This window comes from Rhinoderma darwinii, chromosome 2 (genome assembly GCF_050947455.1).
Source record: "Rhinoderma darwinii isolate aRhiDar2 chromosome 2, aRhiDar2.hap1, whole genome shotgun sequence".
In the NCBI taxonomy this organism is placed as follows: Eukaryota; Metazoa; Chordata; class Amphibia; order Anura; family Rhinodermatidae; genus Rhinoderma; species Rhinoderma darwinii.
Window position 1 is genome coordinate 252,707,428 of NC_134688.1, and position 72,089 is coordinate 252,779,516.

The window sequence follows — 72,089 nt, forward strand, 5'->3', positions numbered from 1 at the left end:
AGGCTTAGAACATAAACAGCAATTTCTCATATTCTTAAGAAAATTTCAACAGCCTTTTTTTGAAGGTACCTGTTCAGTTCTGAAGTGGATTTGAGGGGCCTATGTATTAGAAACCCCCATAAAACACCCCATTTTAAAAACTAGACCCCTCAAAGTATTCAAAACGGCATATAGAAAGTTTTTTAACCCTTCAGGCATTTCACAGGAATTAAAGCAAAGTGGAAATGAAATTTGCAAATTTCATTTTTTCTGCTGAATTTCAATTTTATTAAAAAAATTTCTGTAACAGAGAAGGTTTTACCAGAGAAATACTACTAAATATGTATTGTCCAGATTCTGCAGTTTTTAGAAATGTCCCACATGTGGGTCTAGTGCGCTCGTGGAATAAAACACAAACTCCAGAAGCAAAGAAGCACCTAGTGCATTTTGAGGCCTCTTTTTTATTAGAATATATTTTAGGCAGCATGCCGGGTTTGAAGAGGTGTTGAGGTATCAAAACAATGGAAACCCACCAGAAGTGACCCCATTTTGGAAATTACACCCCTCAAGGAATTCATTTATGGTTGTTGTTACCATTTTGACCGCACAGTTTTTTCACAGCACCTATTTGAATTGGGCTGTGAAATGAAAAAAATGATATTTTTTCTAATAAGATGTCATTTTTGATCAAAATTTCTTATTTTCACAGGGAACAACATACCCCATTTTGTTGCCCAATTTGTCCTTAGTGCGGCAATACCCCATTTGTGGTGATAAACTGCCGTTTGGGCCCATGGGAGGGCTCAGACGGAAAGGAGCGCTATGTGTTTGTTGGAGTCCAGATTTTGCTGGATTGGTTTTCGGGTGCCATGTTGCATTTGCAGAGCCCCAGAGGTATCAAAGCAATGGAAACCCACCAGAAGTGACCCCATTTTGGAAACTACACCCCTCAAGGAATTCATTTATGGTTTTTGTTATCATTTTGACCGCACAGTTTTTTCACAGCACCTATTTGAATTGGGCTGTGAAATGAAAAAAATGATATTTTTTCCAATAAGATGTCATTTTTGATCAAATTTTCTTATTTTCACAGGGAACAACATACCCCATTTTGTTGCCCAATTTGTCCTTAGTGCGGCAATACCCCATTTGTGGTGATAAACTGCCCTTTGGGCCCATGGGAGGGCTCAGAAGGAAAGGACCACCATTTGGCCTACTGGAGCTTTTCTGGTGCTAAGTCATGTGTGCAGAAGCCCCTGAGGTACCAGTACAGTTGAAACCCCCGAGAAGTGACCCCATTTTAAAAACTACACCCCTTAAGACATTCATCTAGAGGTGTAGTGAGCATTTTGACCCCACAGGTACTGTGTAAAAGATAATGCGCAGCAGATGGTGCAGTGTGAGATTTGCAATTTTATATATGTATATGCCATTTCAGTGTCCAATATAGTGTGCCCAGCATGCGCCACCGGAGATATACACCCCTTAAATTGTAATGTGGGTTCTCCTGGGTACGACAATACCCTACATGTGGCTGTTATCAGCTGCCTGGGCATACGGCAGGGCTCAGAAGGGAAAGATGAGGGGGGTAAGCTGTGCGGAGTGCATCAGGGTAAATTAAAAATCAAGGGATGTATGATACATTTTAAAACAATCTTTTATACAGAGCCCTGGTTTTTCGGGACACGTGTCACATTGGTATATTGTGTTCTTCCTTATCCCCCTCTTATAGCAGACTCTGCACCTCTTTTGACTCTTTCCCTTTCCACCGGTTTGGGGACCTTCTCCTGGAAAGTGTTGCCCTGGTACGATGCGTGTGGCCTCGCTTCCAGAAGTACTGGGTGCCCCCCCTTCCTGGTCCCTAAAGATTAGATCTTGAAATTCCAGGAAAGTTCCCCTCTGGCCTGCACATCGACGTAGCACATACGCATTGTACAAAGCCCTCTGTATGATGTGCCCGGCCAGCTTCTTACACCACACCGCATGGCGCTGTAGGGCTTCAGGACTTGATTTGACAAGTCCATCCCTCCCATGTACCTATTGTAGTCCAGGATGCAGTCTGGTTTGGGGGTGGCCTTTCCTTCATATATCCTAAACCTGTAGGTATACCCTGATGCACTCTCGCACAGCTCATACATCTTCACGCCATACCTTGCCCTCTTACCTGGCAGTTACTGGCGGAATTGAACCCTCCCTTTAAAATGTACCAGGGACTCATCAATAGAAATACACTTCTCAGGGGTGTATGCTTGGGAAAACCGGGCACTGGAACGGTCTAATAGGGGTCTCCGTTTATACAAACGGTCAAAACTGGGGTCATCTCGGAGTGGGCACGGCTCATTATCAGTATAATGTAAGAAGCGAAGTATTGCCTCATTTATTTATTTTTTTAGGTTCCAGTTCAGTTCAGAAGTTGCTTTGAGGGGCCCATATATTAGAAACCCCTATCAAACACCCCATTTTAGAAACTAGACCCCTCAAAGTATTCACAACAGCATTTAGAAAGTTTATGAACCCTTTAGGTGTTTCACTGAAATTTAGAGCAAAGTAGAGGTGAAATTTACTCTTTTTATACCATTTTTTTTATAACACAAAAGGATTTATCAGAGAAACGCAACTCAATACTTATTGCCCAGATTCTGCAGTTTTGAGAAATATCCCACATGTGGCCCTCGGGCGGTAATGGACTGAAGCAGCGGCCTCCGAAGCAAAGGAGCACCTAGCGGATTTTGAGCCCTCTTTTTTATTAGGCACCATGTCCGGTTTGAAGAGGTCTTGTGGTGCCAAAACATTGGAAACCCCCCAAAAGTGACCCCAATTTGGAAACTAGACCCCTTGAGGAATCCATTGTAGTTTTCATGGGGTGCATGCGGCTTTTTGATCAGTTTTTATTTCATTTTTAGGTGGCGTGGTGACTAATAAACAGCAATTCTACTATTGTTTTTGTATACTTTTTTTTTTACAGCGTTCACCGTGCACTATAAATGATATATTAACTTTATTCTGCGGGGCGATACGATTACGGCGATACCAGATGTTTATAGTTTTTTTATGTCTTATGGCGTTTGCACAATAAAATACGTTTTGTAAACAATCATTCACTTTTTGTGTTCCCTTATTCTAAGAGCCAGAACGTTTTTATTTTTCAATCAATAAAGCCGTGCGGGACTTATTTTTTGCGTAACGAACTGTAGTTTCGATCAGGACCATTTTTAGGTACAGGCGACTTTTTGATCTCTTTTTATTCCATTTTTGGGAGGTGAAGTGACCAAACAATTGTGATTGTGGTACGGTTTATTAATATTTTTTTTTACCGCGTTCACCGTGCGGGATAAATAACAAAATAATTTTGTAGTTCAGGCCGTTACGGACGCGGCGATACCAATTATGTATAGTTTATTTGTTTGTTTATATATTTTTATTAATAATAAAGGACTGATAAGGGAAAAAGTGGGACTTTTACTTTTATTACTTTTAAAACTTTTATTTTCTTATTTTTACACATCTTTTTTAACTTTTTTTTTAACTTTATTACTTTGTCCCACTAGGGGACTTGAGGGCAGGAGGCCCTGATCGCTATTCTAATACACTGCACTACATGCGTAGTGCAGTGTATTAGAACTGTCAGCTACTCACTGACAGCAAGCATAGTGGGTCCTGACGTTGTCAGGACCCACTAGGCTTCCGTCTATGGCATAGCCGGACGCCATTGTTTGGTGTCCGGTTGCCATAGTCACCATCGCCGGCCGCTATCGCGTAGCAGGCCGGCGATGGCAGCTTAACCCCTAAAAAGCCGCGATCTCTATAGAACGCGGCTTTTAAGGGGTTAATCAGCGGGGACACAGCGATCGGTCCCCGCTGTAGTAGCTGTGACAGCTGCTGAACAAGACAGCAGCGTCACAGCTCCTGTATGTGTCGGGAGGACGGCCGAAACGGCCGTTACTCCCGAGACGTACTATTACGGCATGGAGCGCGAACGATACAGCTGCCATGACGTAATAGTACGTCAAGGAGCGGGAAGGGGTTAACTACATAGCACCAAGCCCCTTATTGCAATTGCCATATGAGCCCCTTTTTTTGTGTTTTTAAGATCCTACAGAGTGTGGGTTGGATTATAAATATAAAAAAATCATACCTGTACCCTACAAAAAGGAATTTTTCTACGGATTCTTCTAGATTCTCACAGACAAATGTCTTTCCTCCCACAGGATAATTTCGTTAAAACAAAAAATAACTTGCCTACTACGACAGAAACAAGTATTCATAAGGATGGAGATGTCAGTCCTAGGGTCCATGACATCTTGTATCCAGGCAGTAGCATGGTCTCAAGCTCACTCCAGAGAGTTGCAAGACCTAATATCACAGTGGAACAGATCTCCTCCCTTCCTATACAGAAAGATGTTACTGACAAGGTCAGTAAAAATCTCCCTCCTGTGGTGGTTGAAGACTAACAATTTAAAAAGAGGAGTCAATTGGCACCAGTATCCTGTGAAAACTATAACTATGGATGCAAGCGGGTGGGGAGCAACACTAGAGCGAGGAACTTTTCAGGGAGTTTGGCCAAAGCAAATAAGTCCTCACTCGTCAAACTTCAGAGAATTAAAAGTAGTTCTGGATCCTGGAATGTAACAGAACATCTTATCCAAAATTCTCACGTTAGGATTTATTCGGACAATATGATGACCGTTGCATACCTGAGACATCAGTGAGGCGCCAGACAGAAAAACCTACAGATCCTAGCGGGCCAAATATTTTCTTGGGCAGAGCCTCGGCTATCATCCCTCTCCGCTCTCCACCTCAAAGGTTCCTCCAACATCCAGGCAGATTTATTAAGGACTTGGATCCAACCGAGTGGTGCCTAAAGGAGGAAATCTACCTCCACATAACCCAAAAATGGGGATCCCCGCAAGTGGACTTATTCGCAAATCAGAAAAACGCCTTATTTTCCTGAAGTCCAATGGAAAAGAGTTTAGAGGTACATGCATTGGTTTACAATTGGAGATTCAAACTGGCTTATGCTTTTTCTCCGATTCCGTTAATACCAAAGACCAAGTTAGGAAAAACAAAGGTGATGTTAATTGCCCTCCTCAAGCCAAATAGGGCCTTGTTTGGACTATTAAACAGTCTAAAAATAGCAGAACCATGGATACTACCAATATGTCAGGATCTCCTACATCAGAGACCAATCCTATATACAGACCCTCAAAAGCTTCAACTAGCAGCTTGGATTCTGAAGCCTCCATCCTAAAATCAAAAGGATTTTCTGAAGCAGTAATCCACTACAAAAGAGTAGAAAATAAGTGACCCAATGCAATCTAAAGTTTGGGAAAAATGTATTCCTGGTGTGGGGATGAGAAACCAAATATTCTTCATCCCAACATAGCAAAAATTTTGGACTTCCTTCAGGCAGGTCTTGAGAAGGGTTTAAAACCAAGTATGCTAAAAGTATAGCATGTAGTGCAGTGTATTAGAATAGCGATCAGGGCCTCCTGCCCTCAAGTTCCCTATTTTAAAAAAGATGTGTAAAAATAAGAAAATTAAAAGTAATAAAAGTAAAAATCCCCCTTTTTCCCTTATCAGTCATTATTATTAATAAAAATATATAAACAAACTATACATAATTGGTATCGCCACGTCCGTAACGGCCTGAACGACAAAATTATTTCGTTATTTATCCCACGCGGTGAACGCCGTAAAAGAAAATAATAATAATAAACCGTACCAGAATCACAATTGTTTGGTCACTTCACCTTCCAAAAAATGGAATAAAATTAGATCAAAAAGTAGGATGTACCTAAAAATGGTGCTGATCAAAACTACAGTTCGTTACGCAAAAAATAAATCCTCGCACGGCTTTAGTGATGGAAAAATAAAAAAGTTCTGGCTCTTAGAATAAGGTAACACAAAAAGTACATGATTTTTTACAGAATGTATTTTATTGTGCAAACGCCATAAGACCTAAAAAAAAACTATGAAAACATCTGGTATCGCCGTAATCGTATCGCCCCGCAGAAAAACTGAATATGTAATTTATAGCGCACGGTGAACGCTGTAAAAAAAATAGAATAAAAAAACAATAGTAGAATTGCTGTTTTTTTAGTCAACACGCCACTTAAAAATAGAATTAAAACTGATCAAAAAGTGGCATTTACCCCATGAAAACTGCAATGAATTCCTCAAGTGGTCTAGTTTCCAAAATGGGGTCACTTTTTGGGAGTTTCCACTGTTTTGGCACCACAAGATCTCTTCAAACCGGACATGGTGCCTAATAAAAAGGAGGCCTCAAAATCCACTAGGTGCTCCTTTGCTTCGGAGGCCGCTGCTTCAGTCCATTACCGCACTAGGGCCACATGTGGGATATTTCTCAAAACTGCAGAATCTGGGAAATAAATATTGAGTTGCGTTTCTCTGGTAAAACCTTTTGTGTTAGAAAAAAATGGTATAAAAAGGATTTTCTGAAAAAAATAAATGTAAATTTCACCTCTACTCTGCTCTAAATTCCCGTGAAACACCTAAAGGGTTCATAAACTTTCTGAATGCTGTTGTGAATACTTTGATGGGGTCTAGTTTCTAAAATGGGGTGTTTCATTTCTAATATATAGGCCCCTCAAAGCAACTTCAGAACTGAACTGGAACCTTAAAAAAATAAATTGGGCAATACTTCGCTTCTTACATTATACTGATAATGAGCAGTGCCCACCTTGAGATGGCCCCAGTTTTGACCGTTTGTATAAACGGAGACCCCATCAGACCGTTTCAGTGCGCGGTTTTCCCAAGCATACACCCCAAGAAGTGTATTTCTATTGATGAGTCCTTGGTAGATTTTAAAAGAGAGGCTTCAATTCCGCCAGTACCTGCCGAGTAAGAGGGCAAGGTATGGCGTGAAGATGTATAAGCTGTGCGAGAGTGCATCAGGGTATACCTACAAATTTAGGATATATGAAGGGAAGGACACCAGTATTCAGCCCCCAGAGAGCCCCCCCCCCCTTACTGGGAGTTAATGCAAAAATTGGGTGGGATTTGGTGCACCCACTGCTGGACCAGGGTTACCACCTCTACCTGGATAATTTTTATACCAGCGTCCAACTCTTCAACTGCCTCGCTTCCAGAAGTCCTGTGGCAAGCTAGAAGTCTAGACACTGCTAGAAGAAATCTGATTATCTGCTTAGGCAAACACTCAGAAGGGGTGAGAGCAGGGCACAATCTAGCAGCAACATATTGTGTGTCAAGTACAAGACAAGAGTTCTTGTATTGACAACAATACATGGCCACACCAGTACCCATGAACCTGAAAAACGTACCAGTACAGAGACCCTGAAACCAGACTGCATCCTGGACTACAATAGGTACATGGGAGGGGTGGACTTGTCATATCAAGTCCTGAAGCCCTACAGCGCCATGCTGAGTGGCATAAGAAGCTGGCCATTATCAAGAACCTAATCTTTAGGGACCAAGAAGGGGGCACCCAGTACTTCTGGAAGCGAGGCCACAGGCTTCGTACCAGGGCAACACTTTCCAGAAGAAGTTTCCCCAAACTGGCAAGAAGGGAAAAAGTCAGAAGAGGTGCAAAGTCTGCTATAAGAGGGGGATAAGGGAGGACACAATACATCAATGTGACACATGTCCCGAAAAACCAGGGCTCTGTATGAAAGTGTTTTAAAATTTATCATAGATCCCTTAGATTTTTCATATACCCTGACGCACTCCGCACAGCTTATCCCCCTCATCTTTCCTTTCTGAGCCCTTCTGTGTGCCCAGGCAGCAGATAACAGCCACATGTAGGGTATTGCCGTACCCGGGAGAACCCACATTACAGTTTATGGGGTGTATATCTCCGGTGGCACATGCTGGGCACAATATATTGGACACTGAAATGTCAGATATATAGAAAATTGCAAATCTCACACTGCACCATCTGCTGCGCATTACCTTTTACACAATACCTGTGGGGTCAAAATGCTCACTACACCTCTAGATGAATGTCTTAAGGGGTGTAGTTTTTAAAATGGGGTCACTTCTCGGGGGCTTCAACTGTACTGGTACCTCAGGGGCTTCTGCATACATGACTTAGCACCAGAAAAGCTCCAGTAGGCCAAATGGTGGTCCTTTCCTTCTGAGCCCTCCCATGGGCCCAAACTGCAGTTTATCACGACAAATGGGGTATTGCTGCACTCAGGAAAAATTGGGCAACAAAATTTAGTATTTTTTGCCCTGTGAAAATAAGAAATTTTGATCAAAAATGACATCTTATTGGAAAAAATATTTTTTTTTTAATTTCACAGCCCAATTCAAATACGTGCTGTGAAAAAACTGTGTTGTCAAAATGGTAACAACAACCATACATGAATTCCTTGAGAGGTGTAGTTTCCAAAATGGGGTCACTTTTGGGGGATTCCTACTGTTTTGGCACCTCAACACCTCTTCAAACCTGGCATGCTGCCTAAAATATATCCTAATAAAAAAAGAGGCCCCAAAATGCACTAGGTGCTTCTTTGCTTCTGAGGCTTGTGTTTTAGTCCACGAGCACACTAGAGGCATATGTGGGACATTTCTAAAAACTGCAGAATCTGGACAATACATATTTAGTAGTGTTTCTCTAGTAAAACCTGTGTTACTGAAAAAAAAATGGAATACAATTGAAATTCAGCAAGAAAAATGAAATTTGCAAATTTCACCTCCACTTTGCTTTAATTCCTGTGAAATTTCTAACGGGTTAAAAAACTTTCTAAATGCTGTTTTGAATACTTTGAGGGATCTAGTTTTTAAAATGGGGTGTTTTATGGTGGTTTCTAATACATAGGCCCCTCAAAGCCACTTCAGAACTGAACAGGTACCTTAAAAAAAAAGGCTTTTGACATTTTCTTAAAAATATGAGAAATTGCTGTTTATGTTCTAAGTCTTGTAATGTCCAAGAAAAATAAAAAATGTTCAGAAAAACAATGTCAATCTAAAGTAGACATATGGGAATGTGAACTAGTAACTACTTTGGGGGGTATAACCATCTGTTTTACAAGCAGATGCATTTAAATTCAGAAAAATGCTATTTTTTTTCAAAATTTTCTCTCAATTTTGCAATTTTTCACAAATAAACACTGAATATATCGATCAAATTTTACCACTAACATGAAGCCCAATGTCTCACGAGAAAACAGTCTCAGAATCGCTTGGATAGGTTTAAGCATTCCGACGTTATTCCCACATAAAGTGAAATATGTCAGATTTGAAAAATGGGCTCTGAGCCTTAAGGCCAAAACAAGGCTGCATCCTTAAGGGGTTAATAAATGCCTTGAAGGGTGTAGTTTCCAAAATGGGGTCACGTCTCAGGGGTTTCTTTTATTATTTCACATCAGAGCCCTACAATTGTGAACCAAAACTTTGGAAGTCGCCACATTAGGCCTCAATTTCTCATGGTACTCTTTCACTCCTGAGCCCTGTTGAATGTCCAGGCAAAAGATTAGGGCAACATGTAGGATGTTTCTAAAACCGGGAATCACAGCATAATAATTAGAGCTGTCTTTTCATGGTGGCACATCTATGGAAAAATTTCCATTTTCACTCTGCAACATCAAGTGTACACTAATTTCTTGAAAAAACCTGCGGGGTTAGCATGCTCACTACACCCCTAGGTAAATTCCTTAAGGGGTACAGTTTCCCAAATGCAGTCACGTTTGGGGTGTTTCCACTATTTTGGTCCCACAGGAGCTTTGTAAAAGTGACATGGTGCCAAGAAACCAATCCAGCAAAATCTGTGCTCCAAAAACCAAATGGTGCTCCTTCTCTTCTGAGCGCCTACAGTGTGCGCAAACAGCAGTTTATGACCACATATTTCCGTACTCTGGAGAATTTGCTTTACAAATGTTGTTTTTTTTTTTTTTTTATTCCTTGTGGAAATAGTTATTTATTTATTTTTTTTAAACAAAATGACACCTTATTGGAAAAAAATTAAAATTTTTCATTTTCATGTCTAAATTCTAATAAAACCTGTGAAACACCTGTGGGGTCAAAATGCTCACTACACCCTTTTTTGGGAGTGTTTCCTTTGTTTTGGCAAATCTGCCATGGTGCATAAAACATAATCTAATAGAGTGCCCCAAAATCCTCTAGGTGCTCCATTGCTTCTAAAGCCTGTGCTTCAGTAAATTAGTACACTAGAGCCACATGTGGGATATTTCTAAAAACTGCAGAATCTTGGCAATAAAAATTGACTTGTGTTTCTCTGGTAAAACCTTCTGTGTTACAGGGAAAAAAGGTATTAATAATTAATCTCTGCAAATAAATGAAATGTGTCAATTTCACCCCTACTTTGCATTAATTCTTGTGAAATGCCTAAAGGTTTAAGAAACTTTATAAATGCTGTTTTTAATACTTTGAGGGGAGTTTTTTTAAAAATAGGGTGATTTTATGGTGGTTTGTAATGTATGGGCCCCTCAAAGCCACTTCACAACTGAACTGGTCCCTGTACAAATAGCCTTTTGACATTTTCTTGAAAATGTGAGAAATTGCTGCTAGAGTTCTAAACCTTGTAACGGCCTAGAAAAATAAAAGGATGTTCAAAAAACTATGCAAAACTAAAGTAGACATATGGGAAATATTAATTAGCAACTATTTTGTGTGTTATTACTATCTGTCTTACAAGCAGATACACTACTGTTCAAAAGTTTGGGGTCACCCAGACAATTTTGTGTTTTCCATGAAAACTCACACTTATATTTATCAAATGAGTTGCAAAATGACTAGAAAATATAGTCAAGACATTGACAAGGTTAGAAATAATTGTTTTTATTTGAAATAATAATTTTCTCCTTCAAACTTCAATTACAGCTTTGCAGACCTTTGGCATTCTAACTGTTAATTTGCTGAGGTAATTGGGCAAAATTTCACCCCATGCTTCCAGAAGGCCTTCCCACAAGTTGTATTGGCTTGATGGGCACTTCTTGCATACCATACGGTCAAGCTGCTCCCATAACAGCTCTATGGGGTTGAGATCTGGTGACTGCGCTGGCCACTCCATTACAGATAGAATACCAGCTGCCTGCTTCTTCCCTAAATAGTTCTTGCATAATTTGGAGGTGTGCTTTGGGTCATTGTCCTGTTGTTGGATGAAATTGGCTCCAATCAAGCGCTCTCCACCGGGTATGGCATGGCGTTGCAAAATGGAGTGATAGCCTTCCTTATTCAAAATCCCTTTTACCTTGTACAAATCTCCCACTTTACCAGCACCAAAGCAACCCCAGACCATCACATTACCTTCACCATGCTTGACAGATGGCGTCAGGCACTCTTCCAGCATCTTTTCAGTTGTTCTGGGTCTCACAAATGTTCTTCTGTGTGATCCAAACACCTCAAACTTCGATTCGTCTGTCCATAACACTTTTTTCCAATCTTCCTCTGTCTAATGTCTGTGTGCTTTTGCCCATATTAATCTTTTCCTTTTATTAGCCAGTCTCAGATATGGCTTTTTCTTTGCCACTCTGCCCTGAAGGCCAGCATCCCAGAGTCGCCTCTTCACTGTAGATGTTGACACTGGTGTTTTGCGGGTACTATTTAATGAAGCTGCCAGTTGAGGACCTGTGAGGCGTCTATTTCTCAAACTAGACACCCTAATGTACTTGTCTTGTTGCTCGGTTGTGCAGCGGGGCCTCCCACTTCTCTTTCTACTCTGGTTAGAGCCTGTTTGTGCTGTCCTCTGAAGGGAGTAGTACACACTATTGTAGGAAATCTACAGTGTCTTGGCAATTTCTTGCATGGAATAGCCTTCATTTCTAAGAACAAGAATAGACTGTCGAGTTTCGCATGAAAGCTCTCTTTTTCTAGCCATTTTGAGAGTTTAATCGAACCCACAAATGTAATGCTCCAGATTCTCAACTAGCTCAAAGGAAGGTCAGTTTTATAGCTCCTCTAAACAGCAAAACTGTTTACAGCGGTGCTAACGTAATTGCACAAGGGTTTTCAAGTGTTTTCTAATCATCCATTAGCCTTCTAACACTGTTAGCAAACACAATGTACCATTAGAACACTGGAGTGATGGTTGCTGGAAATGGGCCTCTATACACCTATGTAGATATTGCATTAAAAACCAGACGTTTGCAGCTAGAATAGTCATTTAGCACATTAACAATGTATAGAGTGTATTTCTGATTAATTTAATGTTATCTTCATTGAAAAAAACTGTGCTTTTCTTTCAAAAATAAGGAAATTTCTAAGTGACCCTAAACTTTTGAACGGTAGTGTACATTTACATTTTTAAAAATGCTAATTTTTGCAGTTTTTCGCAAAATGTGGATTTTTTTTTACAATTAAATACTGAATGTATCGACCATATTTTACCAGTAACATAAAGTCCAATGTGTCATGAGAAAACAGTCTCCGAATCGCTTGGATAGGTAAAAGCATTCCAAAGTTATTAATACATAAAGTGACACATCAGATTTGAAAAATGAGGCTCTCTCAGGAAGGTTAAAAGCGGCGGCAGCGGGAAAGGGTTAAAAGATACAAGTGGTTGCGTATTGCAATTTTGAAGTCAATAAACAAAATTGCGGCAAAATTCCAGCGATAAAAATGGAACAGGAGAAAAAAAAAAAGCACTGAAGGAATGTGACTTCATTCTCTTCTGTTGTTTAAATTACAACAATTGGCTATGATGTATTTTACATGTACAATACAGCCCTGTGTGAAATCAGCCTTGGACAGTGACATCAGGGGCTCCCTCTAGGAGTCCCCAGATGGAGCGCTTGCGATGCTCTTGCTGTGGAGTCCATAGTTGTAAGCCCCTTACATCACTACCCATATATGGACAGTAACATCAGGGGGTTCCCCGGGCTCAATGCTTAAAGTAAAGCAGTGGTCGGGGAGTTTGGGCGACATATCTCACTGTAACCCTATACAGTGGGATACGTCGGGACTAATCCCTTCGTATTTCTCTGACGGAGGGAAAAAACAATGGGAACGGGCCCTAAGAAGCGCACGGCGCTGAACAACTTCAGCACAACTTGCGCTGTCATCGCTCCACAAAATGAAATTTATGTCAGCTACAAGCTGGTATAGATTTTTGCTATAATTTACGCCAATTTCTGGCATAATTTACAGCACATCTGTTGAGCAGCAGGACTCCCCCTCCCACTGTTACATGAAAACAATAGGTGGAATTTACTACGACTGGCGTTTTTATACGACAGTATTAAACAGAAGCTTGCTGGAGTAAGTTGCGCTAAATTTATTAGGAGTCGCACTGCTCTTAATAGGTTTGCCACAACTTGGGATGTCAGTGCTCCACAAACTGAAATCTACGCCAGCTAAGATCTGGCATAAATTTCTGCTATTATTTACGCCAATTTCTGGCGTAACTTATATTAAAACTGTGGCACAGGAGGACCTCCCCCTTCTGCTGGGCCACACTTACTTTTTGAAAAGTGGCAAAAGCAGCATAAAGTCCTAAAAATCATACATTTATATTAAAAACAGGCGATCGTCAAAATTTGTGACTTTTTCTCTGTTAAAAAAAATGTCACAAGTCGCTTAATAAATCTCACCGAAATTCTTTATTTTGATCCATTACAATTATTTATTTCAGTTACTTATAGAGCGCCAATATATTACACAGCGCTGTACAGAGGTCCTCTTTTCTACTGTCCCCATTGGGGCTCTCAATCTAATTTCCCTACTGGTATGTTATTGGCTTGTGGGAGGAAACCGGAGTACCTGGAGGTAACCCACACAAACACATGAAGATGTTGGATTTGAACCCAGGACCGAAGCGCTGCAAGGCAACAGTGCTAACCACTGAGCCACCGTGCTGCCCATCAATGCTTCACAAAATAATGTATTATAAAACACATCTACTTTTGTTAGATAGCAAATGGAATAAAAAAACACCTAGGAAAAAAAAGCTAATTAAAATACACCGGCCTCCTCCATTTCTTCTCTAGCCGTCCTTTCCATCTCCAATATACTGTGCATTCGGAAAGTCTTCAGACCTTTCACTTTTTTCACATTTTATGTTGAGGCTTTGTGCTAAAATAAATAAAAAAAATCCCCCCATCATTCTGCACGCAATACCCCATAATGACAAAGGGAAAACAGAAGTGTTGATTTTTTTTTAAAAATTATTAGAAATGAAAAACTCACATTTTGCATGGACATAAGTATTCTGACCCTTTGCTATGACACTTGAAATTTAAATCTGGGGGCCTCCCATTTCTCTAGATCATCTTTGAAATGTTTCTAAACCTTGGTTGGAGTCCACCTGTGGTAAATTCATTCGATTGGACAGGATTTGGAAAGACACACCCCTGTCTATATAATGTCTCACAGCTGACAATGCATATCAGAGCAAAAACCAAGCATTGAGGAGGAAAGGACTGCCTGTAGAGCTCAGAGAAAGGATTGTGTGGAGGCACATATCAGGAGAAGGGCACAAAAAAATGTCTGCTGCACCGAGTTTTTCCAAATACAAAGGGGCCTCCATAATTCTTAAATAGAAGAAGTTTGGAACAAGAAGGACTCTTACTAGAGCTGGCCGCCCCCCCCCCCCTCCCCAAAGTAAGTAATCAGGGGAGAAGGACCTTGGTAAGAGAGGTGACCAAGAACCCAGTGGTCACTCTAGCTAAGCTCCAAAGATCCTGTGTGCAGATTGGAGAGACTTCCAGAAGGTCAACTATCACTGCAGCATTCCACCAGTCTGGGCTTTATCGCAGAGTGGCCAGAAAGAAGCCTCTCCTCAGTAAAAGACACATTAAAGCCCATCTGGAGTTTTCAAAAAAGCAGGTAAAGCACTCTCAGACTGAGAAACAAGATTCTGTGGTCTGATTAAACCAATATTGAACTTATTGGCCTCAATTCTAAGCGTCATGTCTGGAGGAAACCAGGCACTGCTTATGACCTGCCCAATAACACCCCTACAGCAGGGGCGTGGCTAGGGGGGGGGCAGGTGGGGCATGTTCCCTGGGCGCAACTACTGTGTAGGGAAGAAGGGGCACCTGAGGGCAGCCGTATCAAAACAACTGATCGCTACTGATAGGCACACTGTATGCCGGGTGGCCATAGCAGCGATTAGCTAGCTGATCGTTGCTGCAGCCACCCGGCATACAGGGTGCCTATCAGCAGCGATCAGCTGCTTTGATACAGATGCTCTGCTCTCATCCTGTCAGGGCCCGCACCATCCGGCAGATTACATTTATGGGCCCGGGCAGCACGTGCCCCCTCATGCCCGGTGGCATCGCTAGCACCGGGGGGAGGGCCCGGTGCTAGCGACTAACAAATTCAATTGTATAGGCATTGTCAGGACGTAGATACAATTGAATACTATGGTGGAGCAGCTCCCTGCCCCGCCATCACCAGACTACAGGCCATAGTAGGCCTGCAGCCTGTAAGACGTAATGACATCACTGGATCACGCCGGCCTGTGCAATGGTCTCTGGCTAGGTACGTTTTTTATTTTATTTATTTCTACAAGGGGGTCTGTGTGGCATATCTACAAGGGGGCTGTGTGGCACCATCTACAAGGGAGGGCTGTGTGGCACTATCTGAAGGGGAGACTGTGTGGCACTTTCTACAGGGGGGCTGTGTGGCACCATCTTCAAGGGAGGGCTGTTTGTGGCACTATCTACAAAGGGGGCTGTGTGTGGCACTATCTACAAAGGTGGACTGTGTGTGGCACTATCTACAAAGGTGGACTGTGTGTGGCGCTATCTGCAAGAGGGGGCTGTGTATGGAACTATCTACAAGGGGGCTGTGTGTGGTGCTCTCTACAAGGGGGCTGTGTGTGGCGCTATCTACAAGGGGGCTGTGTGTGGCACTATCTACAAGGGGGGGGCTGTGTGTGGAGCTATCAAACAAGGGTGCTGTGTGTGGCGCTACCTATAAGGGTCCTGTGTGTGACCTCTTTAATTTATTTTCTTTTAATTTGTTAACCCTTATATAATTATATTGCTTGTAAAATGTACAAATGGTTTTATGCTCATGTTACATAAAAAAAAAGGGAAACAAATTACATTTCATTGATTGGTAGAGAAAGCCAACATGGCGAGGGGGAAGGAAAGTTCAAGAAATAAGTTATTGGGGCGCCAATCTGAATCTTTGCCCCGGGTGAAGGAGAACCTAGCTACACCTCTGCCTACAGTGAAGCATGGTGGTGGCAGCATCATGCTCTGGGTGTGTTTTTCAGCAGCTAGGACAGGGAGACTGGTCAGGGTTGGGGGAAAGATGAATGGAGCAGAGTACAGAGATATTCTTCATGAAAACCTGATTCAGAGGGCTATGAACCTCAGACTGGGCCGAAGGTTCATCTTCCAACAAGACAATGACCCTAAGCACACAGCCAAGACAACACAAGAGTGACTTAGGGACAACTCTGTGAATGTCCTTGAGTGGCCCAGCCAGAGCCCTGACTTGAACCCAATTGAACATCTCTGCAGAGACCTGAAAATAGCTGTCAACCGATGGTCCCATCCAACCTGACAAAGCTTGAGAGGATCTGCAGAGAAGAATGGAAGAATATCCCCAAATCCAGGTGTGCAAACCTTGTGGCATCATCATACACAAGTAGAGTGGAGGCTGTTATCACTGCCAAAGGTGCTTCAACTAAGTACTGAGTAAAGGGTCTGAATACTTATGTTAACTCAATATTTTAGTTTTTCCTTTTCAATAAATTAGCGAATATTACTAACATTCTGTTTTCACTTTGTCCATTATGGGGTATTAAGTGCAAAATTATTTTTATTATGTTCGCATAAGGCCTCAACATAACAAATGTGAAAAAATTGAAAGGGTCTGAAGACTTTCAAAAAAGGATTGTAGGTGTGTTTTCTGCCATTTTAAGTAGAAAAAAATATATATCTATTTGCTTAGCATTTAGGCAAAGTAGAAGGAGGGTATAGTGTGCAGCTCCTCAAACTCTACTTTGGAGAGCTGTCTAGTTTGTATTCTAAGGTTAAGTTCACACGTAGCGTAAATACTGGAGATTTTCCACAACGGATTTCGTTGCGGAGAATCAGAAAAAAACGCACAGAAATTGACCTGCGGTGCGTTTTTAATCCGCATTATGTCAATTGTATTTGCGTAAATTCTGCTTACATGTTGCGAGTTTTCCCCATTGAAGTCAATGGGAAGGTAAAACCCGCAACAAGTAGAAGACTTTTTTTGCAGCGGGAAAGCAGCAATTCTGCAGCAAAAAAAAACACAACAAAAATAAATAAATCTTATACTTATCCAGAATTCTGTGCTTTTTCGTCCAGGCGGCCTCCTAGGATGACGTTTCATCCCATGTGACCGCTGCAGCCAATCACATGTACAGCTTCCCGCAGCGGACATTGTGGCTGAAAAACTGCACCACAATTTGGTGCGGTTTTTCGGCCGGAATTCCCTGCGGCGACCAGGGCGGATATGCTGTGTGCTTTTACGCAGCGTATCCGCCCCATGTGAACATAGGCTATATCTTATAAGCTTGCATACCTCGTTCTGTCAGGTCGTGGAATGAAGGACTTTGCATTGCTGTAACATGATTTCACACAGACATCGGGCACATTGTTTTTCCTCTTCACATGAACAGTTCTACTGAGAGTAGAATTTTGTCAATGTTCAGATACTGTACATGTGACTCACTCATACATTAGGTGCTAATTCCCACATCTGTATTCAAGTGACACAGGTAAAGCGTCTGCATCTCTAGTGATCAAAAATGAACTGTCACATCTGACAACTTTTACTCCATATGGGGGAAAAAATTAACCTGCAACCTTGTTACTATTGCAGAAAATACACCTATGTTATAAAAGTCTGTGAACGTTGCAAGTCACATGAAATTTTTTCACCCCATAATAATTTTTTTGCCACATCTTAGATTAAAAATAAAAGATGTGACCACCTTCATGTCTAGATTTTTTCCATTGTTCCAACGCATCTAAAATAATGTAATATGAAATTATCGCAATAAGTCTTTATTAAAAATGTCCTATTAATTTGTTTCTACAGCTACTTTTTGTTTCCATAGAAACAGACAATAAAGTGTGTAGTGTGATCCTGCCATCTTACTCCCTTCAATTTGTCTCTACTTTATACTAACATACATTTGGTAGGTAAGCAAGATCAGATTCACCCTACGGTTTGTCTGTTGCCATGGACATGCATATTCTGCATAGCGTAGGAGATTTGTCATCGAGACCTATTGCAAAATTGGTTCCTTTTTTCATTTTGTGCATTGAGACAATAAAAAATATTTGGTTGTGAAGGTGGACATAGCATTTAAATAAATAATAAAAGTTAAAGAGAACATGTTAGGACTGGGGCTTGACAGACTTTCTGTATCATGCCAGTGGACTATATATATATATATATATATATATATATATATATATATATATATATATATATATATATAGCTAGTAGCTTGAGAAAGGTTCTGTGACAAACCGAAACGTCGCTCACTTGAGGTGAATAAATCCACCCTGTTTCATCTACTCTGAAGTCCTGGTGCTGTTACTTTGTTCTATGGTTGTTTGAGGCTGGATTCACACAAGCATGTTCCGTCAGTTATGTACGACGCTAGGAGTCCCTGCCTCCCCGTGGAACTACTGTCCCGTACTGAAAACATGATTACAGTCCGGGACAGTTGTCCCGCAGCGAGGCAGGGACTCCTAGCGTCGTACATAACTATGATGCTAGGAACCCTGCTCCCTGCAGTGTGATCGGTCTGGGACTTGAGGCCGAAATACGTTCCGTCCTTTACGAACGTAATGTGCTCGTGTGAATCCAGCCTTATATTGAAATTTGGGAACTGATTCATCCCCTGGAAACGAGCACATGGCCTAATTTATGGCATGTTGGAGTGCTGTGTTCATCTGCTTTTGAACTGTATATATATATATATATATATATATATATATATATATATATATATATATATATATATATATATATGCAACTTCCATGAGATACTCATCAGCAAATAGCAAATATATCAATCACATGAGAGTCACAATGAAAGTCTGTGTGCGATTGTGTGATACTAGCCTAACACTAAGTAGTAGGCATACCAAATGGCACATAAAAAAATTATCAAGCCTTAAAAAAAACTGACTGCAGATATGAATACTGCACCCCACTCAGTCTGCTTTTATTTAACTATATTTTTATTGCTTTTTAAGAGAGTGATTATCGTGGATGTCACACAGTATACACCGATCAGCCATAACATTAAAACACCTGCCTAATATTGTGCAGATTCCCCTCGTGCCGCCAAAACAGCTTTGAACTGTCGAGGCATGGACTCCACAAGACCTCAGTAGGTGTCCTGTCGTATCAATCACCATGATGTTAGCAGCAGATCCCTTCAGTCCTGTAAGTTGCGAGGTGCGGCCTCCATAGATTGGACTTGTTTTTCCAGCACATCCCACAGATGCTAGATCGCATTGAGATATTGGGAATTTTGAGGCCTTGAACTCTAACTCTTTGTCATGTTCCTGGAACCATTCCTGAACAATTTTTGCAGTGTGGCAGGGCACATTATCCTGCTGTAAGATTCCACTGCTATTTGGGAATACTGTTGCCATAAAGGGGTATACTTCGCCTGCAACAGTGTTTAGGAAGGTGGTAGGCAGTGGCGTAACTACCGCGGTAGCAACCGTAGCGGCTGCTATGGGGCTCGGGGCTTGAGGGGGCCCGTGCCTCCAGCCGACACGCCCTCCCATATGCCCGGTGGCGCTGCTAGCAGCCGTTATGGCTGCTACAGTGGTAGCGCCGCTACTATGGGGCCCGCACCGCCTAGCCTCCAACAAGTATGGGCTGGGCGACACAGGCCCTCTCATGCCTGTAGGCGTAGCTAGCACCAGAGGGGGCCCCGGTGCTAGTGACAGCCAAATACATGTATTAGCGCTGAATAGCCTGGCATGTTCCGTGCCCGACCATCCAGTGCCTTACAATGACGCTGATTGGCTAGCGGCGCGATGACGTCATCGCGCCACTTCCATGCTTGAAAGGCGCTGATTGACGGGGCAAGTCATCCTGCCCCGCCAATCAGCGTCATTGGATGACGCTCGTTCAGCTCCAGCAGACATGCTCAGAAGAGAGCATGTCTGCATCGCCAGTGAACAGCGTGGGAACGGGATCATGTGAGTATGTCAAGTTTTATATTTTTTGTCACATAAAACTTTGAGTGGCATTATCTATAGTGGGGGCTTTATCTACAGGGGGGTGGTCTATATGTGGGCCACTATATACAGGGGGGGTCTATATGTGGGCCACTAGCTACAGGGGCGGTCTGTATGTAGGGATGTGGGGTACAATCTACAGGGGGGGTCTATATGTGGGGATGTGGGCCACTATATACAGGGGGCTCCATATGTGGGCCACTATCTACAGGGGGGTCTATATGTGGGCCACTATCTACAGGGGGGTCTATATGTGGGGCACTATATGTGAGACACTATACAGGGGTGGGCTATATGTAGAGCACTATCTATAGGGGAGCTATTTTTTTAGGGTACTTTCTATACGGGTGGGCTATATGTGGGACACTATATACAGGGGTGGGTCACCTGTGGGCCACTAGCAACAGGGTGGCTATGTGTAGTGCACAGTCTACAGGGGTGGGCTATATGTGGGACACTATATACAGCGGGAGCTATATGTGAGACACTATCTACAGAGGTGGGCTATACGTGGAGCACTATCTATAGGGGAAGCTATATGTAGGGTAGCATGGTGGCTTAGTGGTTAGCACTATTGCCTTGCAGCTCTGGAGTCCATATGTGGGCACTATCTACAGGGGCTTCTATGTAGGTCACTATCTACAGAGGCTCTATGGGGGTCACTATCTTCAGGGGGGCTATGGGGGCACTATCTACAGGGGGCACGGTGTGTGTGTGTGTGACAGTGTATGGTACTATTATAATCAGGGACACAGTGTATGGCGCTATTATAGTTAGAGGTGCAGTGTATGGTGCTTTATTATATTTAGAGGTGTTGAGAATTTTAACTTTGTTTCAAGATGCAGAAATGTTTTAAAAGTGAGAAGCTGAAGACATCTGAGCGGAAAACTGCAGAAATGGGTCATGGCCGGTAGAAATCCATCATAGATGTCTGGACCGAAGGGAGAAGAAAAGAACTAGAATTCGGAGACGTCACCGGTGAGTCACTTAATGTAAATGTTTATTCTGCCTCTAATCAGTATTGTAGTCACTGCGTGATCTGCAGCGAGATGATGGTGGTATGATTTTTTTTTTGTGAAACAGCATCTCCCAGCATATCCTTACCATTGTTCGGGCTATGCTGGGAGCTGTAGTTTTACGCCGTACAAATACAGCAGGGGTTGCACTAAATTGAGCTGTATTTATTCTAGTGTTGTATATATGTACTGATCTTGGTTCTGATGCTGTATGCAAGTACTGAGCTTTGTTCTGGTGCTGTTTATACATATGAGATTGGTTTTGGTGCTGTGTATATATGTAATGAGTTTGGTTCTGGTGCTGTATAGATGTACTGAGCTTGGTTGTAGTGCTGTATTTATGTACTGAGGTGCGTTCTGGTGCTGTATTTATGTACTGAGGTTGGTTCTGGTGCTGTATATATGTATGGGCTTTGTTCTAGTGCTGTATATATGTACTGAGCTTTGTTCTGGTGCTGTATATATGTCAGAGCTTGGTTCTACTGCTGTATTTATGTACTGAGCTTGGTTCTGGATCTGTAGTTATATAGGATATATTTATAATAACAAAATTGCAGGGCAGATGGAATTGTTCTCAATTCATTGTATATTTAATGGGAATCTGTCAGGTAGTTTTAACCCCTTGAACCGCCACCATGCGGTAATACATGACCTGACAATATTTCCAAACATTCCCTTGTATGTTTTTTTCAGATGCAGCAAAATCCTTAAAATCCACTTTTAAAACGGCGCACACTATATGCGAATTACTCATTAAAGGGTCATGGGGCGGTGCCGCTATGCTGAAGAGTCACATAGTCCTGACTTCCAAACCCACCTTTCCATGTTTGAGTGACATCTCCCTGACTGATACAACTTTCTCGGATGCGCCATTTCCTTGTGGCACTATACACAGGGGGGGGGGGCTGTGTGGCACTATACACAAGGGGGAACTGTATGGCACTATTTACAAGGGGGAGGGCTGTGGCTCTATCTACAGGGGGCTGAGTGTGGCGCAATCTACAGGTGTCTGTGTGCTGCATTTTCTACTAAAGGGGGGCTGTGTGGCACTGTATACAAGGGAGTGGGGCTGTGTGGCACTATATATAGTGGGAGCTGTACAGCGCTATATATAGTGGGGGCTTTATGGTGATATCTACAGGGGGGCTGTATGGCACTATCTACAAGGGGGAGGTGGGGGCGCTATCTTCAAATGGGGTGTTACACTGTCTATAGGCGGGGCTATATAGCACTGTCTATAGGGGGGCTTTATGGCACATTCTACAGGGGGCACTATTTATAAGGGGGGCTGCTTGTGGCACCCGGGGGGGGGGGCCCGGTCAAGAATTTGCTATGGGGCCCAGTCTTTCCTAGTTACGCCCCTGGTGGTAGGTGTCAAAGTAACATCCATATGAATACCAGGACCCAAGGTTTTCCAGCAGAAGACTGACCACAGCATCACACTGCCCCTGCCATCTTGATTTCTTCCCAAAGTGCATCCTGGTGCCATCTCTTCCCCAGGTAAGCAATGCAAACGCACACAGCCATCCACATGATGTCAAAGAAAACATGATTTATCAGACCAGGCCACCTTCTTCCACAGTCCATTTCTGATGCTCCATTACACATCGTAGGCGCTTTCAGCGGTGAAAAGTTGTGACAGACTTGCTTTAACCCCTTCCCGACATTTGTCGCAAATATACGTCATGGAAAGCCAGTGCTTCCCGCAAAATGTTGTATACTTACGTATACATGTTTGGCACCGGCTCAGAAGCGGAGTCGGTGCCATAATCGCCGGATCTCAGCTGTATCTGACAGCTGACATCCGGCTGTAATGGCGGGGACCGAAATTAGCTTCAATCCCCGCCATTAACACCTTAAGTCCAGCGCTCAAACGCGATCGCTGCACTTAAGGTGTTTGCAGCTCATCGGAACCCCAGCAATGAAATTGCCGGGGTTCCGGTGGCTGCAATGGCAACCGGAGGCCTAATACTGGCCTCCCGGTCTGCCTAGCACCGAAGCCGGTCAAGATCCGCCCGGCGGCGGAGCCTAATCGGCTTCCGTAGCTGCCGGCAAGATGGCACCGGGTCAGGAGCTGATCCGGCGTCATCAGCGTTGGAAGTCAGCTGTACTGTACAGCTGACATCCACCTGTAACGGCAGGAACCGGAGCTAGCTCCGATCCCTGCCATTAACCCCTTCGATGCAGAAATCGAAAGCGATTGCTGCATCGTAGCGGTTACTAGCAGATCGCCAGCCCTGACAGGCAATCAGGACTGGCGACTGCTGTTATGGCAACAGGAGACACAATGGTCTCCTGCTCTGCCATTACGGAAGCCGATTTAGGCCCCGCCGGGAGGCGAACCCTAATCGGCTTGCTGTCAGTGAATGATTGACAGATCTAATACATTGCACTACATAGGTAGTGCAATGTATTAGAAAAAAAAAAATCTGACTGTTGGACCTTCAAGTCCCCTAGTGGGACTTGAGAAAAAGTGTAAAAAAAAGTATAAAAAAGTGCAAAAAATAAAAGTTTGAAAACAATAAAAGTTTCAAGTAATCAAATAAAACACAATCCCCCTTTTACTCTTATCAAGTCCTTTATTATTGAAAAATAATAATAAACCATATGTATTTGGTATCGCCACGACCGTAACGACCTGAGGTATCAAAATATTATATTATTTATTGCACGCGGTGAACAGCGTAAAAAAAAAACGTAAAAAACTTTACCAGAGTTTCTGTTTTTTGGTCACTTTGCCCTACAAATATTAGAATAAAAAGTGATCAAAAAGTCGCACGTATCCAAAAATGGTACCTATAAAAACTATAGCTCGTCCCGCAAAAAACAAGCCCTCATACACCTCCGTCGACAAAAAAATTAAAAAGTTATGGTTCTAACAACTTGGCGACAGAAAAAATACATTCTTTTTACAAAAGTAATTTTATTGTGCAAAAAGTTGTAAAACATAAAAAAGTGCTATAAATTAGGTATCGCCGGAATCGTACTGACCGGCAGAATAAAGGTAACATGTAATTTATAACGCATGGTGAATGCTGTATAAAAAGAACTAAAAAAGCCGTGCCAGAATTGCGTTTTTGTGTTTACCTGGCATCCCAAAAAATAGGATAAAAGGTGATCAAAAAGTTGCATGTACACCAAAATGGTACCAATAATAACTACAGCTCGTCCCGCAACAAACCAGCCCTCATATCGCTACGTCTATGAAAAATAAAATTAGTTATGGCTCCAATAAGTCAGGAAATAAAAAAATATGCAGTTGTGCCCGAGGGGAACATTTCTTGTTTCAAGAGGCGATTTATCAAGGACCTAAAATTAGGGAACCAGGAAGGGGAGGGCCCAAACATATCCTCTGGAAGAGACGGTGCCCAAAAGGGGGATAAGAAATGACACCATTTATCAGTGCGAAACCGGCCTGTGCAGAAAGGATTGAGCACAGCGTAACACACATCTATGGATTATTTTATTATTATTTTTTACCCCATTATTATACCACCTGACTATGCCCCTTATATAATCTGCCCCGCTTACATGTACCTTCACATTATAAATGGAAACACCAGAAATACTCAAACAAATATAGCACCAAGCAAAATTCGCTCTCCAAAAGCCAAATGGTGCTCCCTCGGCTCTGAACCCTACAGCGTGCCAAAACAGCAGTTTCGTTCAACATATATGGCATCGTCATACCCGGGAGAACCCTTGTAACAATTTTTGGGGTGTGTGTCTCCAGCGTCATAAGCTTCGCATGACATATTTGCCACTGAAGGGCATATCTAGGGAAAAATATAAATTTTTAATTTGCACCATCCGCAGTGCAATAATTTATGGAAAAGACCTGTGGGGTGAAAATGCTCACTACACCCCTTAATAAATGCCTTGAGGGGTGCAGTTTCTATAATGGAGTCACTTCTCAGGGGTTTCTTTTTATTATTTCACATCTGAGCCTCTGCAGTTGTGAACCAATACTTTGTAAATCGCCAAATTAGGCCTCCACTCCGCATGGTACTCTTCACTCCTGAGCCCTGTCATATGTCAAAAGATTAGGGTCACATGTAGGGTGTTTCTAAATCCGGGAAACACTGCATAATAATTAGAGAGCTGTCTTGTTATGGTGGCACAAGCCGGGCACCACATATTGGCATATCTATGGAAAAAAATCCCATTTTCACTCTGCAACATCGAGTGCACACTAATTTCTACAAAACACCTGCAGGGTTAAAATGCTTACTACACCCCTTGGTAAATGCATTGAGGGGTGTAGTTTCCAAAATGGGGTCACTTCTGGGGGGTTTCCACTGTTTTGGGCCCACAGGCACCCAGAAACCAATCCAGCAACATCTGCACTCCAAATGGCGGTCCTTCCCTTCTGAGCCCTGCCGTTTGCCCAAACAGAAGTTTATGACCACATATGGGGTATTACCGTACTTGGGAGAAATTGCTTTACAAATGTTGGTTTCTTTTTTTCCTTTATTTGTTGAGAAAATGAAAAAATTTGTGCTAAAGCTACGTCTTATTGAAGAAAAAGGATTGTTTTTATTTTCACTGCCCAATTCTAATAAGTTCTATGAAACATCTGTGGGGTCAAAACGCTCACTACGCCCCTAGATGAATTCCTCAAGAGGTGTAGTTTCCTAAACGGTGTCACTTTTTGGGCGTTTTCATTGTTTTGTCCCCTCAGGGGCTTTGCAAATGTGACATGGCCTTCGCAAACCATTCCTGCTAAATATGATCTCCAAAAGCCAAATAGCGCTCTTTCCCTTCTAAGCCTCGCCGTGTGTTCAAACAGCCGGTTATTACCACATGTGGGGTATTGTTTTACTCGGGAGAGATTGGTTTACAAATTTTACGGTGCTTTTTCTCCTTCAGTCCTTGTGGAAATGAGAAAAAATTAGCTAAACCTACATTTTCTTTGAAAAAATTTAGATTTTAATTTTCACGGCCTACTTCCAATAATTTATGCAAAAAACCTGTGGGGTCAAAACACTCACTATACCCCTAGATAATTTCCTCAATGGGTGTAGTTTCCAAAATGGGGTCACTTGTGGGGGGTTTCCACTGTTTTGTCCCCTCAGGAGCTTTGTAAATGTGACATGGCCTCCGCAAACCATTCCTGCTAAACTTGAGCTCCAAAAGCCAAATGGTGCTCTTTCCCTTCTCAGCCACGCCGTGTCTCCAAACAGTAGTTTATTACCACATGTGGGATATTGTTTTACTCGGGAGAAATTGCTTTACAAATTTTGCGGTGCTTTTTCTCTTTCAGTCCTTGTGGAAATGATAAAAAATTAGCTAAACCTACATTTTCTTTGAAAAAATTTAGATTTTAATTTTCACGGCCTACTTCCAATAATTTCTGTAAAAAACCTGTGCGGTCAAAATGCTCACTACACCCCTAGATAATTTCCTTGAGGTGTGTAGTTTCCCAGATGAGGTCACTTTTGGGGGATTTTCACTGTTTTGGCACCGAAAGAGCCCTTCAAACCTGACATGGTGCCTAAAATTTATTGTAATAAAAATAAGGCCCCAAAATCCACTAGGTGCTCCTTTGCTTCTGAGGCCGGTGCTTCTTTCCAGTAGCACGCTACGGCCACATGTGGGATATTTCCTAAAACTGCAGAAACTGGGCAACAAATATGGAGTTGCATTTCTCTGGTAAAACCTTCTGTGTTATAAATTTTTTTTTATTAAAAATGTATTTCTGCAAAAAAATATGAAATTTGTAAATTTCACCTCTACTTTGCTTTAATTCCTGTGAAATGTGTAAAGGGTTAAGACATTTTCTAAAAGCTGTTTTGAATACTTTAAGGGGTGAAGTTTTTAAAATGGGGTGACTTTTTGGTGGTTTCTAATATATAAGGCCCTCAAAGCCACTTCACAACTGAACTGGCCCCTGTAAAAATAGCCTTTTGAAATTTTCTTGAAAATGTGATAAATTGCTGCTAAAGTTCTAAGCCTTGTGATGTCATAGAAAAATAAAATGATGTTCAAAAAACGATGCCAATCTAAAGTAGACATATGGGTGATGTTAATTAGCTAGAATTTTATGTGTTATAACTGCCTGTCTTACAAGCAGATACATTTAAATTGAGAAAAATGCTAATTTTTGCAATTTTTCGCTAAATTTTGGTGTTTTTCACAATTAAATACTGAACATATTGAGCAAATTTTGCCAGTAACTTAAAGTCCGATGTGTCACGAGAAAACAATCTCAGAATCGCTTGGATAGGTGAAAGCATTCCGAAGTTATTACCACATAAAGTGGCACATGTCAGATTTGAAAAATGAGGCTCTGTCAGGAAGGTCAAAAGTGGCTAAACAGGGAAGGGGTTAAAAAACCATTGATGTTTATGTTAAACGTATGCCTGTGATGTATGTTATACAGTGGCATATGTAACCCAAAGGCTTCCATGCTTTACAAAAAAAAAAAAACGTATACCGCACCTTAAACTTTTTTTTTTAAATGGGATTCTGTGTCATGGAACATAGTAGTCTACTACACTATCCCATACCTAAAAAACCCAAAAACTATACTTACGTATACCAGCCCGACAATATTTTGGCCTCTGTCGGGCTAATGGAGACCTAAGGACGGCAACGTACACACTAAACATAGGGTAAGAACGTGTTGGAAGAGCACGTAAGATAAGCACCATTACTTAATAAAAAACTTGGTTGTATTTGTGCAACAGAAATAAGTAGTCTTAGGGTGTATTCACATTTGCAGGTTTTGTTATGCAGTTTTTGAAGTCAAAACCAGGAGTGGACTCAATTAAGAGGAGACGTTTTTTCTGTCATTTATACTTTCGCTCTTTTTATGATCCACACCTGGTTTTGGCTTCAAAAACAGCATAAAAATAACGTAATCAAATCCTGAATGTGTGAATACACCTTTAAAAGGGTTGCATATGAAAACTACCACTTTTAGAAAACGCGCTGCGTTTAACTGATCGCTGCACGCACGTCTCCTCTCACCACCGGCGATCATCGTCATCTCTCGGGAATGCCATGGCCAAACATACATTACTGTTCTTACACATAGGAGGGTAGTACCTGAGCAGGAGAACCCAACTCTATGACGCCCATGTGGGCATAAGGACAGGGGCTGTGCTGGCGAGTAGTATAGCTAACATTTGCCTTTTAGACGGCTTTGGTGCTATTTGTGCCACTTTCACAGACTCGGAAATGCATTGGTCCTACAGCAAAACCCCTCTAGAGACTGTGACGCATTAAAAGTATCTAAAACACATAATAAATGTTTGCCACCATTTGAGCCAGAATTCAAGCCCATTTGTAAGCCTGGGGCTACACCTAGACGTTTTATCTCTCACTACAAAAAAAAATCGCTCAGAAATCGCTGTCCACTCCTCTTCCTACTAAAAGTCTGTGTGTAGCCAGTGTTCTCATGTAGTAAAGTCCTATGTCCACCTCCATTGAGGGTCATGAATTATAGGTCCGCCAGTGTTACCGACTCCTATTACCAACAGCGCAGAGCTCAGAGCCTGACTCCTCCCACACACGTGACTAATCACATGGTCGTGACATCATCAAAGGTCCTTTAGCCTTCTCGGATCTAGTACTTACCAACGTCTCTTCTGTGTAGTCTTGTCACTTCCCCCTTTACAGCATAGACAATGAAGGACCAGGAAATGCAAACTTGCACAACAGCTGTAATTCCAGCGTCCCCCAACCCCACCAGCTCTCCTGCCCCCCTAACAACTCCTGAAGGACAAGCTACAGCAGCTCCGGGCACTACTGCTGGGCAAGGTGAGTGCCAGCTATGTCTGTCCTTAGAGGGGAACTCCAGAGAGAACTCCGCTTTCCAATTGTCAGTTTTCATTAAGCGATCATCTGAAGTGCCGAATCAATAATAACTTGACGCTCGGCTTGCCAAGTTGCCGCCCAACTATGTTTGGCGCATGGCACAGTGATGCCAGCAATCTGGAGGTCTGAATGTGTCACCCACACTGACTACAGACACTGTGTACTTGTAGGGTTGAGGATATCTTTATTGTGTTTCTGCTATGGAGAGTACAGGGTGGGGGAGCTGTCAGGAGACTTGTTTTCCTGATAGATTTCTATAAGGCCAGGATCACACACACCGTTTTGGTGCAGTTTTTGAGCCAATGCCAGAAGTGTATCAAAAAGGAAGAAAGGTATAAAGAAAAGTCTGATGTATCTCCTTTCTTTTGCGTCCACTCCTGTTTGGCTAAAAAAAAAAAAACGGTGCCAGAAACTGATTCAAAACGTGTGTGATCCTGGCCTTAGTCCTTGTCTACACAGTGCTGTTCTTCATGCATTTTTTTAAAAAAAAATTATTGCCATAAAGTTAGGAGTAGATCCTAAAGGGAGTTGATCGATCTTTGTTTTGGCTAAAGTAAAGTGGATGCAAAAATCTGCACCAGAGTTACATGTGTCAATGCAGCCTATAAAGGGTTGTATAGTTTTGGTGCTTTCATAATGAAGTAACCTGGACTCCATAGAGGATTTCTGGCACAGCTACATCGTTACGTCCCCAAATCCTTAAGAGACAATGTGAACTGTTTGGATTTCTATCCTGGTTGTCATGGAGACCTTGTTGGGATTGAAAACACCAGATACTTTGATGTCCTCAGATCCAAACATAACTAGCACTGCTCAATCCAGCTCGGATGGGATATTGTGTTACATGATTTCAATCCAGATAAGGTCTCCATGACAACACTGCATCTGATTGTAAGCGGAACAGGAAACTGTAGAAAGAAAAGTCGTGCTGCAGATAATGTGTTCAAGGGGTTTTTCCATCTTAGACATTTATGTCATATCCTGAAGCTATGCCATAAATGTCTGATGCAGCTTCCACCTCTAGGGCACCCATCTATGTCTTGAATTAGGGTTCCCCCGACCCTGTCCCTCCTAGTAAGGTGCAGAGGTGGGTGAGAATTCCAGAAACAGCCAAGCTTGCTGCGCCCTGCTGTTTCCATCACTTATATGGAAGTTACAAAAACAGTTGAGCAAGGCAAGCTTGGCTGTTTCCAGAATTCTCGGCCTCCTCTGCAGTAATTCACCATCGGGATACAGCGGCCACCTCACCAGACGGGTCGGGGGACATTCGGGAGATGGGTGCGGATCTTTTAGATGTGTCTAAGATGGGAATACCTCTTTAAGCTCACAGATTGTTTTGATGTGAGTATTGTATTCGCCCCTTATGGTGTATTCACACTGCGGTTTTCCCAAGCGGCCGAAAGTCGCACCGATTTACAGCGGTTTCCATGCTTCAACAATGCGTGGCAAAAACCAACAAAATCGCAGTGTGTGAATACACCCTTAGGCTCTGATCACATTTCTCATTTACATTTGGCGTATATGCCTGGAAAGCTCCCGAACGTATCCATAGAGCCCAATTAACAGACGGATGCCAAAAGAGCATCCTTTTGGCAACTGGCAAAAAACATACTTTTATCTATCTATCTATGAAGGCGTAGTTTGCTGCACTGTGCTTTAGTTATGTTTTTTGTTCTTTTTTTAGAAATGGATCCTATGGGCGATATTTGGCACTGTATGCCTATACAGTGACATACATAGGTGAATAAATACCCCCAATGAATACCTCTATTGGTAGCCTTAAAGGAACAGTGTCATCACAAATTATTTTTTTATATGTTAAAGATGTTAGTGCTTTATTAAAAACGTTTATATTCATTTGTGTGTTTGTGTTTTACTTATTTTTACACTTTTTCTTCCCTATGGGGGCTGCCATTTTTTGTTCCATTTCTGTGTGTGTCGATTAACGACACATACAGACATGGAATACGGCAGCCACAGTCCCATAGGGACTGCGAACGGCTCCCGTCCCATTGACTGCAGTGTACGGCGTCTGTGTGGGAACTGCGCATGCGCCGCTCCCACACAGTCCTATTCGAAATTGGCGCCGTCCGGCGCCATTTTCCTGTTTACCGGAAGTCGCGGACGGACAGTAATATTACTACTTCCGGTCGCGGCTTCCGGATTTGTGCACTTGCACCAGCGGCAGCAAACGGAGCGGACGGGCCGGAGGGAGCCGCGGCGGCAGGAGCAGGTAAGAGATTTCAATGTATGTTCGTGTTTGTGTGTGTTTACTACTGTATGTAAACCTACTACACTGTGGGTTAGCTCAAAAAATGGCGACACACAGTGTAGGAGGTTACATCGTTCAAACCCCTCGTTTATCCCGGCACTAGCCAGGATAAAGGAGGGGGGGATGCTGAGAGCTCACTAGAGCGAGGGCTTTTAACCCAATGTTGCAATGCTGCAATTTTGGGAACAGCTCCATCTAGTGACCAAAAATGGGTAGTATTATAAATTAGAAATAATTTATAATATTACATGGACTCGTGCAAAAAAATAAAAAAAATTTGAACAATGTTTAATCACCCACACACTAAATGTTTAATTTTTAAAAAAAAAACATGTTTTTCTGGCAACACATTCCCTTTAAGGCTGCATTCAGATGGCAGTGTTGGGTGTACTTCCCGGACCAACCACAGTTCAGGGAGGTGGGGGCTCCTAGCATCATAGTATTTATGATGCTAGGAGTCCCTGCCTCTCTGCAGGAATACTGCCCCCTGTTGTAATCATAGTACAGGATATTATTACCGCGGGGAGGCAGTGACTCCTAGCATCATAGATAACTATGATGCTAGCAGCCCGGCTCCCTCATCTGTGGTCAGTCTGGGAAATACGGCCAACACATGGTCTGTATATTGTGGGCCAAACACGGCTGTCTTAATGCGGCCTTAACGTCATATGAACAAAGCCTAAGCTCCGAGCAGGGCAAAATCTGCGTGGTTTTTCAGCCCCTGCATTTAAGCAAGAATGTTTCAATTCACTGGCAACAAGCAGAGATCTTAAAAATGGTGAGAGAACCAATTATTTTAGAAAGTTACATAGTGTTTTATTATACGAAGAATGAAGAGAATCTGTCACTTGACAGAACTTTTTATTTTAGGGCATATACACACTGCAACTCTTAAGAATAGTGGGGTGTCGAAAGATACTCCGAACCGTAAGCAAATGAAGACATGAGTCCACTGAGTACTCCTTACTAACTATAAGCCGTCACGTTATCCCTCGCTACCGGTACGGAGTTCTGGATGAGCTCGTGTGTCTTCATTTGCAGACGTTCTGGAAGTCTTTCTTACTTTTGATTTGCTTATGTTGTTGTTTTTGCAGGTGAGGGAGCCGCCTGTCATACCCCGGGCATGAGTGATGTCTCTGAAGAACTTAGCCGGCAGTTAGAGGATATATTAAATACGTATTGCGTGGATGCCGGTCAAGAAGGGGTGGCAGACTCCGAGGAGACTGACAAGGGTCCTCCAGAGTCTGCCAGGAATGGAGAAACTGCGCCTGTGGTGCCAGAAGTGAATGGAGTGAAGGAGGAAGTACGTGGTGCAGAAGATAACCGGACAATTAATGAGACGGAGAAAGATCGGAAGCGTGTGCAAGACAAGAAAAAGGCAAAGGGGCTCGGTGAGTAATAGTGGTCAGTGGACTCTGCCTATACCAATGCAGGTACCACCAAGACTGCTCGTTTGATTGGTCTGGTAATTGCACAGTACGGGGCCCAGATTCATGATGGGAGCTTCGCCACCTGTCATTGCTGCTGCAGTTTCACCACTTCAAGAGGAAAACCATTCAGCTGCATGAATCTCATTCAGACCTATGTTATTTAAAATTGGAGATTAGGGTTTGTGGTATTGAGACTGGAGTTGATCCTTTTTAATAATTTTGCTAACTATATAGAAATAGTAATTTGGAGCTTTTATAGCAATGAATTATATTTTAATTTAGACACAGAACTTTTGTTATACAGTTCAGCAAGGAAGGTGTAGTACTGCAGATCCCAGCATGTTTGTGTAATACATCAAGAGGGCTCTTGTAGGTCTAGGTATATCAATAGATCTGTCAGGGACAGACTCATGGTAGTGAAAGCAACGTAGACTTGTTGTGATGAATAAAGCACGGAAGAAAAATAATTATTTCTTTGAATTTCAGGAAAGGAGATCACTCTGCTAATGCAGACCCTAAACACACTCCGCACCCCAGAAGAAAAACTGGCAGCCCTGTGCAAGAAATATGCAGAACTGGTGAGGAAAAATAGAGATCTAAGAGGGTGCATTTTACCAGTTTATCGATAGATACCATCTAATCTCTTCTCTCATGTCCCCAAAGCTGGAAGAACATAGAACGTCTCAAAAGCAAATGAGAATCCTGCAGAAGAAGCAGACTCAGCTCATCCAGGAGAAGGACCAGCTCCGAAATGAACACAGCAAAGCTATTCTAGCTCGCAGTAAATTGGAGAGTTTGTGTAGGGAGCTGCAGAGGCACAACCGAACTTTAAAGGTAAGGATAAACCCATGTTAAAGGCATAAATTTACAGTGGTAGGGTAATGCAGATGAGGCACCAGGGGCGCAGTTATAGGGGTGCAGAGGTATACTACGTGGACACCTGACCATCACACACCTATATGAGTTTTTTGGACATCCCATCCCAAAACCATGGGCATTAATATGGTGAGGTCAGGCACAGATGTTGGTTTACGAGGTATGGCTCATTGTTGGCATTCCAATTCATTCCAAAGATGTTTGATGGGGTCGAGATCATTGCCCTGTGCAGCTACTGGAGTCTCTCCACACACAAACTTGTCAAACCATGTCTTTATGAAACTCTCTTTGTGCACAGGGGCACAGTCACGCTGGAACAGGAAAGGCTCTTCCCGAAAATGTTGTCACAAAGTTGAAGCATACAATTGTCCAAAATGTCTTTCTTTTCACTCGAATAGGAGCAGAGCTGCAGCTCGGCCGCTATTCAGTGACCGGAGCCATCTGCTTTCAGCATGGGCAGCCGGAGCAGCTGATCGGTGAGCGGTCCGGGTGTCAGACCCGCACTGATCATATACTGATGACCTTATCCGGTGGATAGGTCATCAGTTGTCCGGTTGTGGAAAACCCCTTTAAGTAATTAACAAAGTTGATCTATATGAGGTATAGTATTAGATTAGTATAAGTTGTTTGTAAAGTTAGTGTCCATTTAAGTTCTATCTCTGTGAGGCAAGGTTATAACGATGTCCCAAATATTGGTTTCCTATTCCATCATGTGTTGGTAAACATGACAAATCATTTTAATGCACTTGGATTTTGAGGGTTTGTGTAATAAAGACATTTCCCTATTAAGAAGCCAGTTTATTCTTTTGTATTTTATCGACCCAGGAGGAGGGTGTACAAAGAGCCCGGGAGGAAGAAGAGAAACGCAAGGAGGTGACGTCTCACTTCCAGTTGACACTGAATGACATCCAGACTCAGATGGAGCAACACAATGAGCGGAACACTAAGTTGCGCCAGGAGAATGTCGAACTTACTGATAGGCTGAAGAAGCTGATAGAGCAATATGAGCTGAGGGAGGAGGTAAGTAAGAAAAGCATTACGTAAGACCTAAATATATGGAGGCTAATAGTCTACCCCAGAAACTGGTTTTTAGCAGACACAGCTGGTTGCTTCAGAGGAGGCTGAAATGCATTCCTAAAGCAAAATAACATAAATGCTTATGTGAAGGTAGAAAAATACTTGGTTTGATGTTGATCCGGTGTGATTGCCACATGAGGTTGTTTTTTTTTTTTTCTCCTTCTGCCTCTAGATCAGCAAGGGTAAGCTAAGATACCTTTTTATTTAATATTTTATTTCTTTTTTTCATCTACTCCACGTTCACCTTTCCTGGTTGAACTTGATGGACATATGTACTTATTTCTTTTTTTTTTTTTTTTTTTTTTTTTTTTTTTATATCCATACTCACCAAGTGAAATAAGGGCACAGAAGCAGTTTTTTTTTTTCATAGTTTGCTGTAGAATGCATTGGGGTACACTACTACAGTTCCACTAGGAACTATTGCAGCTGTTTGGAGGTAGCTGTAGAGAATTGCTTAAAATGCAATTCCATAACTTTGACAGTGCTCCGAAATGGCAGTACCAGTCAGAAACAGGCCAACGAAGACCTTTTGTGGGGAGTTTGAACTTGTCTGCCTGCGCTTTTCTGGGATCAGTCCTGTTACTAACTTCAGTGGTTTTATTTCTTAGGCAAAATAGATGGTATTGCCATGACAAATGGTGAGTCTAGACATCCGAACATTATCTTGTAGTTAAGTCTCTTACGTTTCACTTCTTCTCCACTAAACAGCACATTGATAAAGTATTTAAACACAAAGATCTTCAGCAGCAGCTGGTGGATGCTAAACTGCAGCAGGCTCAAGAAATGCTAAAGGAAGTGGAGGAGCGTCATCAGAGAGAAAAGGACTTCGTAAGTCACTTGCCTCACATTCCCCCCATTGGTCATTGACTATTATGAGTCATGTGTAATATTTTCTCTAGAACATATTTATTGGGCATTTTTGCTATTTCTAGATATCGTGTTTTATTTACACTTTTTTTTTATTTTAAATAAGAAAAAAATGTATTTTCTTATGAAGCTGCGAATAAAAAGAATATTTTAGCACCACACTGTACTGCAATAAATAGTTTGCTTCCGCTTCTTTTTTTACTGTGCAGGATCAATGAAAATTTACAGCGGACTACTCGGAATAAATATTTCTACAAATTTTTCTTCTTTGGTTATTCGAGAATTCTATAAAAAGTATTTAAAGTACCTACTTAAGATTTCATACTAAGACAAAACAGTACAACATCCCATAAAATAACTATTCATGGTAAAATGTGGAGTGAAGGAAGTCGCTCATGAGCAATGGAATAAGCTTGCTCATTACCTCACAATGTTCACTTCGCTCAAAAAGTGCTACACAATGACTTGCTTAAAGAAGCACTCCAGCAATATTTTTGTTTTTCCCCGTAACTTTGTTGGAAAACGTGATAAAGTGAAAGGTAGTAATTATCTTTTTAATTTTTTTTCCCCCTTCCCCCGACAATTTATTCTACAGTTAGTCGCCGCTGGTTCACGTAATCCCTACTCTGGCTCCCTGAATTCTACAGCATCTGCTGTGTGGACCAATAGACAGTCTTTCGATGCAAGTCTATAAGACTCACATCGATGCTCTTCTAGACTTGCACTGAGAGACTGTCTTCCGCTCAACACAGCAGGCACTGTAGGATTCAGGGAGTCAGTGGGGATCACGGAGACCCAACGGCGGTCTGGAATGGAGCGGCTAACAGTAAATGAAAGTGCCTGGTAGGGGGAGGGGGAACCGCTCACTACCTTTTCACTTTATCACGTTTAGAAAAAGAGGGTGGAAAAAATATTTTGCCAGAACAAAACAAAAGACCGCTTTAATGGAAGTTTATAAAAATTTTAAATGGACTTGTTTTATCAAGGGTAGTGTATGAAAGGCTAAATGTTATTGTCTTCCACTGAATTTTTGTGTTACTAAACATGAGCATGACGAGTAACATATTTGGTGCACTCAGTGCCTCCCTTTATACATTGCTATGAGACCCCCATCGATCCACACAGCAGATGATGTTTGATTCAGTTGGTCAGTGTGGGAGGGGGGGGGGGCATGTGGTTCAATGGAAGGACTAAACGGAGGCTGAAAATAGGAGATGAAACACTCGGTAGGTATTTTTAACTGCAGGGTCAGATATGTAATCACATCCGCATGCAGGGACGCAAAAAAGAAGCTGTTTGTGTGAGTGCTTTTTTACAAACTCATTTATGTAGGTAGACCGTGAAGTAAATGCATTAAAATCCCATGGATGTCCAAGAGAGAGACCAATATAATATTGGAAGTATTTTATGAACACCCACGTTGTCGCCTAATCTTCACATTAATTTTATATATAGCTCTTGAAGGAAGCCGTGGAATCCCAACGCATGTGTGAGCTCATGAAGCAGCAGGAGACCCACCTCAAGCAACAAGTAATCACTTTTTCCTTCTACTCCTGACTTAAATGTAATGTATTGTCAGAAAATATCATTTAAATCAGGTTTTTATAATAAATAAATATATATATATATATAGTTTTTTATTACTTTGTGTGTTAATCTTAAACAAAGAGAAAAATAATAATTCTTGGAATATTAGTTTTCACACTGGCCACTAGAGCAGTCAGAATAAGCTGATACTTCCTGTTCTCTTTAGCTCACTTGTTATTGCTGTTATATAAAAGCGCAGGATGAGGAAAATAATATCATTAGATGGAGGGAAAGTTAATACTCTCTCTGTTGTATTACTGGAAGCCTAGATGAGGTAGGATAGCACGATACACAGATAAGACTGTATACATGTCCCCTGGTCTCTGGAGGAGGGGCTGTACTCCATCACTTCCTCAAGACTACAAGATTTTTGCTGTCAATTGACTCCCATTCATATAAGCTGCCATAGAGTGCGCACGCCCTGGTGTACTGACTATACCGGAAGAAAATGTGTGTCATTAATATGGTTTTATAAATAGTCAAAAATAAATAGCAAGAACATTTATATTTATAATCTATATACTTAAATCTAATCAAACTTAAACTAAAAACATGACATTCCCTATAATTTAGTTCTCAGGGAGTTTGCATGCTTCTCTATAAAGTTCATGGGTATGTGGACACTCAAAACGCTGATCTGAGGAACTGATTGTGTATTGATGGATCTGTCACCAAGTCTTCTAAATACCGCCCGTCCTAAGACTCAAGTGAAGAATAAACACCTCCATTTACATCTCAATGATAAAAAGGAATTTCTAATGTCTGAAAATATCTCGCAATATCAATAACTTCTGACACCGTTGCTTTTTCTCATTCGTACATGATGTAATATCAGTCAGGCCATGTATGTCAGAATTCCCCGTTGGCTGCTACCATATGTAATTGTAACTCTCTCGTTCTTCTTTGCTTGTTTACTTTAGTTGGCCCTGTATACTGAGAAGTTTGAGGAGTTTCAAAACACTCTTTCTAAAAGCAATGAAGTCTTCACAACCTTCAAACAGGAAATGGAAAAGGTGAATACTGATCCCTGTCTTATTGCTCTTGCGTCTTTTGAAAAATGTTCGTTCTCCATTGCAGAATCTCAAGAGGGTTAAACCGTCCAGGATTAGAATAAAGGGTCTATTTTGTCTATGGACTGTGTCTGATAGTGCAGCTTGGCTTCATTCAATGTTTTGCTATATTACCCCATGATTACTTGTTAGGGCCGGTTCACATCAGCATTCGCTTTCCGTTGAGGGGTTCTGTCGGAGGTTTCCGTCGTGGAACCCCGCAATGGAAAGTCAAATGGAAACCACAGCTTTCGTTTGCATCACCATTGATCTCAATGGTGACGGAAACATTGCTAATGGCTTCTGTTTGTCACCGTTCCGGCAGGTTTCCGTTTTTCCAACGGAATCAATAGCACAGTCGACGATTGTTCTGCTTCGTCATAGTAACAGACAAAAAACGGAAGTGGACATATCTGCATAATGGAAACAAAAAGCACCTGACGAAACACTAATGGGTTTTGACGGATTCCCATCAGTGTCCATTTCTTTACTGGGAGAAACTATGGAAGCGGCAACTGAGGCTCCTAACGGAGCCACCGATATAGATGTGAACAGAGCCCTTGTACTGTATATATTTTGCCTTTCCCTATGCTGTTGATGATGTACCACGTATATTATAAATAGTGTTAGTCTAATAACATGATATTTGCCACATTCCCCTTTAGGTTTTTCTATAGTATGAGGTAGCCCTTCTTGGGTGGTATTTTTTTACCATGTTACTTCGTCAACAAGTAAGAACAATAGTTCCCTGCATAACTGACAACCCTCCATAACATTAATGTGATGTTGTATCTCAGTTTGTCCCTTTGTTATTTGTCATGCAGATGACCAAAAAAATTAAGAAGTTGGAGAAGGAGACAACTATGTACCGATCCAGATGGGAGAGCAGCAATAAGGCGCTGCTTGTGATGGCTGAAGAGGTAAGACTCGTGAACTACATTTCACTAATGTAAATGGCTAGTTTGAAGAGAGAAGTCTTAGTCTGTTTTTCCATCAAGGGGCTTTTCCATTTAAAAAAACATATTTCATTTTGGGGAATAAAATTTACTTTTTGCAGCCAAAATGCTGTAATTTAACTTCTAATATCAAAATGATATGGTACCATCCACCAACCCACATTTGTTTTTTAATACATTTTCTGTTGCCTTAAAGAGGCTCTGTCACCAGATTTTGCAACCCCTATCTGCTATTGCAGCAGATCGGCGCTGCAATGTAGATTACAATAACGTTTTTATTTTTAAAAAACGAGCATTTTTGGCCATGTTATGACCATTTTTGTAGTTATGCAAATGAGGCCTGCAAAAGTCAAAGTGGGTGTGTTTAAAAGTAAAAGTCCAAGTGGGTGTGTATTATGTGCGTACATCGGGGCGTTTTTACTTCTTTTACTAGCTGGGCGTTCTGATGAGAAGTATCATCCACTTCTCTTCAGAACGCCCAGCTTCTGCCAGATCACGCTGTGACGTCACTCACAGGTCCTGCATCGTGTCGGACGAGCGAGGACACATCGACACCAGAGGCTTCAGTTGATTCTGCAGCAGCATCGGCGTTAGCAGGTAAGTCGATGTAGCTACTTACCTGCAAACGCTGATGCTGCTGCAGAATCAACTGAAGCCTCTGGTGCCGATGTGTCCTCGCTCGTCTGACACGATGCAGGACCTGTGAGTGACGTCACAGCGTGATCTGGCAGAAGCTGGGCGTTCTGAAGAGAAGTGGATGATACTTCTCATCAGAACGCCCAGCTAGTAAAAGTAGTAAAAACGCCCCGATGTACGCACATAATACACTCCCACTTGGACTTTTACTTTTAAACACACCCACTTGGACTTTTGCAAGCCTCATTTGCATAACTACAAAAATGGTCATAACTTGGCCAAAAATGCTCGTTTTTTAAAAATAAAAACGTTACTGTGATCTACATTGCAGCGCCGATCTGCTGCAATGGCAGATAGGGGTTGCAAAATCTGGTGACAGAGCCTCTTTAAAAGTATTTGTGTGTAAAATTTATCTGGTCGATGCGTTCCTCCGTTCCCCTCAGCCGCAAGATAGCGGCTATAAGGCTTTTGAATGGAGCGGAGGCAAGTGTCCTCTGTTATGGCGATTTGGTGGGGGTCCCAACAGTTCGACCCCCACCTATCTAGCAAGTTTTTCACCTATCCAGTGCAAAACATTAGAGTGCATATCCTCCACTAATCTCAAGTGTAGGGCTAACAGGAAAGGCCAATAAACCTATCAAATCTGATATCAATAGAAGTTAAAGAGGCTCTGTCACCAGATTATACGTGCCCTATCTCCTACATAATCTGATCGGCGCTGTAATGTAGATTACAGCAGTGGTTTTTATTTAGAAAAACAATCATTTTTGAGCAAGTTATGAGCAATTTTAGATTTAGTTTCTTAATGCCCAACTGGGCGTGTTTTTACTTTTGACCAAGTGGGTGTTGTAAAGACGTGTATGACGCTGACCAATCAGTGACCAATCAGTGACATACACTTCTCATTGTTCCAGCCCAGCATGATCCACAGCACAGTGAGATTGTGCAGTGAAAGAAGCTGGGCTGGAACAATGAGAAGTGTATGGCACTGATTGGTCACTGATTGGTCAGCGTCATACACTTCTTTACAACACCCACTTGGTCAAAAGTAAAAACACGCCCAGTTGGGCATTAAGAAACTAAATCTAAAATTGCTCATAACTTGCTCAAAAATGATTGTTTTTCTAAATAAAAACCACTGCTGTTATCTACATTACAGCGCCGATCAGATTATGTAGGAGATAGGGCACTTATAATCTGGTGACAGAGCCTCTTTAAAGTGAAGCTTTAACATTTAGAAAGGTTGCTATAAATTCTAGGCATCTTATCTATAGTAGACCCACTTCGCACATTAAGTATACAAATGGAGTACGTGGCTGAGCTTTGCCTTTCCTGGACTGAAATGAGTACTAGACCAGAAGATCTCTCCTTTTACTGATCTTTTGTTGAGGTTTCCTGGAGCGGCAGCTGCTTGGTATTTCTTTTCTTTTTGTATATCTGATGCGTTATTTTGTAGCCCATAGAACTACATGTGTGCACTTACTCTTCCTATACTTTTAGGGCATTTAAATGTTGTGCTTTGTTTTATCGCAATGATTAGTGAAGAAGTTCAGCCCAAATTGGAAAGTTAGAATATTCAGGGTACATGGGTGACATGGAGAGGATAATAGACTAGGGTCCACAGTCTTCACAGTGGGGTGAAGAGGGTTAAGGTTAGGGGGACAGTTAGGAGACATAATGGTAAAAGAGGAATTTCCACTGGGACCACGCTGAATATGTTCCTGAGAGCAGCCTGTTACTTGAAGAGAGGGGCTTATCAAAATTGGGCACCATTTTTTTGAGCGTGCCTACACATTGTGATTTTTTTCGAATGGTGTCTTGCACTACAATACAGTAACTTGCAGCTGTGTACACCGCTTACTACTTTGTGCCTCTTATTATTTTCTGTCTCCTCTGCATTTTTCTCACTGTATCAATGCTGTCTCGATAAATCCTTCTCTAGATTTCATTCCCTGCCAGCTTTCTTTCCCCATTCACAATGCAAATGCCAACACTTCTGTGCAGTATCACACTACCTGTACCTGTTGTACAGTTTAAGTATTTTTATGTTAGAACTAAAACGTCTTATTTAAAAAAAGAACTATGTACACTTTCCCTCCAGAAAACTCTTCGGGACAAAGAGCAGGAAGCTTTGCAGGCCAAGATCCAAAAATTAGAGAAGCTCTGCCGGGCGTTGCAGACCGAGCGTAATGATCTGAATAAGAAGGTGCAGGGCCTCAGTGGACCTCCCGCCCCCTCTACAGAGACCACTCCAGATGATTGTATGAGTTGTACAGCACCGATCAGCAGAGAGAATGTAGAACTGAACAGCAGTGGTGTGTGCGGGCAGAATGCTATGCAAGTCACCGCACCGTCTCCTCTTCCAGCCGCCACAACTGAATAACACCTACAGGAGTGAATGCTTCATAAGTAATGTCCGCGTTCCTTTTATAAAATGGCTTCCACTTTTATACCCACCTTACGCACTCACCCTTTCTCTTGCTTTTATGTTGTTCTTTTTTTTTTTTTTACTTTCTAAATAAGATATGAAATGATCCTGTAAAACAGTCTGTATGCCAAACACTTGTGGCAATCTACCTGCCTGCGAAGTGTTTTTTTTTTTTTTTTTTTGTCACTCTCTTATCCTGATTCATTTTAAGGAAAATAATTTAATAAAAATAAGGCATACTAACTATTAGTGTAACATTTTTACAACGGCTGGAAACTGGTGTGAAGGATGTCTGGTAGGAATTCTGTTGCTCATCAATCATTGATGCGTGAGTCATACTTGACGGTTTCTTCATTCATGCAATGTGAAAGAGTCCCTGCTCTTGGTGCGAACTCTGGGATGTGTGTGTGTGTGTGTGTGTGTGTGTGTGTGTGTGTTTTGTGAGAGTGATTGTTTTGTGAGAAAAGATTCAGTAGAACTTGTAATTTATTTAATTAAACCTCTCCCTAGTAGTCAAGTGGGTGGTCTCACTCAATGATTGACAGCCTTCCCTGCATGAGTGTGAATTCAGAGATAGCTGTCAATCAGTGATTAGGACCGCCCACTAGACTCTTAAGCCCAGAATGAGCAGAGATTTAAATACATAAAATACAAGTTATATTGAATCTTTTTCCACAAAACTATACATTTTCAACGTAACATGTTCCCTTTTAAAGAAGTTGTATGAGATGAATTACTTTTCCTAGAAACAGCACAACTCTTGTCGATTCGCTGTGCCATGTAATGCAGATTAGCCCCATTCATATGAATGCAAAACCCCACAGACTACTGCAGTACTATTCAATTGATATGACTTACTGTTTTTTTGACCAGCCCGTGTTACTATCTGATAGCATACCAATGTGGAATAAATATCAACTTTATCGTGTTTGGATTTATTGCCACTGCCCTGACAACTACGGGCGTGCCCAAATCTGCCCTAGCTGAATTTCTGCATAAAAGCATAGTTCTTCTTTTGCGTCGATTTTTATATTTTGCAGTATTATCATTGCTAAATGTACCTATCACAACATGCTGCTGTACGCATTGCTTTGTGTTCTTGCATAAAAATATATTATGCTTAATTATACATTAAGCAAGTGTTTAATGATCACATTGGTTATACCAGCTAATTGTTGTGGCTCTGACGCTCAAGTCTACATTACAGTTATGTTTTCAAATGACAGGAAAAACTTTTGACTCTTGTGTCGTTTGTAAAGGCTACTCCATGTCTCATATGGCACATTACAGAATGTATTCGCTATTCATAAATCCAAATGACAGCTGATATTTCCCAGGATTCTCTTTGGTCGTGCCTTGGTAAGAAATTCCATATATTTCCATAAATCAGCAGGGAAACCAGGCAAGTTTAATCCCATCCTAAAAATACTATGGGAGGGAATTTAACAAGCTTCTACGCCAAAAAATTCGGCTTGTGATATTTACTATAATTTATGCCAGAAACCGGCGTAAACGATAGCAGTAGTTTATTTCAGCTCCTGGCTGTCAGATATTATTCAGTGGCGCGCTGACAGCCCGCGATGTGACAAAGTTATTAAAGAGGCTCTGTCACCACATTATAAGTGCCCTATCTCCTACATAAGGAGATGGGCGCTATAATGTAGGTGACAGCAATGCTTTTTATTTAATAAAACGATCTATTTTCACCACTTTATTAGCGATTTTAGATTTATGCTAATGAGTTGCTTAATGCCCAAGTGGGCGTGTTTTTACTTTAGACCAAGTGGGCGTTGTACAGAGGAGTGTATGACGCTGACCAATCAGCATCATGCACTCCTCTCCATTCATTTACTCAGCGCATAGGGATCCTGTTAGATCCTTATGTGCTGTCTTCTACAAACACATTAACAATACTGAAGTGTTTAGACAGTGAATAGACATTCCACGGGATGTCTATTCACAATCTGTGCACTTCGTTACTGTTTTTGTGGTAGTTACAGCAGAGCAAAGCGTAATCTCTGTAACCTGTCATTTACCGCGTAATCTCGTGAGATTACGCTTCCTCTGGTGTAACTACCACAGACAGAGTAACGAAGTGCAGAGATTGTGAATAGACATCCCGTGGAATGTCTATTCACTGTCGAAACACTTCAGTATTGTTAATGTGTTAGTAGTATAAGGATATGTTCACACGCACTATTTACGGACGTAATTTGGGCGTTTTACGCCTGGAATTACGGCCGAAAATACTGCTTGAATGCGTCGGCAAACATCGGCCCATTCATTTGAATGGGTTTTACGATGTACTTGTGTTTTTACGCGCCGCTGTCCAAAGACGGCACATAAAAAAAGATGCCCGCGTCAAAGAAGTGTATGTCACTTCTTGGGACGTAATTGGAGCTGTATTCCATTGACTCCATAGAAAAACAGCTCGAATTACGTCCGTAATGAACGCTGCGAAAAACGCCTGCACATGCCATTACGTCAGAAATTCAGGAGCGACTTCCGGTTCCGGCGCTGGGAATGCAGGACGCGAGTGACTGAGCTCCCGCTCCCGTCCAGCCTGTAAGCTCGCAATAGTCGCTACGGCGACGATAATCAGTGGGGAAGTCACCAGCCTTGCACACGGCAACATCATCGGTGGTGCCTGTATGGACAGGTACCTCCTCAGAAGCGCGCAGAAGCCAGCCACGGATGAATCGGCCGTGGTAAAGGGAGGTAAGATGGCGGCGCTTCCCGCCACTGCGACCCTGCTATACACACAGGAAGATGAGCTGCAGCACCATCAGTCCCAGCTTTCAAGCCCGGCAGAACATGTACTGTCCGCTCTTCCAGTAGCCATTGATTATGTAACCCTGGCCCGTGAAGTAGCCAAACAGATAGCGCCAGACCTGCAAAAGGCGCTGGAAAAAACGGTGCAAGATTCTCTAAACCGCGTGCATGCGGAGCTGGCACAAGTCACTATCAGAGCTGATGAGTTAGAACAGCATATGACGCTGCTGGAGGATGAAAATGAACGCCTGCAATCCAAACTCAAAGGGGTGCTGTCTGTTACTGCGCAGTTGGGGGACAAGGTGGAGGATCTGGAAAACCGCTCCAGGAGGAGCAACCTGCGACTGGTGGGGCTGAAAGAAGCGGTGATATCTGCTGATTTGCAACGAGTGTGTGAGAGGACATTGCCGGAAGCCTTAGGTCTCCCCCGTCCATGCCGGGTGGAGAGGGCGCACAGAGTGGGGCCGGACCCCAGAAACCTCCCAGCAACAGCTGACCACAATTCACATCGTCCCAGACAAGTGATCTTCAAACTGTTGGATTACAATGACAAGGTGGCACTCATGAAAGCTTTCCGCAGCAGATCGCGTCCTTTGGAAATAATGGGCATGAAAGTGCTACTATTTGAGGATTTTTCGGCGGAGGTTGCAAAACGAAGGCGGGCTTTCAGCAAGATCTGCACCGCGCTGTTCCAAGCGAGAATACGCTTTAGCCTGCAGTACCCAGCCATCCTGCGGGTGTTTCAAGAGAACGGGCGGAACAAGGTTTTCACCACTCCACAGGAAGCGGAGGACGCACTTGCGGAGCTTTGTGGGAACAGATCACAGCAAGAGGAGCGTCACAGTCCAGTACATAGTCCGCAGCGCAAGTCAAGAGAAGACAAAAGGAACCGGCTAAATATGGAGCGTACCTGGGCAGAAGCCTTAATGCCCACACCTGGAAGATCCCGGGGGGGTCGAGCTGGAAATAGAGGGGACTCTCCGAAGCCGCAGAGGCGAACACGGGACTGCACCCGATCCACGTCTCCTGATTGACGGACGAAGTCCTTTTTTGGCGCATTTTATTTAAGCTGTTGTGATGATGATTTTGTGGATGCTGTAGACCAATTGCAGATTCCGACCAGATACAGATAAGTTTACAGATAATCTGAAAGTAATTGAGGGGGATATTTTGCGGTCTTATACAGCACTATGTATCGGTCAATAGTTGACCTATTGTTACAATGCTACAATGTTATCAAGGTTGAAGTATATGCATTCTGATATTTCCCTGCTTTTTCACTGCAAGATATTTGTGAGGGAGTTAGATCAGGATCTGAGATTGTCCCTGGTGGGCGGGATTGAACGGGAGTGATACAATGCCTCCCCCACGCAAGGGATTAGTGTCATCTGTTACAATGGCAGACTGAGGGAAATTGTGGTAGGAGATAGGGGGCACGGAGGTAGGGAAACCTTGAAGCGAAGCAAGGTTCATAGGGAAATGTGAGGATGCAATCCTAACGGACTCTAGGCTGTTAAAGTAATGATAAGGGAATGTACAAAAGGGTGCGCAGGCGACAAAGAGGTACTGAGGGGGCAAGGGCAGGTGTTACTTCCTCATGGAAGGAGCCATATAGGCAGGCTGGGGGGGGGGGGAGGGGGAGGGAGGGGCGCGTTCTGGCATAACAGAAAAAAGTGAAGTCACATACACCAGTGGGTATTAAGGGACTGCTAACCCTTGCCGCAGGTGATTTTATGATTTTGTTAGGTAAGGGATGGTTGGCCTTGTTGGTTCTGGCTTACAAGCCAGGGTTTGGTTATGATGTTAATGTTAATGTTTGTACATGGCTCTTGGGAAAAGACGGATCTGACTCCCTGGACTCCACACGACTTTTAGGCATTTTAGCTCATCTTAAACACGGTCCAATAACATGAAAATAGTTTCTTGGAACGTTAAAGGGCTGAGATCCCCACAGAAACGGACCAAACTTTTAAGGCACATGAAACGATTGCATCCTGATGTGGCCCTATTGCAGGAAACTCACCTTACCGAGCCGGAGTTTAAGTATTTGCAAAAGTTCTGGGTGGGTCAGGTTTTTGGCTCGTCGGCAAGGGAGGGTAAGGCGGGAGTTATAATTCTGGTACATAAAAACTTTGCGTTTACGCTGGTGTCCCAGGAGCGGGATGACGAGGGCCGTTGGATCCATCTAGTGATGGAGCATGCAGGGGAAACCATCAGTATTCATAATGTGTATGGCCCAAATACGGTTAACACTGTTTTTTTTGGTCACTTGGAAACCCAACTCCAGCAGGATCGCACTAGGTTTTTGATTTTAGGGGGAGACCTTAACACTGTAAGGTCTTCAAAGGAGGATAGGAGCGCAGGGACTAGTTCGCAGAGAAATAGAGATAAGATCTTGCCCGACTTTTTAAGACACACGGCCCTAATAGATGCGTGGAGGAGTTTACACCCAGATGCGCGGGAATATACACATTTCTCTCATGTTCATCAGTCATGGTCGCGTATTGATTATTTGTTAGTTAGTGACGCAATGGCGCGACGTTTACGTGAAGCGGCAATTGAAGATTTAGTTATTTCGGACCATGCTCCGGTTACCATTACATTGGCTGACACAGTAGCTAGAGGAACGGATTTTATCTGGAGGTTTCCCGCTTTTCTGGCAAAGGATGAGGGCTTTACACAGAAGCTTAAGGGGTGGTGGATGGAATTCGATGGGGATAATGTAGCGCATCGCTCGGAACCGTCATTGTATTGGTGTACAGCCAAGGCGGTAATAAGAGGGAAAATCATGCAGTATATGTTTAATCTTAAACGTAAGACGACCGAAGGATACAAGGCAGCGAGCGAAAGATTACGGCGTGCGTACACAGCATTCCTACATTCACCATCAATGCTATTGGGGGAGGAATGGAAGGAAGCCAAGCGACAGTTTGATCAATGGTTAGACAAAAGAGAGAGTATTTACCGGTCCCAATTTGATGCTGATTTAATGCGTTTCGGCAATAAGGCGGGCAAATTATTAGCGCGGTTAGCAAAGGGGAGGTATGCACCGGCACATATTTCAACACTTAAAGAATCAAACGGAACTCCTACCTCGGACCCAAAAAAAATCAATACCATATTAAGTAAATATTACCAAGCCCTTTACTCAGAAACACCCATAGATCTCCAAAAAGGGAGGGAATTTTTGGAGAAGGTGAAGTTGCCAGGGCTCACCCAGGAGCAGAATGGTCATTTGAGCGCGGAGATTACACTAGAGGAAGTTTGGAGCGCCATTAAAACATTATCTAACGGAAAGACCCCGGGTCCGGATGGATTCACAGGGGAGTTTTTCAAATCTCTGAGAGAAGAAATCAGCCCTACCTTGGTGGCATATTATAATACTTTACTAGGAACGGGAGCTTTACCAGCAGAGGCCAAGGTAGCGCATATAAAGGTGTTACCCAAGAAGGGGAAGAATCCTCTTGACCCGGGGTCGTACCGCCCCATCTCGCTGATAGATCAAGATCAGAAATTGCTCACAAAAATTTTGGCCAATCGACTGGCTATGTATCTACCCATACTGGTGGGAAAATCTCAGGTAGGCTTTGTAAAGGGCAGGGCTGCAGTGACAAATTTACGCAAGGTATTGACGGTGCTAGAAACAGTCAGGCACGATCCCCAGCCAGGTACCAGGCCGGCACTTTATGCGCTAGACGCAGAGAAAGCCTTTGATAACATACAATGGGAATGGCTGGGGATGGTGCTAGACAAAATGAACATTCAGGGAGATTTCCGGGTCTTCCTGAAGGGAGTCTACAATAGCCCGCAAGCACGTGTTCACTCCTCGGGGTTCCTATCAGATCCCTTCCAATTACATAAAGGAACACGACAGGGTTGCCCCTTGTCGCCCCTGCTATTCAATCTAGCACTGGAACCTATGGCCAGATTCTTGGAGGAATCGGATATGTTCAGAGGCATTCAAGTGGGATCTTGTGCAGTGAAATTAGCCCTGTTCGCTGATGATGTCATACTTTTTATGTCAAACCCTCAGGAGCATTTAGGGAAGGTTTTTCAATTTTTGCAGGAATTTGGGCAATGCTCGGGATACAAAGTCAATATAGCTAAGAGCGAACTGCTGGAGTTGGGCAGGCCATTGCCAAAGACCTTTTGGCAATCCTTGGGTTGCGGGATATCACCGGTGGAACACTGCATTACTTATCTGGGTATCAAAATAGGGAGGGTACCAGACACTCTGTATGGCCTAAATTATCCCCCGTTAATTAAAAAAATACAAGCGGAACTCACTAGATGGGGCCAATTGCCGTTGTCCCTCTTGGGAAGATGTCATCTGATCAAGATGGTTAGTTTTCCTAGATTGCTATACCCCTTTCAAACACTTCCTCTCTTATTGAAGCATGTGGATGTCTCGAAACTGACGGCTTCATTCTCTAAATTTATATGGGCAGGAAAAAGGCCGCGCATAGCACTCACCAAGTTCATGATGGGTAAACAAGAAGGGGGTGTGAACTTTCCGAATGTCAGGGGTTATAACGTGGTCTGTCTTATGCGTCATGTAGTAGATTGGCTTCATGAAACAAGTAATTATTCCAATTTAGATCTGGAAGGGGAGTATGCTTCACCTTGGAACCTGAAAGCTTTGTTACATTGTAGAATCGCTTCTCTTCCGTGCCGTCTCAAAACCTCCATTGTATTGAGAGATACAGTTCTAGCTTGGAAAGTGGTACGTAAGCAGTTGGGGTTACCCCACCTGGTATCGAAGTATATGCCGTTGAGCGGTCATCCGGAGTTTTTACCGGGAATGGACAAGGGGGACGGAATTGCCTCATGGGGGAGGGTAGGCATTGGTAGCGCAGGGGATCTTATGCATACAGAGGAAAAGAGGTGGTTAACTGGGGAGGAAATCAACGCTAAACTCAGACCCATAGTAGATAGAGTCAATTTTTTGCAAGTACTTCAGGTACGAACATTTTGTACCTCCAGGCTCAGGGATTTGAGTAAGGAAGCTACTACGCACACTCTGGATGAGGTCATAGGTCCAACAACTGGGCGGGCGACCATTTCAGGAATGTATAGAGCATTGAGAGAGGGTTTTGTTCGTCCGCAATTAAGGATAAGTTTTAAAAGCTGGGAACGGTGGACTCAGGATCCAGATATAGGAGAGACCATACTGGGGGGTTGGGAGACGGTACGGAAGAGTGTGATAAATGAGAGCTGGAGGGAAACCTATTTCAAGTTGATGCATACAGCTATATATGGCTTTAATATCTTGCCCTCACAATCTTTCCCTGATCGCATTACAAGTTGTCCCAAGTGCAATACACCACTGACGAATTTGTGGCATGGAGTGTGGGGGTGTGTACATACGAAACGATTTTGGGGGATGGTACAGAAATATATTAAGGACCATTGGAAAACGAATCTCCCAATGACGCCTCAAGCGCTACTATTCCATCAGGCGCGGCCGCCAGAGGAAGAGGGTGCTCGAGGAGTAAGATCACCTCCCGTGTTGGTGCACACGATTTTACTGGTAGCTTTGAGATGCCTCCTGAGTCACTGGTTAGAGGTAGACACGCCGGGGTTAGAATTGATTGTGTCACGGCTGAAACAGTTATTGGTTCTTGAGAGGGTGGAGGTGGAAAGGCGGAAGGAAACGGGAACCAAGAAGCTATTTGATAAGTGGCAAGTATTTATAGAAACGCAATGTACAACAGCCGAAATAGCGGAAATTGTTAGGCCTTTCCAGTACACAAAGTGGTACTGCACGCAGCTCTTGGCAGGCGTTTTAGGGAGGATGCAACTGTGAACCAGCTGGGGGAGAAAGGATGAGTGGAAACTCATTGATGATCTAGGTGGTGTTGGAGTTGGGGGAGTCATGTTTGTTTGGTCCATCTGAAGATCGACAATTATGCCATGTTTCTATGTTGGTGTGTTTATATGTTATGTTGAATTTAATTTAAAAGTTAATCCCATGACAGTTGAGTGCTGCGCACTCATGATGTAACTCTTACGTGAAATGTTTGTAAGAAAATGTGAAAACTGACAATAAAAAGGATATTTAAAAAAAAAAAAGAAATTCAGGAGCGGTTTTCGCCTGAAAACAGCTCCGTAATTTCAGCCGTAACGGACGTGTACGTGTGAACATACCCTAAGACAGTGCATAGCGATCTAAAAGGATCCCTATGCGCTGCCTAAATGAATGTAGAGGAGCGTATGATGCTGATTGGTCAGCGTCATACACTCCTCTGTACAACGCCCACTTGGTCTAAAGTAAAAATACGCCCACTTGGGCATTAAGCAACTCATTAGCATAAATCTAAAATTACTAATAAAGTGGTGAAAATAGATCGTTTTATTAAATAAAAAGCACTTGTGTCGTTTACATTATAGCGCCGATCTCCTTATGTAGGAGATAGGGCACTTATAATGTGGTGACAGAGCCTCTTTAAGAAGCGTTCCCCGCTTTAAAAACGTTTTCACATCTTACTCTTGCTTGTTTATTAAGACATGTAAGTGAAGCCAGTCTTGATAAGTCTCCCCCTATGAGTAAAATGTATAGTAATCATTTACACATCGACCGATCCAATTACCCAAGTTCTGGTTTAACCAGTATGTACACTAAACTGATGTAACAATGTAAACTGCTGCTACGTTTCAGGGGCTCTTTACTTGTCAAATGGGGACCGTAATAAAAGGCTCCTTGGCCCGGCATCTGTACTGTAATCTTTAGAAGGCTCAAGTGTGGTGACATGTACCCCATCACTTAGGTACCAAAGACATTGTCCTACTCTGTGAGTTAGGCAAGCAGGCTGATCTTCATTGTTACGATGGCAGTAGAGTGTATTACTGAAAACAAAAAAAAAAAATTGTGGCTTTTTATTTCATCAATTTTGTTTCTGGATAATTTCCTATTTTTTTTACACTTTCTAGTGTAAATCCATGCTAAATATACTACAATAGTCATTGTGCAATGAAAGGCTGTTACCATGTCCCCCACCCCTCCTTATGTATACTTACTTGTGCATCTCATTGTATCTCACCTACGTCGTACTTCTTTGCCAGAAAGATATACTGTATATGCGTGTTCCAATATAGTAAAATCTTTACTGTTTCCTTTTTAGATTGCCTATCCTTAGGCTAGCCTGCTATTTACAATACCTTTTTTGTTAGGCTTTTTTGTCAGGAAACTTCTATCACAGGTTTTTCCACTGTTGGAACCCCAGTAATGAGGTGTCATCTGTGGGTGTAACAGGGGAGCAAATGTTCAATTCTACTGCAGCACCGTCCCAGGGAAAAGAAGCATTACATGGTAACCACTGAAATCGATGGGCCATTTGTGCAATGCATGGACATACTGAGTCCTCCAGAGTAAGTGATCGTCTGTGTAGCTGTTCAAATTTAGGGTAGGGCTACAGTGCAACTTTGGTCATGCAACACAAAGTGTGCAAACTCGCACTGCCACGTCGTAAATGCTCGTGAATGTGGTTGCATTACTGCATGCAATATGACACGAAAGTAGTGAAAATCCACATATGCTGATTGAAATTTGCATGTGACTTTTCCAGCATAAAGTTCAATGTAGGGCTGGGCGATTAATCGAGTGACTTTTTCCTTTAAAGGAACAGTGTCCCGAAAAATTTTTTTTTTACATCAATTTGACTTTAGTGTGTTATTAAACATTTTTTTATTTATTTGTGTGTTTGTGTTTTACTTTTTTTTATTTTTTCACTTTTTCTTCCCTATGGGGGATGCCATTTTTTTTTTTCCATTTCTGTATGTGTCGATTAACGACACATACAGACATGGAATACGGCAGCTACAGTCCCATAGTGAATGCGAACGGGCCCGTTCCATCCACTATGCTGTACGCCGTCTGTGTGGGAACGGCGCATGCGCCACTCCCACACAGTCCAAGTTGAACTGTGCGACGTCCGGCGCCATTTTCCTGTGGACCGGAAGTCGCGGGCGGACAGTAAGATTACTACTTCCGGTCGCGGCTTGTGCACTTGGGGCGGCGGTAGCGGACGGACCGGAGGGAGCGGCGGCGGCTGGAGCAGGTAAGTTATTTCTGTGTATGTAAGTGTTTTACTGTGTGTTTACTACTGTATGTTAACCTTCTACACTGTGTGTTAGCTCAAAAAATGGCGACACACAGTGTAGGAGGTTTGACCGTTCAATCCCCTCATTTCTCCTGCACTAGCCAGGATAAAGGAGGGGGGGATTCTCAGAGCTCACTAGAGCGAGTGAGTTTTCTCAAATTTTGCAGCATAAAGCAATGTGGTTGCTTTACCACATGCAATGCTGCAATTTTGTGAATTGCTCCATCTAGTGACCAGCGCTGTGAAATATTATAAATTAGAATCTAATTTATAATATTTCCTGACTTGTGAAAAAAATAAAAAAATTAGAACAATGTCTAATGACCTATACACTAACTGTTTAACTAAAAAAAAAAAAAATTTTTTCTAGCGACACATTCCCTTTAAGGCCTCTGACGATTGTGTTTAGACAGAATCATTGAATCAGTTTAATAATGGTGCCATCAGGCCGAGCTACAGGACAGAGCTCCGCCACCTCGTCACTGCCGATTTGTCCCTCTCTTCCGACGTTTATTTGTGAGAGGACGGGATGTAACAATGCTGTTTCCTCCCACCTCCAGTTGCTGCCCGACTCTGCAGTAGTGGCACGGCATGCCCGTACTGCATCTATTGTCTGGCAGCTTATGAAGTCAATTGTAACGCCCTCTTCGCACCTAAATGCTCATTAGCATAAACGTAACAAAACTGATTTCTCTACAAATGAGGTAGTGAGCAGAAAATGAAAATAAACACTAGAAACAGGTTAGTCTCCTCTACAATACACGGTTACTAGTTTAACTCGGACATTCTAGTGACAGACTCCCTTTAAATCAAAACAAATTACACCCTAAAATAGTAATGCGACTTCAATCAAGTCGCTGACAAATCGCACACTTTTTTTTTTGTTGCCTGACCAAAGTGGCAGTGCCGTCTAGCCTAATTCAGAATTCCTATAAATGGAATACTGCTTCAACAATCATAACATAGTTTCATTGTTGATAATTGGTATGTCAATAGGCGGCCCTAACTATAATCACACCTGAATTGTCAGGGTTGAATTGAACTTTTAAAGTCAACTGTTGTTGTGTAGCACTTTTTTTTTTTTTATTAAAATGTATCAGTTTTTAAGTATGGCCATCACACAGTATTATGTACACTTCCTGAGATCTATTCACTGCAAGATACTAAAGGGCAGTTTATGTGCCTATCTAATGTCAGAATTACTCACCCGTAAATAAAAGTACACTTCCCAGGGCCGCGGTGGTTAGAAATAATTTATAGACCGAAGTAAGGATCAGGTATATACTAATGGGAACAAGTAGTGAAAGGAAAACATAAGTAAAGCTAAGATAGTGCTGCATATTCAATGTTGTTCTATGCAAGACATTAACTCTTTAATACATACTAAAGAAGGCACATGATATACTGTAGGCGTTTACAAGAATTCTTTTTTTTTTTTTTTAGCATTTTACGTGACGTTCTAATTCTGTCTTCCACAAGGGAAGGTGCACCCTTTGGTGATAAGATATTTCCAGATATTATTAGGACATCTTCTAAAATACCATTAGTTAGGGACATACTGCTGGTATAAGAGCACTTGGCTTTTCCACGTAACTGTGAATCTATGGCCGTTTCTCCAAAACTGGCCCGTTTTTTGGGAAAGCCTTTTTAAAATTACTTGTTAATTCCCACTTATGTGTCCCACAAGTTCTAAAAAGAAGTAATCATGGATAGCGCAAAACATATCACACAGTTTGAATATGCCATAAATAAGGAAGGGTGCACTCCCCAGATGAACACTCGTTAGGCTGGCGAATCGACAAAAGTCCTGTCCTACGTTTTAAACATGTACAGGCAGATCATATGGGAAATACATATCTCATTGATCTGCCTGTTGCTGGGACCAAGGGAAGTATTTTTCCTCGTTGCCAGGTCACATGAAAGCTTTGACCATATACAATGGCAAGTTGTTGCTAAGCCCTGAGCACACTTTGCAAAGAGATAGCCACCTTGAAGAGAAAATTATTGCCAAAAAGTAACAAAGGGATCCACAAAGGATGACTATAATCCCAGGTGAATCCCTCCTTAATGTACGGGATACCATTAAGGCCTGATTTACACGAGCGTGTGCGTTTTGCGCACGCAAAAAATGCGGCGTTTTGCGTGCGCAAAAGGCACTTAACAGCTGCGTGTGTCATCAGTGTATGATGCGCGGCTGCGAGATTTTCTCGCAGCCGCCATCATTATGAGACTCCGTTTGGATGTTTGTAAACAGAAAAGCACGTGGTGCTTTTCTGCTTACATTCAGAGTTTGACAGCTGTTGCGCAAATCACGCAGTTCGCACGGAAGTGCTTCCGTGCGGCATGCGTGGTTTTCACACACCCATTGACTTCAATGGGTGCGTGATGCACGAACACCGCACAAAGATAGGACATGTCGTGAGTTTTACGCAACGCACTCGCGCTGCGCAAAATTCATGCACTGTCTGCACGGCCCCATAGACTAATATAGGTGCGTACGACACGCGTGAAAAGCATGCGCGTCGCACGCGCGTATATTACGCTCGTGTAAATGATGCCTAAGACTGCAGGAAAAAGAAAGCACACAATATAGACAGGTTTCAGATGGCTAGGCAAAATTTACACTGTCATGCCTAATGCACGGCAACTGGCGTGATCAGAGATAACTCTGAACCACCAGCTTAATCCCTTAGATGCCGCAGTCAATAGCGACCATGGCATCTAAGGTGTTTGACCGAGGGAGGGGGCCCCCTCTGTCAGCCCGTCGGTGCTGTGCTGCGCAATCGCGGGGTGCCGATGGGTTTTCATGGCGGCATGGGGCTTCACAAAAGCCCCAGGTCTGCCATCAGTATTTGCCTCTTGCGTGGCCTAATAGGTTGCCTATCAGTTATACACAATAATGCCCTGGAATACTAACTATTCTAAACAATAAGGCTAGGGACCCATGGAGCGGCATTAACGTGGCCACGTTGCGACCGTAAACCCAGCCGGCATCCTATTCCGCATGATTATCAAATTGGTCATTAGGGAGTGGGGATTATTTTGGGTAAAAGGGCTGTTTAACTACAAAATCGTGTGCCCATAAAGGGTGTATTCATTATTGGCTGCATGATTTTGCAGGCAAATAGCCCTTTTAGAGACAACAAATGCTCTGCTATTAACAAGCAATCTGACGACTATGCCAGCGCTGCTGTGTCAATGCCGCTCTGTGGGACCTTACTCTTATACATGCGATCAAAGGATCCCTGCTTTAAGTCCCCTAGTAGGACAAAAAAAAAAAAAACATTTAGTAAGTTTAATAAAAATGAAAAATATTTTTTTCTATAAATCATGTTTTTATTGTATACATATTTGCTATCATTGCATTTGTACCAACCTGTAGAATAAAGTTAACATGTTCATTTTACTGCACGGTAAACGGTAAAAAACCCCCTAAAAAAACAATGTTAAAATTGCGGTTAATTTTGTTTTTTGGAATGGAATGCAAAACAAAGCTAATAAATAAATTATATGTGGCCCAAAATGGTGCCATTAAAAAGTACAACTCGTTCCACAAATTAACAAGTCCTCATACAGTGATGGCTCTTGGAATGTGAAGATGAAAAAAATGTTTAAGGCCCCACGACCGTAAAGCAAACTCCGTAATTGTGGACCCATCCGGGTCTATTAGGCGTGGACTTCTTTCCATATCACTACGGAATGGTGTCCATGCCGTAGAACCGTGTCGGGAAATATGGAGCATGTCCTACTTTTCGTTTTTTGCGGGCCGTGCTCCCATACTTTGTATGGGAGCATGGCACGAAAATGCTGCCCACGGGTGTCGGCGGCCGGCTGTGATTACGGGCATGGCCATGTGCATGAGACCTAAGTCATTAAGGCCTAAAGTGGCCTTGTCGTTAAAGAATTATAAATTATTAATTGTCCACAGGATAGGTGATAATTTTCTGATCGCTGTGGGCCTCAATGCTGGGACCCCCACCGATCGTGAGAACAGGGTTTTTAAATCCCCAGTTCCACCTGACTGCACCCACCACACTGAGGAGGGGCTTGAATGGAGCGGCAGTCAATCATGTGCCCGCAGCTCCATTTAATGTCTATGAGATTGATGGAAACTCAACTGTTTCCGTCGGGGCTGGCCTTAGGGGTGTGCGACCTGTGCCATTACACAGGACGCATCACTCCAGCAGGTGGAAGGGGGCACTGTGCTGGCTCCCTTCTGCTTATTTCAGAAGCACCCGGGCCCGGCGACTCAGCAGCTGCCTTTGCGCGCTTCTTGTCTCAGTGTCGTCACTACCGCTATAGCAGCCATAGCGGCTACTAGCGGCGAAACCGGGCATGGACGGCGGCGCACTGCCGCTACAGCGGTAGCAATGCCACATTCAATAGTGTCTGCACTCTTAGGACCCACATACTATTGAACACTATAGCAGAGCAGGGCGGTATCTCCCTGCTCTGCCATCTACTAGCGCCACTATAGCTCCCTGAAGGAGCGGAATCCCCGTGTCGCTCGGCATTCCGCTCCTGGACGGAGTGCTTGATGTCTCTGTCCATATATTTCAGTGATGTCAGGGGCTTCTCCTGGAATGGAATACCCGGTCACAGCGTCGTCAACGCTGTGGACCGGGATTCCGCTTCAGGAGTTGCCCCTGATGTCACTGTCCATATATAGACAGAGACATCAGTTCCGTCAAGTTGCAGAATACCCGGCAAAGGCAACTCTCTGGCCAGGGATTCTGCTCCTAGAGGAGCCCCTAATGTCACTGTTCATAAATGGACAGTGACGTCAAGGGCTTTCCCAAGACAGGAGTCCCCGGCCAGAGAGCTTGCATTGCTCTGGACGAGGACTCCATATTTGAAAGCCCATATATGGACAGTGACATCAAGGGCTGCCTCGGGCACAGTGCTTAAAGTAGCCTTGTGCCCAGGGCGTGCCCGACAAGTGGACAATGAATGCTGAAGCAGGGAGCTGACAGTTCTTTGCTTCAGCATTGGATTGAACTGTATCTGCGTCCTGAGTATCCAGATACAGTTAACACCGGGACATACCACCGGCTGCCTGGGACAGTGGGACACCGCCCGGAATCCGGGACTGTCCCTCTGAATCCGGGACTGTTGGGAGGTATGGAATAGTCATGGTGAGGGAAGTGGGACGTTCAGATTATAGAGGATGCGAAGTGTGGGTGGTAAACAGAGATGGAGGAGGAGATGTAAGGAGGTGCAGCACTGTGAAGAGCTTTGTCGGTGAGACTACTAAGTTAAAATTTTATTCTAAAGTAAACCAGTGCAGTGACTGGCACAGGGTAAAGGCATTGGTGTAGCGGTTTGTCAGGAATATGAGCCCGGCTGCTACATTCAGGATAGATTGGAGAGGGGGGAATTTAGTGAGGAGGAAGACTGATTAGTACTGAATTACAGTAGTCAAGATGAGAATGATTTAAAGCGACTGCGAGTTTTTGGCGGTCTCCACAGTAAGAAAAGGGTGGATTCGGAAGTTGTTTTTGAGGTGCAGGTGGCATGAACATGCAAGTAATTGAATATAAGAAGTAAAGGAAAGATTGGTGTCCAAGACAGTGAGCGAGCTACCTAGGAGTTATGGTAGTACCACACATTGAAATTAATACATCAGGTTTAGTAAATGGAGGAAACACAAGGAGCACAGTTTTTGAAAGATTTTGTTTCAGCTAGAGAGAGGACATGATGTTGGAAATGCTGACAGACAATCACTGGTGTTTTATCTTAAAGCGGGGTTCATGTCACGAGAAGAGGTATATAATTGGGTGTCATCAGTGTAGAGATGCCAAATCTGCTGATAGTTTGTCCAATAGGAGCTGTGTAGAGAAAAAAGAGGAGATTTCTGAGGAACCAGACAGCAAGGGGAAGAGGAGTATAAGTAGAGCCAGCAAATGATACTGTTAACGAGAGGACAGAGAGGCAAGAAGAAAACGAGAATGTCACTATTGTCATGCCTATTGGGTATGTGGACCCCATAGGCCGCTCCACTGTAGCGGAGTAACAGCTGGCCAAAGTACAGTCAATAACAGTCTCTGGGGTAAGAGTACCTGGGAGGATGTTCAGGCAGATACTCGGAGTAGCAGACATGTGGCACAGGTGATTCTTGGCGTAGCAGATGATACCAGACGTGGCAGATTATACCAGATGTGGCAGATGACACCAGACGTGACAGATGACACCAGATGTGGAAGATAACACCAGACGTGGCAGCTGACAACACGACTCCAACACTAGATACAGCTTAGGAACAAGCACAGTTATAGGATACATCATACAGGTAGTAGGAATACGGGAACACTGGGAGCAGTATAACAACTAAGGGAACATTTGCAAGACTAACATGGGAATACAACAACAATGCTCAGACAAGGAGTGGAAGGGCAGAGCCATGTATATAGTCCAGGAAGTAAGGGTAAAGGTTAGGGAACATTTAGTTGGTGCGCGCGCTGGCCCTTTAAGGCCAGGAACGAGCGCGCACCCTAGAGGCAGAAGAGTGCAGCCACATGAGTTGCCGACAAGCTCTTAGTGTCCCGGGGTCACAGCTGCCGGTAAGTACAGTGTGCCGGCGGTCAGACACAACAGAACCCCCCTTGCACACCCTCTTTTGAGGTCCAGAGCGTAGGAGGAATCTCTTGAGGAGAGTTGGGGCATTGATGTTTTCTTATGGCACCCAGGACCTCTCTTCAGGAACAAACCATTTCCAGTCCACCAAATACAAAGTCTTTCCTCCTACTCTCTTGTAGTCCAGGATCTCCATCACCTCAAAGACATCAGAAGAACCGCTGGGACCAACTACAGAACAGGGAAATTTACTGTAGAGGTTTAGGACCACAGGCTTTACGAGGGAAACATGGAACAAATTGGGGATTTTGAGAGTAGGTGTCATGTCTGTGGGGTATGTGGACCCACCAGACTGCTCTGCCATGGCAGAGAAGCAGCTGGCCAAATTATAGTCAATAACAGTCACAGTGCAGGAGTACCTGGAGTGCTATGCACGCAGATGCTTTGGAGTAGCAGATGATGCCCGACGTGGCAGATGACCTCAGACGTGGTAGATGAGACCAGACATTGCAGATGACCTCAGACGTGGCAGATGAGGCAACACGACTCCAACAACGAGTTTAGGCACAGGAATAAAGTAACAACAGGATACAGAAAGCAGGATATGGGAACACTGGGAGCAGGATACAAATAAGGGACCATTTGTTTGACAAACATGGGTAGACACAACAATGCTCAGGCAAGGAGTGAAAGGTCAGAGCCCTTTTTAAAGTCCAAGGTGTTAACTGGATTGGTGGGACACTTTTACTTGGTGTACGCGCTGGCCCTTTAAGGCCGGGAGTGAGCGCACCTTACGGGAACTATTAGCATAGAGGGGCAGTACTTGCCGGCACTCCCAAGCAGGAGGAAATCGCCGGCAGATCGGTGAATTAAGATGGCGACCGCCATGGGAAGCCAGGTAGCTTGTGAACGGCGGCCGCCATTGCTACAGTAGGAGGCAGTTGAAGTTTATAGGACACTGGGTTGATCTGTTGTAACACCTCGAAAGGACCGAGGAACCTGGGAGCAAACTTGTGGGAAGGGATCTTCAGACAAATGTTCTTAGAGGAAAGCCGGACCTTGACTTCGGGGAGAAACTAAGGAGGAACCTTTCTTTTCTTATCGGCATATGTTTTCATGCGATTCACTGCCTCAAGAATTGCGGACTTGGTCTGCTGCCAGATGTGAAGAAACGACCCGAATGAAGATTTGGCTGCAGGCACTTGTGACATAGTTGGCACAGGAAGAGGAACTTGTGGGTGCTGTCTATATACAAAATAGAACGGAGAGGAAGTAGTAGACTCGCTTGTATGGTTATTGTATGAGAACTGCCGCCCAAGGCAGGAGCTGTACCCAAATGTTATGTTGGACAGAGACATAATGACAGACATAATTCTCTAGTATCTGGTTGATCCTCTCCACTTGACCGTCAGACTGTGGGTGATAGGCAGAAAATAAATCCAGCTTCACATCGAAAAGGGAAGGTCTTTAATAAAGTCCATAGCAATGTGTTGCCAGCGAGCATCAGGCACCGGCAGAGGCTGGAGCAGACCAGCAGGTTTAGAATGAGGGGACTTGTTTAGAGCACAGTTAGCACAGGAGGAAACATAGTCCAAGACATCCCTAGGTAGCGAGGGCCACCAGTAATGATGAGCAATAAAGTCCCGAGTCTTTTGAACACCAGAATGCCCGGCCAGTTTGGAATTATGCCCCCAGCGAATAATTATTTTCCTGTCAGCAGGTTTGACAAAGATCTTTCCAGGAGGAATGTCCTTGTCTTCAGAGGCAATAATCCTAGATGGATCCATAATATGTTGAGGTTCCTCTTCTGAGTCATCAGTCTCAAATGATCACAAGGTATCGGCCTTAATGTTTTTGTCCGCAGGGCGGAAATGAAGAAGAAAATAAAACCTGGCGAAGAAAAGCGACTACCTAGCTTGACGAGGATTTTTGTTGCTGTGCAGACTGCAGACATGATAGATATTTGTGGTCGGTGTAGATGATGATGGGCAGGGCAGACACCTCAAGCAGGTGTCTTTATTCTTCCAAGGCCAGCTTGAGAGCGAGCAACCCTCGATCTCCAATAGAGTAGTTGCGCTCAGCAGGAGAGAAGAGTTTGCAGAAGAATCCGCAAGATACAGCCTTACCCTTAGAATTTTTTTGAAACAGGAGCGCTCCAGCACGAATGGAACAGGCATCAACCTCCACGGAAAACTGCTGAGCAACATCAGGATGATAAAGAACAGACGCAGACGTGAAGGCACTCTTGAGGTTGGAGAATGTAGACTCTGCCTTAGGAGTCCAGTCCTTAGTGTTCACTCCCTTTCTGGTGAGAGAGAAGGGAGCAGTAAGAGATGAGACATTTGGAATGTACTGGTAATAGAAATGAGCAAATCGAAGAAATCTTTGTATAGCTCGGAGAAACTGAGGGCATGGCCACTCGAAGACGGCCTTCACTTTCTCTGGGTCCATTTGAAGACCATGTTCGGAGACAATATAGCCCAGGAAGGGAAAGGACCTCTTTTCAAATATGCACCAGTTTCGCGTTAAACGTATTCCCCCTTTGCCACAACAAGACTTGGCGTACGTGCTTCCGATGTGTCGTCAGATCGGGTGAGTAGATCAAGATGTCATCCAGATATACCACCACACAGACATAGAGAAGATCATAAAAGGCGTTGTTCACAAACTCCTGGAATACCGCTGGAGCGTTACACAGTCTAAAGGGCATGACCATATACACGTGACTGTTCCAGGTGTTAAATGCGGTTTTCCATTCGTCACCCTTTGCATATACGAATGAAGTTATAGGCCCCGCATAGATCCAACTTAGTGAATACCTTAGCTCCAAGCATCCTGTCGAAGAGCTCAGAGATAAGTGGCAAGGTGTACTTATTTTTTACCGTGACTTGGTTCAATCCACGGTAGTGGATGCACGGTCGGAGTGACCCAACCTTTTTCTTCACGAAGAAGAATCCAGCTCTGGCAGGTGAAGTAGACTTCCTGATGAACCCCCTCACCAGGTTCTCCTTGACATACTCCGACATGGCCTGGGTTTTAGGCAAGGAAAGCGGGCAGACCCATTCACGAGGGAGTGAGGCTCCAGGAAGCAACTCTATAGGACAGTCATATGGACGATGAAGAGGAAGGACCTCTGCCTCCTTCTTGCTGAAGAAATCTGCGTAGCTGGCATATTGTGGGGGTAATCCAGAGAGAGACTGAGGCAGTGGAGAAATAACGGGACCAGCCTGAGGCAGGCAGAGGTGCAGACATTGGGATCCCCACTGGAGGACCTCTCCGGAGTTCCAATCAAGGACAGGAGCATGTTGGCGTAGCCGTTGTAATCACAGTAGAATGGGGTTGATAGCTTTGGACAAGACATAGAAAGCAAACAGCTCAGAATGAAGGACTCCGATCTGTAGTCTCAGTGGTTTGGTGATAGACAGAATCGGGTCAGGCAGAGATTATCCATCTACAGAGGCGACCGCCAAGGGATTCTCTAGAGGAACTGTGGTCAAATGGAGACGATCAACTAATTCCTGCTGGATAAAACTTGTAGCCACTCAGGAATCTAAGTATGCAGGCACACAGTGCGATTCTTCACTGGTGATAATTGACACGGGAATAGACAATTTGGGAGAGAATTTAATGGTAGAGAGTGATTTACCTAGGTTAGTCTCTCCAATTAAACCTAGGTGCTGGAGTTTCCCGGCTTTTGTGGGAATTAGCGCACAAAATTTCCCTGTGGCCACATTACAGACACAACCCAGTCGATCATCTACGTTGCCGTTCCTGGTCGGACAATCACAGGCTGTCTACATGCATAGGCTCCTCCGAAGGTGTAAACCATACACAAGAGAAAAAGCAGAGCTCATAGCCAAATTTATAAAAATGTAAATATTTTATTGAACACATATGACAGACAATGTTTTAAAAAAATACATAAGGACAAGACTCCAGTAAGATAAATGGAGCAAATGGTCAAAAATACAGAGTTATATATATATGAATGCTGTGGGCTAGAGTTATTAATTAAATGGATATGTATGTAATGAAGGGTAAGTTCCCCTTTCCTTGTCCACAGTCCCCATGGACATTGGATTCTATGGTACAAAGAAAGGGGAAGGGAAATTAGAATAAAGTGTCAGTGCATCAATCCATAGTAAGTAATCCTAACCTTACCCATAACAACAGCAAAAGAATGACTCAGTACTTGCTCCTCCACATGGACCCCAACACGCGTTTCGCTTCCGGTGCTTCCTCAGGGGGTGTGTGTATGTGTCCTGACAAAAACTAGCCCTTAAATAGAGAGTATAGAATAGATGTCCTCGTTTAGGCGACAAGTAACGGCGCATGCGCAATGGCGCGGCCGGAAACCGGGCCTGCCCCACTTCCGGCTCCAAGCACTGCAGCGGACATCCGGATTCCTGACGCGTAACGGGAGTTCCGGACGTGCGCAGTGTGCCCATAGGAGCCAGAGAGGACAAGACATCGTCACCGACAGCCTCCACACGCATGCGCTCCTCGTCGTCAGACTAGAACATGGGGTAAGCGAGATCAATTGGAATAAATAGAAGGAAGCGGAGGACGTAGGAAATATAACTGACCTCCGATACTGAATAGCCAAGAATATGTGTATAACCCTAAAAAAGGTATTGCTGTGAAAAAATAATAAAAATTAGAGATATTGAGTAGTGTAGGAAAATAAATAAAAAGAATATGTGATGAATAAATAATGTATGAAAAAAACCATAAATAAAACACAATTTTGGGGAAAAAAAACATAAAAATAGGAAGACCCCACAATAATTCATAGTGCACACAAAAAAAATACAAGGTGAAAAAGACAAATATAAGCCTGTGTGATATTTAATAAAAATTATATACCAATAAATGCATAATTAAATAACTTATTGATCCCATTAAGGCAAAATATAACAATGCAGTGCTAAAAATATATATAATAATTTTTTACATAAAATTTCTCTTGTTATATATACATATAAGTGAAAGAACACAAAAATAGGGTATGATAATACTGCTATTCAGAGATCTACACCAAATTAGCAAATGTAGCCAATGTGCATCACACAAAGCATGAAAATAACCAAGTACGATGAACAATGGATAGCTATTGCAGAGTAATGAAAAATATATTTTTTAAATAAATACTCCTTAGTAACAAACCAACATGATGAGTCAAATATCTGATAAATATGCATTTCTAATCAGTTGTGCATAGGCAGGGGCGGATTACAATGAGGGCAATATGGGCAAGTGCCCGGGGCCTGAGGCTGGAAGGGGGCCCAGTTCGCCCCGGTTCTCCCTTACCGGCTGTTAAAATTACAGCCGGTTCAGAGAACCGGAGTGAAGCGGGACCGCTCACCCAACCAGTGGCTATACACTACACTACGCACTACACAATAAAAAAGTTACTATAGTAACGGGAGCCGCGGCCCGTTACTATAGTAACTACAGTACTTACCTTCCTGTTTCCGGTGCGAAGCGCATGACGTCACCACCATCCTTAGTCAGGACATCCGCCGCGGCTGAAGAGCAGTGTAAGTTTGATACCCCTTCTGCTTGAAGCTGATGGCTTGGGGTCCGACTCCCAGGACCCCCGCCAATCACCTGTTTTGAAGGGGACACAGCGCTCGTACGAGAGCTGGTGCTTCCCCTTCATTCCGGTCACTTGCTCACACTGAATCCGTGTGGGCGATTCACAGTGTGAGCGAGTAAGTGAAATGAAGGGGAAGCAGCTCTCGTACGAGTGTTGCGGCCCCTTCAAAACAGGTGATTGGGGGGTCCCGGGAGACGGACCCCAAGCCATCAGCTATTGATGGCCTATCCTGAGGATAGGCCATCAATGTTTAGGGACTGGACAATCCCTTTAAGCCTAGAGGGCCCATGCAGGCTTAGAGGGCCCATGAGACAGGATCACAGATTGTGTGATGCTGTCTGCTGGGCCCTGTATCTAAGCCAATCACATGGTAGGCTTAGATACATGGCCCATGTGTGATCCTGTCTGCTGGGCCCTGTATCTAAGCATCTTACATAAGCACATGGTAGGCTTAGATACATGGCCCATGTGTGATCCTGTCTGATGGGGCCTGTATCTAAGCCTACCACACGTGTTACTAATCGTTTTTGTTGTGTTTGTGTTTTCTTACAGGTTCGGCCATTGGACTACGTCGGATTCAAGGACTACTTCGATGACGGCGTTTTTATTATCAATAAAATGGTTAATGAGGGTTGTCTGGGTGGTTTTTATTTCAATAAAATATTTTTTCTATCTCTTTGTTTTTTAAACTTTATTATTACCGCCTTAGTAATGGACGCCGGCTAACCCCCATTATTACCCCGGTACCCACCGCCACCAGGGGTGTCGGGAAGAGCCGGGTACGATCCAGTACCTGACCATCTGTAGTGATGGTCGGGCAATGGGGCGGCCGCATGCTGGTATTATTAGGCTGGGAAAGGCCAAAAACTGTGACCCTTCTCCCCTGGTAATGGTAACCTGCTGCTGCTTTCTTGTATCTGGCTGGTTATGAAAAATGGGGGGAACACCGCCATATACAACAGCAGCAGCCTAGCATTACCAGTGGGGAAGGGCCACTGTTTTTGGCCTTTCCCAGGCTGATATTACCATCTGTAGTGATGGTCGGGTACTGATTCGTACCCGGCTCTTCTCAGTACCACTGGTGGCGGTGGGTACCGGGTTAATAATGGGGGTTAGTGTTAGCCTCTCTGCCTGCTAACATTAAGCCTCGCCTTAGTAATGGATGTTGTCAATCAGCCAGCAGCTATTAATAAGGCGGTAAAAGTAAAGTTTAAAAAAATACAAGGACATAGAAAAAATATTTTATTGAAATAAAAAACAAACACAACCCTCATTAACCATTTTATTGAGAATAAAAAAACGCTGTCATTGAAGAAGTCCTCGAATCTGACGTAGTCCAACGACCGAACCTGTAAAATAACACAAACACACAAAAATAATTCGTAACACATAAAAAAGCAAAACAATTCTTATACTTACCTTTTCTGGGTCCAGCGCTGGAACCACAATGTCAGCGAGCTGGTCCCTATATCTAAACCTATCATGTGTGATACTGTCTGTTGAGCTACTGTATGTAATCCTATCATGTGTGATACTGTGCTGAGCCACTGTATCTAATCCTATCCATAGTTTGTAGGGTCGTAGTGCTATAGATATGCTGTCTCCTATACACACACACACACACACACATATATTCAGGGGCACAGTGTATAGTATTATTATATTCAGGATTACAGTGTATAGTACTATTATATTCGGGAGCGTAGTGTATAGTACTATTATATTCAGTAGTACAGTGTATAGTATTATTATATTCAGGATTACAGTGTATAGTGCTAGTATTATACACTGTACTCCTGAATATAATAGCACTATACACTGTAATCCTGAATAGAATAGTACTATACACTGTACTCCTGAATATAATAGTACTATACACTGTACTCCTGAATATAATAGTACTATACACTGTAATCCTGAATATAATAATACTATACACTGTACTCCTGAATATAATAGTACTATACACTGTACTACTGAATATAATAGTACTATACACTACGCTCCTGAATATAATAGTACTATACACTGCACTCCTGAATATAATAGTATTATACACTGTGCTCCTGAATATAATATTACTATACACTGTGCTCCTGAATATAATAGCACTATACACTGCGCCCCTGAATATAATAGTACTAAACACTGTGCTCCTGAATATAATAGTACTATACACTGTACTCCTGAATATAATAGTACTATACACTGTGCTCCTGAATATAATAGTACTATACACTGTACTCCTGAATATAATAGTACTATACACTGTGCTCCTGAATATAATAGTACTATACACTGTGCTCCTGAATATAATAGTACTATACACTGCGCCCCTGAATATAATAGTATTATACACTGCGCCCCTGAATATAATAGTACTATACACTACGCTCCTGAATATAATAGTATCATACACTGTACTCCTGAATATAATAGTACTATACACTGTACTCCTGAATATAATAGCACTATACACTGTGCTCCTGAATATAATAATACTATACACTGTGCTCCTGAATCTAATATTACTATACACTGTACTCCTGAATATAATAGTGCTATACACTGTTCTCCTGAATATAATATTACTATACACTGCGCCCCTGAATATAATAGTATTATACACTGTACTCCTGAATATAATATTATATTCAGGGGCGCAGTGTATAGTACTATTATATTCAGGAGCGTAGTGTATAGTAATATTATATTCAGGAGAACAGTGTATAGCACTATTATATTCAGGAGTACAGTGTATAATACTATTATATTCAGGAGTACATGTATAGTAATATTATATTCAGGAGTACAGTGTATAGTACTATTATATTCAGGAGTACAGTGTATAATACTATTATATTCAGGGGCACAGTGTATAGCACTATTATATTCAGGAGCACAGTGTATAATACTATTATATTCAGGAGTACAGTGTATAGTAATATTATATTCAGGAGTACAGTGTATAGTACTATTATATTCAGGGGTACAGTGTATAATATTATTATATTCAGGAGTACAGTGTATAGTACTATTATATTCAGGAGTACAGTGTATAATACTATTATATTCAGGGGTACAGTGTATAATATTATTATATTCAGGAGTACAGTGTATAGTACTATTATATTCAGGAGTACAGTGTATAGTACTATAATCATTGTATGATACTATTATAGTTAGAAGCATAGAGTGTGGTATCATGAGAATTTTATCTTCGTTTACAGGTGCGGAAATGTTGGAAAAGTGAGGAGCCAAAGACATCTGAGCTGCAAACTGCAGAAATGGGCCGTGCCCGGGAGAAGTCATCATAGAGGTTTGAACCAGATGGAGAAGAAAAGAGAAAAAGAACGAAAAGGAATCTGAGGCGTCACCGGTGAGTCACTCAATATAAATGTTTATTCTACCTGTGACTGATCAGTACTGTAGTCACTGTATGATCTGCAGCGAGATGACGGATGGTAGCATTCTTTTTGTTAAACAGCAACTCCCAGCATATCCTAACCATTGTTCAGGCTATACTGGGAGCTGTCGTTTTATGATGTACAAATTTATATGGCAGGGGTTTAACTGAATTTGCAAATGATCTCTGTACTGAACTGTATTTGTTCTGGTGCTGTATATATGTACTGAGCTTGGTTCTGGGGCTGTATATATTTACTGAGCTTTGTTCTAGTGCTGTATATATGTACTGAGCTTGGTTCTGGTGCTGTATATATGTACTGAGCTTGGTTCTGGGGCTGTATATATGTGCTGAGCTTGGTTCTGGGTATGTATATACTTACCTTCTCTTAACCCCTTAATGACCGGGCCATTTTGCACGTTAATGACCAAGGATTATTTTTTGTTTTTTCACGGTCGCATTCCAAGAGTCGTAACTTTTTTTTTTACGTCGACATAGCCGTATAAGGGCTTGTTTTTTGCGGGACGAGTTGTATTTTGTAATTGCACCATTTTTAGATTCTTACAATATATTGATTAACTTTTATTAACTTTATTTTAGGAGAGAATTGAAAATAAGCAGCTATTCCAGCATTGATTTTCACGTTATAAATTTACGCCGTTTACTATGCAGCGTAAATAACATGTTCACTTTATTCTATGGGTCGGCACGATTACGGGGATACCAAATATGTAAAGGTTTTATATATTTTCCTACGTTTGCACAATAAAAAGCCTTTTAGAAAAAAATTACTTGTTTTTGCATCGCCGCGTTCCAAGAGCCGTCATTTTTTTATTTTTCCGTCGATGTGGCCGTATGTTGGCTTGATTTTTGCGGGCCAATGCGTAGTTTTCATTAGTACTATTTTGCGGTACATAGGACTTATAGATTAACTTTTATTTTATTTTTTATGGGGGGAATGGGAGAAAAGAGAGAATTTTGCCGTTGTTTTTTGCGTTTTTTTTGGACGCCGTTCATCCGGCGGTTTAATTAATGTGTTCATTTTATTGGTCAAGTTGTTACGATGGCGGGGATACCATATATGTGTATGTGTGATTTGTTTTGACACTTTTACTGAATAAAACCACTTTTTGGGCAAAAAAAGTAGTTTTATTTGATTTTGACTGTAATTATTATTATTTTTTTTTCAACAAACTTTATTTAACTGATTGAAATTTTTTTATAAAAGTCCCACCAGGGGACTTCACTATGCGATGTGCCGATCGCATATATAATGCTTCGGTATACTTAGTATACCAAAGCATTATTGCCTGTCAGTGTAAAACTGACAGGCAACCTGTTAGGTCATGCCTCCGGCATCGCCTAACAGGCAGTTGCGGAAGACAGACCTGGGGGTCTTTGTTAGACCCCCGCTGCCATGGAAACCCGACAGCGACCCGTGATTTGTTTGCGGGGGCGCCGATCGGGTGACAGAGGGAGCTCCCTCCCTCTGTCAAACACATTAGATGCCGCTGTCACTATTGACAGCGGCATTTAATGGGTTAAACTGCCGGACTCGGAGCGCGCTTCGATTCCGGCAGTTGCAGCAGGAGCCAGGCTGTGTAGAACAGCCGTGCTCCTGCCGCTGATCACGTGGGTACAGTGGCAGTACCCGCGCCATCACAGGACGGATATATCCGTCCTCCTGCGCGAACTAGCAGCTGCTGAGGACGGATATATCCGTTCTTCGGCGTTAAGGAGTTAAGGTAAAAGTATATGTTAAATCTACTTTTACCTTAAGAGAAGATAAATATATACAGTAAAAACTAAATCCAAAAAAACCATGGAGGAATCCCAGTTTTTTTCAATTCACCCATTATATGGTACTTTACATGGTGCCAATAAAAACTATAATTCCTCCTGCAAAAAAACAAATCCTTCACACACCACTCCTTTGACGTAAAAATAAAAAAGTTATAAAGCTCCTGACCACTTCAGTGTCTCAAAGTATTCTGTTTTCTTTCTTCTATATGGCTCATTCCACTTTTACAGCTAAATTAAAACCGTGCCAGGTCTGTGGCCGCCTAAACAGAAATCTGCAAACAAATACATACAGTACAGCGTCCTCGGAGTTCGGGAGGGGGGGGGGCCAGACCTGAAAATGTGCCCGGGGGCCTTGGTACCCTTAATCCGCCCCTGTGCATAGGTGTCAAGATGAAAGAACTCCTCCACTTGATTTAATATAGCTAAAGTAGAGACGCAAATTCCCATATTCAGACGATGATGTTAAAAGGATATCTTTTCCCCAGTTCAAAGTGTCAGGCATATAGCGAATATGTATATCGTACGCAAAACCTAATAAAAACATGCAATACAGACAATTAATAAAAAAGCAAAGATGGTAGAGACTATAAAAACGGAACAAAGCAGAGTTTTTTTTTAATCCTTCGGGTGCCATGGATCCCACCATGACGATCCATTTGCACTCTCTTTGTGCTAACACTCTCTTCACATTGCCCCCCCTGATGCCGCCATGTATTCTGTCAATTCCTCTCACCAATAGTGTTTTAGGATTACAGCCATGGTATAGTTTAAAATGTCGGGGTAGGGTCTTTAGCTGTGTTAAATCCTCTATCTCACCAGCCCCCACAATATCGCGTACATGCTCTCTTGTCCGAATCCTCTGTTCTCTGGAGGTTAGTCCAACATAAATTTTAGGACAACCACAAGTGGCATAATATACCACAAGTGTGGTGCTGCATGAGATATATTCCCTAATTTCAAAGTCCCTCAGTCCGTCGGCTGAGGAGAAGTTGGTTGCCCTGCAGATGTTTATGCAGGCTCTACAATCGCCACATGGGTAACATCCCTTTCTCGGTCCCCTGGAGCCAAAGGGACATATCTGGCGTGGTATATAATGGCTTTTAACTATGAAGTCTTTCAGATTTTTAGCTCTTCTAGCTGTCATCATCGGCCTATCTGATAAGTTTTGAGCCAATAGTGGTTCAGATCCCAAAATGGGCCAGTGTTTTTCCAAGATGGTTCTCATCTTGTTCCACTGCCCATTATATGTAGATATAAATCTTACACCTGATTCACTGATCTGTTGTTGTTTAGATCTCAAGAGATCATTGCGTGGAGTAGCTCTTGCTATCCTATACCCTAATTGTTAGTTCTGTTACTATAACCCCTCTCTCTAAACCTTGATCTCAGGTCTTTAGATTGTTGTTCAAATAGGGTATCTGAGGAGCAGATCCGCTTCATCCTGAGGAACTGGCCAACCGGGATGGCTTTAATAGTTGACGGAGTGTGGGCTGATGATGCATGCAGTAAAGAGTTAACTGATGTCGACTTTCGAAAGACATCAGTATGCAAAAAACCCAGTGTCTGCAAAAATACGTATATCCGGAAACTCTGTACATTGTTGATGGTATTTGTAAGTCAACTTAATATTGAATGAGTTATTATTAAGTTCCTGCATGAAATTTATCAGACCGCACTCCGAACCCTGCCAAATAAAGAAAAT

The 72,089-nt window shown here is 42.8% G+C and overlaps 1 protein-coding gene across 1 annotated transcript; it reads left to right on the forward strand.

The window, feature by feature from the left end:
• Positions 1 to 28,675: 28,675 nt before the first annotated feature.
• Positions 28,676 to 43,058, forward strand: TXLNA (taxilin alpha). Its single transcript, XM_075853147.1, has 10 exons — positions 28,676 to 28,900; positions 32,324 to 32,620; positions 33,146 to 33,237; positions 33,323 to 33,493; positions 34,361 to 34,555; positions 35,321 to 35,440; positions 36,935 to 37,009; positions 37,987 to 38,079; positions 38,940 to 39,035; positions 41,809 to 43,058. Exons 1-10 carry the CDS (start codon positions 28,768 to 28,770, stop codon positions 42,088 to 42,090), a joined length of 1,554 nt encoding a protein of 517 aa, XP_075709262.1. The 5' UTR covers positions 28,676 to 28,767; the 3' UTR covers positions 42,091 to 43,058.
• The last annotated feature ends 29,031 nt before the right edge of the window (positions 43,059 to 72,089 follow it).

What these genes read in the sequence shown, in the direction of transcription:
- TXLNA (XM_075853147.1), top strand. Translation starts at nt 28,768, where the DNA reads ATGAAGGACCAGGAAATGCAAACTTGCACAACAGCTGTAATTCCAGCG. An exon ending in GAAAAAGGCAAAGGGGCTCG is followed by an intron (nt 32,621 to 33,145) that starts GTGAGTAATAGT and finishes TTTGAATTTCAG; the next exon opens with GAAAGGAGATCACTCTGCTA. An exon ending in GCAAGAAATATGCAGAACTG is followed by an intron (nt 33,238 to 33,322) that starts GTGAGGAAAAAT and finishes ATGTCCCCAAAG; the next exon opens with CTGGAAGAACATAGAACGTC.